Here is a 72089-nt window from a genome sequence, read left to right as displayed (position 1 = left end):
CCTGGATTCCATATTCCAGTCGCAGAGTTAAAACAAAACAACTATTTAGAACTTGTGTATGTAGAGTATTAACTTGGATAAGCTGAACGCGAATTCTTTTCCGCTTTGTTTGAAATGCCAGAAAGATGAGTGTTAGGGGTGCACTAGTGACAATGTGGTTAGAATTTATAACTTGATTACTGAAATTATTCAGTTTTGAGCATTTTTAAATATCCTCGATGATTTTCGTTTATAAAATTGAGTAATGGGGACGTGAGGGAGTGCGAATACTATTAGGCAAGAAATAGAGTACCTGTGGGTTTTTGCAATACTGTACAAAAAAACACGTCAATTTAAATTATTCTCGTACCACAAAAACTTTAACCATAACTATGAAAATAGTTTTACATACACTTCAGTGTTTCCTCTAAAAGTTAAAATTAGAATGGAAAAGGATAACGAGAAAAGAACGAGATCAGAAGATCTTACCGTTGCTGACATTTTGCGCGGTCTCGTTGTGTTTTACGTCATCATCTTCAGTGTTTACAGTATGTCATATAATTATGCAAATTTCGATCATCGTAATCTTGTGTGTTATTCGTTCGGGATCTGCCGAGCGGAATTTCAATATGGAGACGATATATTCGTTACTCTACGTACGAAGATTTCAGAGAGCTTGTATTTCATAATGAGAACCTCTATGTACATTATATTACCACATAATTGCTTTTTAATTAGTATTTAATCAGTTGATATTCATAAATGTCCCAACATTTTTGCATGCAAATTCACCATCAGCTGCACTATTGTGCCTTTAATATTTATCTGTTCAAAAGACGTTCCGTAGAAATCAATAAGCTGACTTTCTCATGGCTCTTAAGTTTTTTTTTTTTATCATAGCCGGCATCAGAATGAGTTGTCAGTACAATTGATGAGATAAACATATTCTATTTGTATTAAACAAAATGAAAGAGACGGGCGTTCTGTCAAGTACACAGATCCACACCATTAATTTAATTTTGTGACATATGTAGTTGTACAACAATGAATTATATGTATGTACACCCACCCACATCCATATATATGTGATTAATGGTTCAAGATGGCCGCTATCGCTTAACCGGCCTGAAGCAGCTGTTCCGTTTTTGTGTCGTTTTCATGATATATGTGCTTGTTGCCTGCCTTCGTCTACGTTATTGTGTTCATCATGTATTGGCTGTTCAGTTCGTATGTGTTTCTTCATCTCCTTGTTTTGGAAACGAGAACGATTAGTCTTTTCCTCAGCTGTCTTGCTCCACTGCTACAACTTCCTTTGTTTTTGAACAAACCGCCATCACGTGATACTCGCCAGTCAACCCGATTGTGCGATGATAGATTGCTTTAAATGACCAATCCTTGGCTCTCCATACTACATTGTGCTCTAGACTAAACGAACTGGGACTACATTCATCATTACCTAAATGTACACAGAAGCGAAAAAAGAAACGTTGTTTCAAAGCTGGCCGGCGTAGAACAGGAAGAAGAATTCCAGTTATCCTCCTTCTTATGCCCTTTCCGGCTCGACAATTTAAACATTCGACCGTTAATTTAGATAACCTTATTCAAATCCCTATTAAATCTTTAACCTTTGTGTCAACTATCCAAGAGATACCTCTGCATATTGCAATATTCAATGCCCAACCAGTAGGACCACCGGAAAAGCGCACAGAAATAGTTAATTTTATCAACGACCAGAATATCGACGTCTTTTTCCTGACAGAAACATGGCTAAAAACATCAGGCGATGAGCCCAAGTGCACGGATCTAACATCCACTGGTTGCTCCATCAAGTCGTTCCCCCGCCACTCTCGCGGAGGTTTATTGCTGTCATCACAAAGAACTCCATGATCAAAGGTTTTAACCACACAACAACATTCAATCGCGACCATACATCGTTTGAACTAGTCCAAACCACACTGACACTGGAGCAAAGGTCAGTCCATTTTTTCTGACTATATGGCCCTCCTCCTAGTAGAAAAAACAAGCTGACTGAATCTCTCTTTTTGGAGCAGTTTTCGAATCTCCTGGAGTATGGAAATTCGATAGGTGGCAACCTGATTATTCTTGGAGATTTCAACTTTCACTTTGGCTGTCCCGGAAATCCAAACACATCACAATTCCTAGATTCCATTTATGTTTTCAACCTCAAGCAGTCAGTTAACCAACCCACCCATAAACATGGTCGCATTTTAGACTGGATTCTTCATAGACCTGGTGATAACATTCTACGGTGATCCCTGGTATCCCAGGAACTTGCATCAGATCACCTCTGCATTATATGTCATCTTGACCTATCAATCCCTAACACTCCACCTTTATCTGTTATTAAGAGAAACCTCCGAATGATAAATAGAACCAAACTAATGCATGACGTCCAAGCAAACCTAACAACTTGCTTACCTCCAACAGCAGAACAACTCGATAACTGCCTGCGTTCATTGCGTTCAAGTGCAGAGTATCAATTCAAAAGTGTTCTCCATGGTATAGCAGTGTTAGAGACCAGCTACGCACTGCTAAAAGAGACCGCCATAAAGCTGAGCTGCTTTGGCTTTCCACCAGACTCACTATTCATAAACATATCTAAGAAGCCGCAATGAAGAATGTCACAAATATAGTCCATGCGGCGAAATCAGCCTACTACAGTACTAAGAGCAAGGAAAGTTGCAGCTGCAAAGAGCTCTTCGAGATTACTAACAAGTTAATGTCAAGGAACAAATATACACCACTTCCAACTACCTTCTCTGTAGTCGACGATCCGGACATGTTTGCAAATTTCTTCCGTGACAAAGTATATACCATTAGAGAAAAGCTTGACACCACAATTTCAATTGACTCGTCGTCACCATACAGGTGGGATACAGAATTTCAGCGGCAACCATTAGCAGCATGGATTTCGTACGTACAATACTGATGAAGAGTGCACCAAAGTCATGTAAGCTTGATCCAATTGCAACATCACTGCTGCTTGAGTGCTTAGATCCAGTATTGCCTTCACTAACTGATGTTATTAATACCTCTCTCTCATCCGGGGAATTGCCATCATTTTTCAAAAATGCCATTGTAAAGCCTTTGCTGAAGAAACCAACACTAGACCATAACGATTTAAAGAACTACCGCCCAGTTTCTAATCTCCATTCATATCAAAAATCTTCGAAAAGGTTGTTCTATCCCAGCTTGTATCTCATCTGAATTCAAACAGTCTTTTTAGCAATGTACAATCTGCATATAGCCCTTGCCAAGGTACTGAAACTACTCTTCTAAAAGTAGTTAATGACATACTCTCTGCTTTGGATAGCGGAAAGATTACAGTCCTCACCCTCCTTGATTTGTCTGCAGCATTTGACACAATAGATCATGATATATTATTTCACCGTCTCCAGCATGTATTTGGCATTCATGATACAGCCTTACTGTGGTTCAAGTCCTACTTGGTCAACAGGACACAAATCGTGTCTGCAAATGGAATACACTCCAGCCCAGTTAATCTATGCTCTGGTGTTCCACAGGGGTCTGTTCTTGGACCTGTTCTCTTCATGCTATACACTCACCTGCTCTCAAGTGTCATAGATCATCATTCAGTGTCTCACCAGTTGTACGCTGATGACACCCAAATATACAAATCTAGCCACCTAACTGAAGTTGATACTACCATCCAAGGTGTAGAGAGGTGCATTTCTGATGTGAAATCATTCATGACATGTAACAAGCTGCAGATGAATGATGATAAAACTGAGGCCATTCTGATCACAACACAAATACTTTCTCATTCGCATCCTTTACCTTAAACAATAAATATCAGCAACACCAACATTAAATTCACACAGTCAGTACGAAACCTAGGTGTTACTCTGGACAGTAATCTTACATTGCACCAACTTGTCATGAACACATGCAAGGCTGCATATCTTGAGATGAGACGTAGCAGCTCCATTCGCAAATATCTTTCGGTTGATGCCACTAAAAACACGTGTGTATTCATTAGTACTTTCAAGTCTGGACTATTATAACTCAATTCTGTCTGGTTCATCGCAATATCTACTCCAGAAACTTCAAAAAGTTCAAAACACAGCTGCTCGGATCATACTTAGAGTACCACGATCAGAGAACGGCTCCCCGCTTTTCTGTACCCTACACTAGCCATCCGTTCGATCCAGAATCAAACACAATTTTTTTTTCTCTGTACTACGTTTCAGTGACAGACTCCAGTCAAACATACCTATCCGACCTCACCCATTTGTACACACCAGCAAGATACTTACTCTCCTCTTTTGACAATCGTATACTCATTATTCCCACTACGAAAACAAAGTCATATGGACAACGTTCTTTTGCATACCAGGGTCCAGCAACATGGAATGAATTGCCCACTGAACTTAGACACAAAGACACAGTGATCACATTCAAAAGTGCTCTTAACACTCACTTTTTTCGACTGCAAGAACAAACTTAAAGACCTAATAATGTTTCCTACCTTAAATATTTTTAGCATGTTTCTTATGTTTTATAATTTTATGGTGTTTTTTTGTGATCATATCTTAATATATGTTTTTTATGTTATTTGTGTTGTCTAATGTTGTAAAGCGCTTAGAGCTTCTAAAGATCAGGCGCTATACAAAGTCCTCATTATTATTATTATTATTATTATTATTATTATATATACACCAAAAACACCTCATTATGTTTTTAAAACCTTGCAGTAGACAATAGCTGCAGATAGGTCAAATGATACATGATAAATTGCATAGATGATGTCCCTTGTTTTGCTAATATAAAAAAGCAGTTTTAGACTATACAGTTGAAGTTTGAGTTTCTATTTTTTGTTTGTTAATAATTTTCTATAGTACAAGGAGCTAAGTGTAAATAGTTCTGGATTTATCCAATAACCATTACTGATATTGTGGTTATTGACATCAAACTTTTCAAGCGTGTGCTGTTTTCAACAAACAGATTATAAAGCAATTTGGAAACATCATAGTCCTTTCGAGTTAAAACACTTCTACGTGTGCAAGATAGAAGTCACTCCAGATGGTCAAACGTCGTGTACCATATCCTTAGAAACATACATTGATCATAATACGTACTTGAAATTATGCTTAACGCTGTTTGTAGTATCGGTACAGTTAGGCAGCAAAAGTAGCCAAGGCTTTTTGTAGCAGGCCTACGGATAATGATTGGTGGGGCGCTGGTTTCACTCTAGTCCAAGGCAGCCTCGAAAGACATTTCTACCGTAATAAATCGGGTCAGTTTCGCATAGAACTTCATTCTGGAATTAATGTGGCGAACAAAGTGACTGTCACCGTTTATGCAGAATTTTTTGATACTCTAAACATCAACCACGTCAAAAAGATCATTTTACACTCTTAGAAGTAATGATGGAATGCTAAAACCTATGGCGATAGACAATAAGGATGTTTTGGATGCAAAACAAAAAGAAGACAAAGAAGTAGTCATGATGCAAGAAGGCTAGAACAAGAACAACATTTAGTTTCCAGTTTTGTTGCTGCCTTGGGTAAAAGAATTATAAACCTGACCGGCGAACACTGTTAGGAGTGTCAATTCGATCAACCAAGTCAGAACAGCACCATAATTGTATGACGACGAATCAAGAAGAAACTTTTTAAGAGTATTTGAACGAGGCATAGCGTTTCATTTCAGAAGGGAAGATTTTAAGAAATTGGTATAAAGATCATTTCACACATATATTGACCTCCGTGGAGACAAAACGCATCGAAGTTCATTTGCAACAATGTAGGGAAACTTACAGACATTCATTGAAATATTTGACAAAACTGTTAAAGGAAAAATGTAAGGAGTGAATTGAAGAGTTATTAACTGGGAAACAAAGGAACGAATGAATACCTGGAACCTTATTTATCTTCCGACTCACAGTTCATACACAACTTCTTGGTATCATGTTGTGTGTGCTAAAGATGAACATACCCATCGACAACCCAAAGATGTTCATGTATATACTATCAACACTGATGACACTAATCGTTTAGGAACTCGCTTGGTATCCGTCTACTTTCTCAAAGATCACATCAGTATTTTGATTTTTATGGATTACCTCGCTGTAAGACGATATAATTGATCTTATGAGGAAAACTACTGTATCGACTCAATGCAATTATCTACAATTGTAAGCGGCAGATTATATGCTGTGTGGAAATTATGGAGTATATTTTCTTCATCAACGCAGTTTGGGATTTCCATTCGAACAAGAAGAACATTTGGATGGTGAGTAATCTAGAAATTATAAAATAGAAAATAGTTTTGTGAATGTTATGGTTTTCTTTAGCTCAGAAACGTGTTGTGCATCGATGACAGAATAGCATTGACTTAGTAAATTCGAAGTCAATTTTGACTTCCCTACGCTACTCTATAACCTTATAAATACTTTCAAATTTAATATTGTTTGTTTATTTGTACGCCTGTTTTGAGTTAGAAAAGCTTTTTATTATTAAACATGTTGGATTGAAAGCATTGCATTTTCTTGTTTATTTCTTTGAAGAAATTGTACTGACATTGCTTTTTCACGTTTCTCTCAGTAGATCCTATTCATGTTTTTCTTCACGTCCATGCTTAAAACAGATATTTGGGGTGAGCTGACAAGTATTACCACCCAGCAGTGTCTAGTCAACGGCTAAATGAGTTGAGTGGCAAAGCTGAGCGAAGCCCTGGTGCACATGCACAAGGTGAGAAACGACCTGATCCAGAATAACACGAGCATGAAGCGTCCTATTGTCCCGCAAATGACAAATGAAGTATGAAATCACCACTCTGGGAATTGCTTAATAGTTCACAAGAGTTGATCGATGAGAAAGTGCTGAATAATAAATCGACTTAGGCGGAGAAAAGGAGGCCCAAATGAGCAGGAGACGAAACAACAAGTGCACGTATTGAGAGATCTACAATTGGCTCTCATCAATTACAATTGGATTTAGATCCAGGAAACGTTCCATCAATTAGGTTGACGAGATTGGATGATGAAGAAGGACGAGAAGAAGAAGAATTGAGACTGGGGAAACAAGACCAAAGAGTCTAGATTTAGGACCATGGTATCCACCAACACATCTTGAAACAGATGGGGACAACGATGTGGTGCCTACCATGTCCGACTCGGGAGATGCGACTACTGAAGATTGAGCAGAAGCAGAAACCCAACTGCCCTTTTCGAGATGTCCAAATGTCTAGAAAAAAGAGGCTAATCATATGTGTTTGTGCATTATATTTTTGTGTGTTTTGGTCTTTCTCTACAAAGCGATAAAACTTTAAACCACTTACAACTTCTCTCCTCTATGGGGTAGTATGTTTGTTTCTAAGGCTATACTAGTGTGTCTATAAACATTTCATACCCTTGTATGTGATAGCATGTTTGTATGCTCATGTATATAAACACTCCTACCCTTTTCGTTTGAGTGTAGGGGTGGCTTGGTTAGTAATCAAAAGTCTGGTTGTAGGATGTGGTTGTGTTTTGATTTTAATCTACAAGCGGGTGTTAGATGTATTTGGATAGTAATGAAAAAGCGGGTGCCGGATTATAGGATGTAAGTTTTGAGCGTAATAAAAAGCCAGTTTGATAGTATATTTGGTGTGTTGGATTGCAATTATAAAGCAGTTGCTTGACTGTAGAGCTCTGGGTTGGCTTGCAAAGGTGTATGATTAATTATAGATACAAATTGTAACATTACCGTTCCTATGAACCTTTTGATCAAGAAAGAAAACGTAGAAGTCATAATCTACAACAAAATCAATGTTGTGAGTACGTCTTGGGGCGGGGACACATTTTCAAACCCTTTGAGATATTGGCCACTGTGTTAGTAACAGTCGAATTAATTTTTGCAACAGAGTGCTTACGATTCTTCCTTTGACAACGATTTTTCCTCTTGCTTTTATTTTTAGAAGCAATTTCGTCAATTGAAGTTTCTTCACTACAGTGATTTGGTTGTAAATCATGACTTCTAAATTTTCTTTCTAACAAAATATTTTTCAGCATCCGCAACTAGTTGAAACAAACTAGTTGTACCATAATAAATTTAAAGGTTTAATTCCTGTAGCAACACTTATGTAAAGGTTTGCAAATACAACGGTTTTTCTGTTTTATTTGTTTGTATTGTCGTTCTTTTGTATTTGTCTTTGGAAAAGACTCATTAAGAGTCGAAAACACTCGGGCTAGTTAGATTCTAGTTTTGCACTGTTCGCTGTCAGTTTATTGCATTTATGTGTGTATATATATATATATATATATATATATATATATATATATATATATATATATATATATATATATATATACACACATATATATATATATATATATATATATATATATATATATATATATGGTTCATCTGGAACCAGAACTGATAGCTTAGGTTATATTGATGGAACACATAATCATACAATATTGACTTTGCAGGAGCAATCTCTGGTTGTTGGCCATTGGGAAAGAACTTTTTTGATGAATATCACTGGGTACCGGTCACTCCACTGGCGTGTTGATGGTATAATGTGGGTGTTAGCTAGTAGATCGCTGCATGTTCATCAATCAAGACGGCGCGTTGGATAGTAGGTTTGGGTTGGTAGATCGCTGTGTATTGGTTACTCTAATGGAAAGTTGATTGGATAGTGTGGGGTGTTGGATAGTAGAGCACTCGCTATCTGTCATTCCATCGCCATGATGATGATATAGTGTGGGTGTTAGATGCCACATTCTTTTTGTCGGACATCTAAAATGGCATGTTGGATTGTAGGTTTTATGTGTTGAATAACATATGACTGGGTATCTGATTTCGAAAAGGTTTCTCCAACATTGTGTCAATGGTTTGAAGTGGGTGCTCAATTGCAGATATTGATTGTTTGGCACTCAAAAGGTCTTGTTTTGTAGTAGGTGAGGGAGGTGAATAGTTTTTGTCTAGGTATTGATAACTTCTACGACCTGTTGATTGTCTTCGTATTGATGTTAAATTCCCATCATGCCCCATAGTGTCTCCAGTGTTAATATGTTAATAGTGACAAAGGTACTATTCGTAAATTTTGTAAGAGCTAAAATTATTCAGAGAGCTCAATATATAAAGCCCTTAAACTGCTTTGATAATGTTTACATTTTATCTACAAGACCTGGATTTCCTCGCCTCGATTTCAACCTATATAGATTCTGATTTTGCTTCTGAATTGACACCGATATAAAGTATTCTAGTCTTGGCGACTGTAGACTATATTTTATAATTAGGACTATGCACTGAGACAGATTCCAGATTTTATGAAAACCATTTAAACACAAAATCAAAGAAAAGAAACTCTGAAGAAAGGAATAAAGAAACAAGTAATGTAAACAAAACCTGTAATCATTTTCAAGAAAAATGTCACTGATCTGTAGAGTGCTCCAAGCAGAAAACAAAGAGGAAATTTCAGAAGCAGAAATAAAACAAGAACACTTTCCAAGAAAGAGTTTTCAATCAAGAGAACCAGACAAAAACATTCCAGTGAAGACAAGGGAATACAGATAAACAAGACCAATGCACTTTTGTGATGTATTCTGAAATCTCAATGTGATTCTTTTTCACGAGAATATACACCTCCCCAAATACTACTACTACTACTACTAATAAATAATAATAATAATTTTAATAATTACTACTTATACTACTACTAAAATTATTATTATTATTATTAGTAGTAGTAGTAGTAGTAGTATTTATTATTATTATTATTATTATTATTAAATATGCATGCGCTTCCAAGTCTTCTGTACGTCAATCACAACATGACACGGTACTAAATCACTGGATGTGTGTGTGTGTGTGTGTGTGTGTGTGTAATTTGGATTTTTAAAGTACCTTTAACAATTTTTCATTCATATCGCTACGATATCTGCAGTGTGGCTGTTTATAGTGATGTCTAACACTGAGGCATCATGCCGCGACATGTTGCATGATGTTCAACCCAGTCACATTATCCTGACACGAGGCATACCAGTCCTACCAATAACCTCTTAATGCTGAGCGCCAAGCGAGGCAGCTCTTAGTACTATTTTTATAAGTCGTTGGTATGACTTGGCCAGGGTTCAAACCCATGACCTCCCGCATCCAAGGCGGATTCTGTAACCACTAGACCACCGGATCGGTACTAAATCACTGGAAGTCTTACTCCACAAATTTTTCAACCTTGCAAATACGTTCATGTTTGAAATGGTATTAAAGTGGCATAAAGTGACATAATCCTTCCTTCTCTGTTGTTTATTAATGGTTAAGTCAAAGCGGGATGTTGTTGCTTTTCTTTCAAAAAGGGCCACTGGTATGCGCTTATTTAATTTTTCAAATACAACATATGTTGACTAACTTTTAATCTCTCTTTGTCTCTGTCTGTCTGTCTGTCTGTCTGTCTCTTTGTCTGTCTCAATCTTTGGGACAGAATTGTTTCCAAAGTTTAAGGCAAAAGCCAAAGTTGTGAAATCTTTTGCTATCAAAAGTCCTAGACATATTTCTATAGGGTTGAGACAATCCGTACTTTTAGAAACAGTTATTGGAGTTATAAGAGTTGTATGATGGTAGTTTTATTTAAAACGGAAAGGTTGAGATGTTTTTGTGGAATAAGGGTTTCACTTTGTTTATTACGGGAAAGTAAGGTGATAATATGGAAGTTGAAGGAGATAGGGATGTAAGCTTTGACTACAAGGATTTCAGTTATATCTGTTACATCCTACCTTGTGTAGCCAGTAAATGATTAAGTGTTGGTCGCCCGAAAACGGCCCGTACGAGAGTAGGTGTACTTTTAATATTACATTTTCCCCATCGCATTATGATATTTTGAGCATGGGGGCGTAATGTTAAATTTCCCTATGTCCCATAGATGTGTCAATACCTCAATGCAATGGTAATTTCCCCTTATGCCGTACAATGCCATAACAACGTTAAATTTTCGTTATGCCCCATATTAACATTCCCATGTTTCATTTCCCTTATGTGATCGCTCCAATGGCCTAAGTGGTTAGAGCGACAGCCTCGGATGCGGGAGGTCACGGGTTCGAACCCCGGCTGAGTCCTATCAAAAACTTGTCAAAATGGTACATACAGCTGCCACTCTGGGTTCTCAGCATTAAGAGGTTAGTGTTAGGACTGGTCGGCCTGGTGTCAGGATAATGTAACTGGGGTGGGACATGATTATACATGTCTGCGGCATGATACCCCAATGCTAGACACCACTATGAACTGCCACATTTCAGACATACTAGCAATATGACTAAAAATTGTTAAAGCTACGTTAAACATCCAAAACACACACACACACACACACACACACACACACACACAGAGTTTCATTCCCAATAGAGTCATTCCCATGTGAAATTTCCTTGTTCAGTTTCTCTTCACCCACGTAGTGCCATTCCCATGTTATATTACCTTTACGATCCTGGGTAAACATTGTATATTGAAGCCCTCTATACTACTCTCAGTAGTCGATGATAAGGCCATCGATGATTAGAAAACACTTTCCACTCTGCCTAGTGCATATTTGTAAGTTTCTATATCAACTTATGCACGTCTTGCTTTCTGTGAGTGGTATGCAGAGCGATAGAATGCGTATCTATATACTCACGAATGTAGCTGCAAGTCTGCATTCAGATCTTAATTTGCTGATCCGTCGACCTTTACCAAAGATTGATATATCGATGAAATGAATGATTCTGCTGCACCCTTCATTACAGTTCAAATTAACCTAACCTTCCAATACTCCAGGAATGGTTTTTATTGGTTTCTAAAGTCTCAATATATCTTGTTTTCTTTCATGTCTTCCAATTATTTTGTCATAGACATGGACGAAACAAATTACGTCGATTTTTTATTATGCTACTGGTGAATCGAATTTCAAATTATCGGCAAATGTCTCCTGCTGGGCCTGATTTACCTTTTGGATGCATATATCAGGTGTTGTCGCAGAACATTATTTAAAATAATTTGTTCTGAAAGTTTTAATCAATTTTCGTGGGTACTGTAGACAACAGATGTTTTCATTCCAGAAATTAATTGCATTTTTTATAACCGCATGTTAAGACAAGATTATAAAGAAGTGTGCGGAGGTGAATACATAAAACGTACAAAAAGTCATTGAAATGACCAATTCTTTGGAAGAATACAATCCAAAACAAAATTATTGCGAACACCGTTTTCCATACAAAATAAGAAGATAAAAAAGTCCTTAAAGGCTCTCCTCTTTCAGTTATTATCGTTCTTTGAGCAACAGCAACCAGAAGACGTTTTGGTGAAGGCATCCATTTGCCTATTGGAAATTGCGTAAAGGTCGGCCATGATATCGTGCACAGGTTTAAAATACTCGTGGTATCAGTTCGCGCGGGCATTATAATGTTGAATTCAGTTTGACAAATTAGTGATTATCTACTTAAGATGCAGAACTCAAGTCGAATGATTTTTTAAAGAGTTTTACGTTGTATTTTCTGAGTTTATCGTGGTATAAACTGTCAGTTGCCGACTCACACAGCAAATAACTCCCGAAGGGCGTTATGTAAGCTGTGTGAGTCGGCAACTGACAGTTTATACCACGATACACTCAGACGAAAACAACGTTAAACTCCTATAATTGAAATTCAGTTATTCGTTATGTTATTTTGTTTGCATCATTAAAAAACAGAAATCTTAACTGAGATTAGTAATACAGGTTTGCGGTTTTCTGTTACGTAGCTATTTATCGCACTTGGGATTGTCCTGCTTGATCATAATAAGGTCATCATAATACCAGTCCTTCTACTAATGGAAGCCACATTTATTCAATACATTTTTAAAACAATTGTTAGAAAGTTCTTTTCCTTTAATGTTTATTTCGAGTCTGCCTTAACTGGCATTGTTTCTTCTTATGCTGTATTTATAGAAGTGGGTATTCTTAGAAACGTAGTTCTCCTTACAGTTCATACAGAAATAAACGCAATTCATTTTGATCACGTGGTAACATTCTGACCAATGGAACTTTTACTTTCCCTTACCAGCTACTGGCATTGCAATTATTAGTTTGTTGTTTGTCGTAGTTTTGGGTTTAACGCCATTTTCAGTGCAAGAATGACTATACATAACGGCAAGTACAACTGTTGAAAGAAGAACATGGAAAATCCCTGGTAAGAATCAGCGATCAATGAGAAGCTAATGGCAACTTTAGATCGTTTACTATATCACCGCGTTACGCTGCGGTGTAGTTCATGTATCACCGCGTTACGCTGCGGAGTTGTTCATGTTCAAAAATGTAGATGACCCATGAAAGTTATGTATTTAATCAGTACACGATATTCAAATTTACCTAAACCAGTATGTTTCCGATTTAAGTGTACAACATATCCCGTACAGCTGATTATGTTTGTGGTTTAGGTAAAGTTGTATATGTTGTGTCGGCTCTAAATAACATACATGTATATAACCATGATGTGTCCTTGAGCGTCCATTTGCCATAAATCACCAAACCAAACCGAATATAATTTTCACCAAGTGAAGTAACACGTAATTACATAGTTGTACTTTCCCATAGTTGGACATGTGTCAACCGTTACAGTTTGTTCATTGCATTTTACAATTATTTAGAATGGGTACAATAATTAATATTGTTGTTCCTTTCGCTGTTTGTCTTTCTAAACTGACAAGGCTGGTATTTGTTTGAATTAAAAAAAAAATATTCGCATGTCTGACAGTTCCAGTAACATCATAGGGACATATATTATGGCATAACCTGAATTTATCGAATCGATCGCATTTGGTTTGTCTGCAAATGTCACGTCTGCTGAAAAGTAAGATCTACAATGGCAATATTAATCCAGCTGACAACTCATTAAAGAGCGACAAAAACATATCACGCAAACTGGAAGTAAATTGCTAATCCGATGTTTACACTATCGACTAATGTTAACAGAGTAAAAATAAAACAAACCCCTCCATCCTCTATCCCCCCGACCTAACAACCCCTCCCCCCCCCCCAAAAAAAACCCCACAACAACAAGTGTCATGCATTCAGATGGTTTGAAGGGTAAGTATATCGGTGATTGTATAGAAAGAGTTTATTTTCTTTTTCTACGGATAGATTTCATACTGCGATGGAAAATATATGATTTTGTAACGAGTGGCGGAGCCACGAGTTAACATATATTAAAATATGTAAAATATATCGTTTTTGGTACACGAGATGAAATATCTCCAGTATTAACGTAGGAAATGAAATTTTTCTTTATTATATAACGAACATTCTTTGGAATAAAAGTTTGCAAGATTAAACCCACTCTTCGGCACAACATGCTCACACCACCACCTCACTTTCGTAGCCTGCTCATAAAAATATACGTGACTTAAGAAAGTGGTTCGACTGGATTTACCTAATTTGCCTCATTAAATTACACATCATTTTGAGAAGCAGTTGACCCTATCGGAAAACAATGCACGTCCAGTTCAGCAATGCATCATCGCGGGCATGTTTTTGTTGTCAAGGAAGTAAGGAGGCATAATTTCAGAGAAACGCGAAAGGCGTCTGGTCATATTTCTTTATTAATGATTATTTTCCATTGCTGAAATATTAGACAGTTTCGATTAATTTGTTCTAGCTCACAAAGCGCTCGTCTTTGTTCTGGCGTGTACAACTTTTTTGTGGGCACGCACAATCAAGCCTCGCACGGCATGATCCATCCAGCTTGAAATGGTGTCAGACCTTTTGTCGAGATATATGTGTGCTTGAAAACAGACACTGCAATCATGTTTTCTCTATCCAGCGTTGACTCATACAGAGGGATCCTCTTTCTCTATCTATATTTAAAAGCTCTATAGAATTATTAAGTGCTGCTCAAAACCATCCAAATATAAATGGCGTAAATATTAACAATTCGCAATACGTGATAAGTCATTAATCGATCCTTAAATATTCTATATAGCTTTTCTTGCTGCTCTGCATTTGGGGTGACCTTTGACCTTTGTCATATGGTTTGGTGCAAAAAGGTTATAAGAATATTATTTGGAATAATTCTGATTGTTTTACGATTCTTCGAATTAAATTTTATCTAAGCGTAAACCTATGCTACTGTAAATGATACTGGCAAAGTTGAGTTAATTAAAAAACTTATATCCAACTGGACCTTTAGATACCTGCCTATGGTGAAAAAAGTGAAGGAAATTAATGCATTATCTGTCCTATGCTCATTCGCTATTTTCTGGTTCTTTCTGTGCCTCTAAGAGAGATGATGCAAAATTAAAGCGTTTTTAAACTATTTGCAGCGGAGAGGGCAAAATAATTAAAAGGAACATCGAATTCATTCACTACCAAGTGGATGTACTGAAGTTACCACATATTCAGTTTTTTTTTCTTCTCGCATGTACTTAAGATCACATAGTAAGCATAATAATAACAGATCCATCTTCACATATGTATATATTTTCATATCAACACACGTGAAGAGCTTGGAGGGGACAGTTTTCTTTTTAAACGTTCTGGACTATTTTATGTCGATATTAGTTTACTGCTGTATTGATTAGTTTAGACATAAAAACATATAAAGATATTTTTCTTTTTTGTTCATTAAGATCAATTTTACGTGAATGAACAAAGATCTGGATCTGCGTTATTCCCGTAATGCATTTTTTCCTCAAATATAGCCCGATGAATATCTCTCTTATTGCCTGATGGATATTTCATATATTGCCTGATGGATATCTCTCATATTGCCTGATGGATATCTCTCATATAGTTTATTTGAGCTAGGGTTTGCAATAACCTTAAGACATTTCACTGGAACAAATTGTTGTGCTCAAATGGAACATGAAAACACAAGTAACTTAAAACATATATATTTAATATTCATTTTATAATTGCTAGGACTGAAAATAATGCTTTATTATGTGCCATCCAATCGCCCGTTTGAAGTTGTTGAGACACTGTTGATAAATCATGGTGGCCTAGAATATGGAATATTGCTTGGCGTAAGTGTCTGCTAATTTCTACTATTCCTTTCCTTTCAGTATAAATTAATGTTTTAATCATTAGGCTCCAGTTTTATCATTTGGTATCTTTTCGTCACTTGACTCCAGCTTTATTATCTGGTATCTTTTCGTCTCTTGACTTCAGTTTTATCAGTTGGTATCTTTTCGTCACATGACTCCAGCTTTATCATTTGGTATCTTTTCGTCACTTGACTCCAGATTTATCATTTGGTATCTTTTCGTCACTTGACTCCAGCTTTATCATTTGGTATCTTTTCGTCACTTGACACCAGCTTTATCATTTGGTTTCTTTAAGTCATTAGAAATGTCCAAAGAAAAAGTCTTGACAAATTTATGCAGTTAGTTATTCAACATTCACAATCTAAATATAACACTTCAGAAGTCGCTGCTCTTTCTAATAAGTTTGAAATTTACCTCAAAGCTTTTATTACTCACGTCTAATGTTGTTTTTGTTTTCATTAAGAAGTCCAACCTGAACAGGAAAGTGTAATTATTGTTGATTTTCCCAAAATTGAGGGACATGGGCCTCATTTTTAGAATGGGATAAAATCCGTAGCTACAGTGGGAATTTTTTTTATATCTAGCATTTTTAATTCTATGTTATCTTTGATACAGTTCGATTTATTTCAAGTGTATTTTTTTTCCGCTAGTACTATTTACCTTTCTATTTATTTACCTGTCGGTCCATTTATCTGACTGTCAATGTACCCATTTATATTTGTAGCAAATCTTCATGATGCCATGCTTAACAAATCAAATATTAATATTAGCAAACCTGGTGAATTATTATTCAAACTAAATTGATTTAAATCTTCAAATATATTGAGAATGGCATGACAAATCCAGAGATTTTGAACCTGATTGAGTTCAATGATAACCTATAACTGTAAATCATGTACATTTTGGTAAACATTTCTTGTTTATTATTTTCGCTGTATATTTATTATCGATGGTCGTTCTAAATACCAAAGAAACTTTGACAGGATTCTTGTTACATAGATATTTATTTCTTTTTCCGTTTTGATACAAATTAAAATTAAAGAATTTCATATGTCTCTCATTGCTTGGCATTTATAAAAGTCTTTTCAGGAATAAAACATGAATCACGAGATAATACGTCCCTATACGCTTCCTTTTCGTGTTTACTTATTTTAAAACCTTAGCACGATGTTACAGAAAAATTAATACTCAAGTCTAGCAAAAATAATATAATGTACTCGATTGTCAAGCAGTCTCTGGTCCATATCGATTTATAAAAGAAAAGTGGATAATAAAAGTGCGTGCAAAACTTGATCTACTGTAAGATGGACTCTTCCGTCTATATAGAGCTGTATCAGTGCATGTGGGTTGATTCTTTCGTATTAAATAAGTAATCAGCGCTTGTGACAATGCTTACTGGGTAAATTTGTGATGATGCTTACTGAGTGATATTCCCTTTTTATCACTCCAAACTTGTCATATGTACAAAAACATCTGTAAGCTATCGGCACCCGTCAATATATATATATATATATATATATATATATATATATATATATATATATATATATATATATATATATATATATATATATATATATATATATATATATATATATAGTCGTCATCAGCTTGATCAGATTTTAATATATTTAAAGCTATTCTCTGCAAAATAAATATGTTAATGTTTCATTAAACGTTGACGTATTTCCACGTCGTACTTTTGTATTTTTTTCTTGCAAGTTTGTCATTACTTTATCCTGCAAGGATATGCACGTTGCACTTCACAATGTCAGTACCCAGAAGTCATGACACACGTTTGTTACAAATTCCTTGGCATAATTTTCCGTGTAAGTCACCGATTATGCTCCGTTACGTAATGTCTTAATGCAACGTCGCCAAACAACTATCGCAACAGGGCAAACAGCTGCTATTGAGAAACAAAAGATAAATTTCGTCTAAACGTTATAGAGACAAGATGGTCGTGACTGATGAGTTTACTGTTATTGCAAATGTCAAGCCTTTATATGTCTAACAATTACTTTCGTTGTATTAAAGCCTTTACATCCTTAGTAAAATCTTGTGTACAAAACAAGTGTGCTTGTATGTGCGATAATTAATATATAGCATATAGATAAAGGAGCAGTCTGGATAGCCCTGGTGTAGTTTGTGCAACAAAGCCGTAGACTTTCTGTACGAGGAATGTCGTGTGAAATGTATTTCGAACCACTTTAAACTTATTATCAGTGTGCGCCACCGGCTTCTTCTATAAAACGATTTACGCTCGCGTAAGGACATTTATGAGAGGTCTGTTTGGTCTAAAATTTCCCGCCAGATTTGTCGTGTAACGCGCTGTCAAGGGCCACTATATTTAAAGTTTTTAATCATGTGTTCTGCCCAGTCAGTAAAAATGCTTTCGCACCGGCTGTGCGCGGAGGGATTCTCACTGCTAGGGAAATTGGAGTCAGTTGAGCCAATTTCCTTCTGGGGTGCTGATGTGTTTTCTTTTATGGTAGAAATGTTTCCCACCTCCACCCCATCATACCTCCCTGTATATAATTGTTATATGCTATCGTGTTGTTAATGATATGTTTGTTTATTGTTGTTTAGTGTGGTTCTTTTTCTCCATTTGTTCGGTTTTTAGGCGGTTGCATCCGCAGATAATCTCTTACAAGGTTATACGGCTTCTACAGTCTCGGTTTTATTTTTTTATAATGCCGCTCGTCTCTTTGTTTCATTTGTTAGCACCGTTACTTGATATATTTTCTTCGAAGTTATATTGATGTAAATACATAGTTTAGGTTGAGTCTGCTCAGTATATGACAATCATGTTTACGGCGGTTGCAGCCTCAAAATATTTATGTATTATACGCTATGTCTCATTGTTCAATTTCTTAGCATGTTTACTCTATAGACTTTGTCCAAATAGTTAGGTTATACTGTAAATACACAAAATATTTTTGGTTCACTAATATCATTTATGTTCAATACAAAGTCACGAAAGTGGCCATCATCAAACACTGTACCCATATACTTGGACTTTGTAATATTTGCACTACTGACCTAGGGAATTCCGTATTTTCACTCTCTTATCTTCCTCTCGACTCTATCGATGTTGGAAAGGGTAGGCTGGTGTATGCATATCTAATTTTACAATCTCATCAAACAAGTTAATAATACAGAACCCTGTGTTTTCATTCACTTTCTTTCTGACAATAACTTGCACATCTCTTCTACATGTGCAAGAACACATTACATAAATGTATCTGACGTGCGGTAGAATGGAGGTATTATCTACAGACCAGAACACAATTCTCTACAGACTTGACTGGCTGCCAAACTTAATTTCCTTAAGAGATATTATACTGGTATATATGCATTCCCATAGCTTATGTTATTGTAGTGCTGTTATGGGACGTACCGTTTTCGTCAAGCTGAATTGATAGGCCTCGGTAAATTTCGAGGTGCACATGGGGTATAAAACGGTAAAGATGTTTAGGGCCTAGAATATGGACGGTTCACTCACGTATGTACACAAGAGAAAAGCTACATGTATAAAAATAAAATATAAAATTGAGATCAGGAACAATAAATTTAGATTTACCAAATACACTGTTCCATTGTCTTGGCTAAGTCTTTGATTTATGCTAAATTTGATCTAATGTTTTTGAGCTGTAACATAGCTGTACAGCTTCTACTGATTTAATATTTCATTGACTTGGCATCAAATGTCTTTGAGCTGTACTAAAGCTGTACAGCTTCTACTGAGTTAATATTTTATTGGCTTTGTCGGCAAATGTCTTTGAGATGTAATAAAGCTGTACAGCTTCTACTGATTTCATATTTCAATGACTTGATATCAAATGTCTTTGAGATGTAATAAAGCTGTACAGCTTCTATTGATTTCATGTTTTGATGACTTGTCTTTGAGCTGTACTATAGTTGTACAGCTTCTGTTGATTTCATATTTCACTGACTTGGTATAAGTGAACATATATCAGCCTGTCTTTCTTACGTGAACTGTAAGGAAAAATAATGTGAACATAGAAAATATTGAATTTGTAGTTATTGTTAATTTATTAGTAAAAATTATACAAATTAATTTATTCTATTCAATGTTTTGTTCCAGTTTGTAAAGCATCAATTGATTTTATAGATTCCATATGCCAACCAAATTAGATAAGGTATATTAATTGAATTTTAAAGAAGGCACTTAAGCAAATTACTCAGCGAGAATTTGGCATCACTAAAGGTTTACAATCGATGAAATTGTAAAACAATATATGCAACATGTTTCCACTGTTTTCTCTTTCTAATATTAGATGAGTTCTAATAATATATAATAAGATTATGGAATTGAAATTACAACAATGATAATTAATCTTTCACAGTTCTAGCATACTTTGCATTTCTATATGAACATGTCCATACATAAAGTAGAAATAGGAAGGAAAAAATATATCACACCGTCTGTAACATGAAATCTAGGCTTTATCCCTCCTATAAAGCTACCACCTACTGTTACACGCAAGTCTACCTGAACTTTACGTTTTATCTCTCCGATAAAGCTACGAACGATTGTTACATTGTTACGACTGTATTTTCTTAAACTAAGTCATATAAAAGAGCGAAAAGCTACAGGTTTTGTAAACAATAAATAATGTTTTAGTCGAAGATCCAAAGTGAAAAGATAAAAAGAACTTACATTATTGTGAATCAAATCCCAAATACTTCTAAAATATCCATCTCAAGTCCAAAAGTATAGAGTATACCGAATGATTTCCAGTGGTGATCGAAATAAACTGAAGTCTTCAATATACTGATGTACCAATAGCCTGAAATAGTTTTCAGGTGCTAACAATCTTCATGTATCACAATTATATAACCCAAAATGTCTCTAAATGAATTCACAATAATCCCAAAATAATGATTTAGTGAGAAAGTATTAATCAGCACACTGTAATTGCAATAAATACTTTAAATAGAAGTTTCCTCTCAAATTAAATCTAAAGTTAGCTGAAGCTAAAGATAGGAATTCATTATGTAAATAACATGACCAGGTTGAAAGGCAAAAGTTCATTTTTAGAACATTCTGTGTTTTCAGCAAGATCAGGGCTTTTACGTAAATTTAAATTTAAAAGAAAATAACATGGCAAACATCAGGTTGACCAGGAATTTCCGAGAGAAAAATCAAGATTATGGATCGAAAACCAAGAAAGTATATTTTCTTACAAATAATAATCTGTAATTATATCCTACAAATATAGACAAAAATTAGGTATGTCATATGATGTTTGAAAAAATGACATTAGTGAGGTAGGCCAAACCCTCATACGTTTCAAATTATGGGACAAGCGTCAATCGCACAGTACAAATTAAATGTACATAACAAACACGCAATCTACAGGCACATTATGTTTAACCACTGCTATATAAGAATACACATGAGCGTGAGATCTAAATCAGTTGTGAGATACTAAGTCATTCCTGAAACTATTGATGAAGTATATGTTTTAGATGATTTGAAGGAAAAAAAAGCGTTGTCAAATAAAAACAGCGAAGATATGATACAGTTCAGTTATGTTTGAAATGATTCGATCACGCAGAAATATAATTAACGAATATGCATGTTTTATTGGAAATGATCAAAGTCTCTATGGATTGTTTGACCAGTTCGTACCACATAAATACAATACTCGATAACAAGGTGAACATAATTTAATTTGGTGCTAGTTCAGCTGATACGAGCTGTCAGACTTAAGGAATTATTCTCGATAGAATAAATACATGCATTAAATGTAAAGAAAGCAAAAATAAATAGAGGATCTCAAATTGGTAATGATTTAATATTAAATATAAGAAAATAATTGAATGATGCCTAGTATTTACTAGCCTTGTCGAGCAAAAGCTGGACATTATTGAATGAGTTTCATAAAGTTAATATTTGAGACTGTTTATCACAATTTTTATTTATATGGAAATAGGAGTGAAAGAAAGAAATAACTTCATTAATTCTGATTCAGTTGCTGCACTTTTCATTTGCTTTTTCTTTCACTGTTCTATACCTAGTAAAATTTATATGTTTATTTTTACCAATTAAAATTCAAAGAGCATCTGTCCTTCTGAAGAAATATATTTGACTCAACAAGTTATAGTATGGTAGAAGGTTAGTCCGTTGTCACACAGTTTCAGCTCACTTAGAGAAAAGTTTACCAGCGAGATTGTGTTACTATCAGTTTCACTTCTAAGCATTTAAATTGTTGGAAATGTTATCGACTCATTATGAATGCAGTTTATCCAGATTTATGTATTTGTAGCCGGATATTTTTTTTTTCTTAGATTTGGAGCAATCGACATAGACACGTTCGGAATTGCATTACATTATACGAACTATTTTAGCATGCTGTGGCTGGATAAAGTTCTTTCAGTTTAGAGTCCGGTTTATGTCTGCATTTTTCTGTGAATAGAGATGAGTTTATTTACTCATATAAGTTAACATTTAAACCACTCTTGTATATAGTGTGGATTCCATGTTACAGGTGTACCACTACCCCTTTCCAACATGCACGCTATCAATTAACCAATTCCCTTTGTTTAATTTGTTGTTTTTGTGTTTGTTAATATTGTTGTTGTTTGGTGTTTTTCAGCACATGATAATATCTATATATTGCGGAGCGAGCCCATGTTGGGGTAAATGGACCATATTCATACAGACGTGACCTTTTTTTCCACAATTCGCTTCGTGCAGTCGGGCCTAAAAAGATGGCCTTTAAAATGTTAGTAGCAACAGTGAAACACAAAGTTTAAGTAGGTAAAGAGAATACTGCACAATAATTTAATTGGTTTATTTGGACCAATCATAAAGTGATATTTCACATGTTGTCATATTAAAGATATGAAGCTGCACATAATAATAATAATAATAGTAATAATAATAATAATGAGGACTTTGTATAGCGCCTAATCTATAGAAGCTCTAAGCGCTTTACAACATTAGACAACACCTATAAGATAAAAAAAAACATATAATAACATTATTACAAAAAAAAAAACAACATGAAATTAGAAAAATATTAAAAAATAAAAATTATGCTGAGAATATTTCAGGTAGGAAACATTATTAGATCTTTAAGTGTGTTCTTGCAGTCGAAATAAGTGAGTTTTTAGAGCCCTCTTGAATGTGATCACTGTGTCTTTGTGTCTAAGTTCAGTGGACAATTCATTCCACGTTGCTGGGACTTGGTATGCAAAAGAACTCTGTCCATATGACTTTGTTTTCATAGTGGGAATAATGAGTATACGATTGTCAGAAGAGGAGCGTAATTGTCTTGCTGGTGTGTACACATGGATGAGATCGGATAGGCATGTTGGACTAGAGTCCGACAGTAAAACGTAGCACAGAGAACAAATTTTGTGTTTGATTCTTGATCGAATGGATAGCCAGTGTAGGGTACAGAGCATCGGGGAGGTGTGCTCTGATCGTGGTTCTCTAAGCATGATACGAACAGCTGTGTTTTGATCTTTTTGAAGTTTTTGGAGTAGATATTGAAATGAACCAGACAGAACCGAGTTAGAATAGTCCAGTCTTGAAAGTACTAATGAAAACACAAGTGTTTTAGTGGCATCAACTGAAAGATATTTGCGAATTGAGCTGATGCGTCTTAGCTCAATATGTGCAGCCTTGCATATGTTCATGACATGTTGGTGCAATGTGAGAGTACTGTCCAGAGTAACACCTAGGTTTCGTACTGATCGTGTGGATTTAATGTTGGTGCTGCTGATATTTATTGTTTAAGGTAAAGGATGTGAATGAGAAAGTATTTGTGTTGTGATCAGGATGGCCTCAGTTTTATCATCATTCATCTGCAGCTTGTTACATGTCATCAATGATTTCACATCAGAAATGCACCTCTCTATACCTTGGATGGTAGCATCAACTTCAGTTGGGTGGCTAGATTTGTATATTTGGGTGTCATCAGCGTACAATTGGTGAGACACTAGATCATGATCTATGACACTTGAGAGCGACTGAGTGTACAGAATGAAGAGAACAGGTCCAAGAACAGACCCCTGTGGAACACACAACATAGATCAACTGGGCTGGAGTGTATTCCATTTGCAGTTACAAGTTGTGTCCTGTTGACCAAGTAGGACTTGAACCACAGTAAGGCTGTATCATGAATGCCAAATACATGCTGGAGACAGTAAAATAATATATAATGGTCTATTGTGTCAAATGCTGCTGACAAATCAAGGAGGGTGAGGACTGTAATCTTTCTACTATCCAACGCAGAGAGAATGTTATTAACTACTTTTAGAAGAGTAGTTTCAGTACTGTGGCAAGGGCGATATGCAGATTGTACATTGTTAAAAAGACCGTTTGAATTTAGATGAGATACAAGCTGGGATAGAACAACCTTTTCTAAGATTTTTGATATGAATGGGAGATTAGAAACTGGGCGGTAGTTCTTTAAATCGTTATGGTATAGTGTTGGTTTCTTCAGCAGAGGCTTTAAAATGGCAGTTTTGAAAAATGATGGTAATTTCCCGGATGAGAGAGAGGTATTAATAACATCAGTTAGTGAAGGCAATACTGGATTTAAGCACTCCAGCAGCAGTGATGTTGGAATTGGATCAAGTTCACATGACTTTGGTGCACTCTTCATCACGATTGTACGTACAAAATCCATAGAGACAGGTTGAAATTCTGCTAATGGTTGCCGCTGAAATTCTGTATCCCAAATGTATGGTGACGACGAGTCAACTGAAATTGTGGTGTCAAGCTTATCTCTAATAGTTTGTACTTTGTCACGGAAGAAATTTGCAAACATGTCCGGAAGGACGACTGGAGAGAAGGTAGTTGGAAGTGGTAAAATACTATATGTAATGTGTACGGACTATGTGATACACTGTATTTGTATTAGGCTACTATTATTGCTGACATAAACAAAACCGTGATGAATTTCTTACACTATTTAAGCTATTTCATTTAAAGTAAAGATTGTTGATAGCAATAAATTGATTTTCGTCAGAATAGAATATGTCACGTTGGATGTCGATAAGTATAAACATTTTTTTATTCCTGGATTAATATCCGTTTAAGTAATGAAATAAATTGTAAAAATATGGCAAATATCGATATGTGATGCTTCTTTCAAAGCTACCGAATTAGTTTTATATATTCAGCAAAATATTTTTAAAGACTGTCAAAGTTATACTTTCGAAATGTTAACCTCATTTGACACAGTTCCTGATAGATGCCAGAGACAAATGGAGAAATTTGAAAAATTCCATGACCAATTTGGTATATCTATTAATGACTGTAAGACTCTAAGATGTGCACATTATACCGGCGAGCTTAATAGATAACAAGAAAGAAAACGGATAACATTATCGTATTTTACGATGTTTTGGGGAAAATGACAAACTTAGTATATGGAGACGTAAGACCCAACATCTAAACTTATTGTATTCATAGATGAAGATGAGAAACATTTGAACGTAACCTATACATAAGATATATGTGAAAACAAAATTGCAAACAAACAGATCAATACAATTTAACAGGTAAATATAGTAGCCCAGCTCATAATAAAAGGCTTCATTTACGAATACAAAAGCGACATTCTACCTTTTGTTCGTACCGTGTACGACTATACCATTAGTCTTTTCATCAAGGAGTCAGTGAGAGAAAAATTCTGAACAGACGATACATTGAACGATCATGACGAACTAAAAAAAGATACATATAGATTAGAAGGAATCTTATTGTTCATAAGGCATGAAAAAACAAAGATATCATTCTGAAGGAAACTTTCATTTTGTTCAGAATTTATAGTTTCTGATGCAATCGCTGAAATACTGGAGATGTTAAGTTATGAAATTTTCACGGAGGCGGTTTCAACAATGTAACCTAAATGCGTGAAGAAAGACATTTATTCATACTAAAAATATTTGAAAAATTCAAGGAAATATTGAACTAGAGTCGGTAATACTTATTGGTGATTGTGAGTGGAATACGCAGCGGAATTAGCATGATACGGCATGTATGTGCTGAATTAGGTTAGGAATGCTATAAAATGGAAACCTGAACACGATAGTCTAAGTTAAAGTTATGTATTATGAACCTCGATAGTAACAATTTATAGGACTGGTTCATTTCTCAATACATGCCAGTTAAGAACATTAGATGAGCAACTGATGAAGAAAGGAGAACGAAAAATAATTAAAATATATGCAGATAAAATACTTTTTACAAATATCATAAAGGAGAACAATAAAAAACGACGAATTATTAAAGATTATGATGAAAAATAAAAGCAATCAAACTAGCAATATTTAGTTACGGCGGAATTGCAGTGTCAGCGATATTTAATTGGCAAAATTATTTCATTAATGGATTAACGTACAGTTGTTAAAAGTAAGAATATGAATACTCGATATTGCTGTTGTCACGGAATTGTGTTAGAATGGGATTATGTCAATTAAGAAAGCTACATACTTCAAGATCAACTATTCACTGTCAACAAATCATGGAAGGTTTGCTGAATTAGAGAATAACATGCGAATAAGGATAGTTTGCGAATATGCTGGATCGCCTGGGAATAATTATAAAAGAATGAGGAGTTTTGATATGACATCTCCATTTAGGTATTGAAAAAGGCTGAAAAACGACGATATTAAGGAAAATCTGTACTGTAGTCAGAGATATGATGTCAACGCTGAAAAAGCAAAATATTACAATTGAAAGACGAATCATTGATGAAATTATTATGAGAGCAGTAGATGTACCAAATATAGACGTTTAATATATCGTAAACATTTGGATTAGCTGCAACAGCGAATAATCTCTACAAATCTACAACGGGTTATATACCGTCTTAAATCCCGTTTTTAAACAACAACAATAAAAGGTGAAATATTGGATGAGAGAGACAGCAAGTGAAATGAAAATTGGCTGATAAATGAGTTAGATTGTACCCGATTTTCACGATTTAGACGTTACAAAAATAGTTGAACAGAGTTTACTGGACATATACAAGTTACACCTAGTACACAAGCATATATCACCTGGTATACAAACACATATCAGCTAGTATACAAAAGACATATCACCTGGTACACAATTAATGACACATCATTTAGTACACAATGAGAGACATATCACCTAGAACACGATTAAAGATATATCACCTGGTACACAAAGTTATATCACGCAGTACACAGTTAAAAACATATCACCTAGTACACAATGAGGGACATATCACCTAGAACACGATTAAAGATATATCACCTGGTACACAAAGTTATATCACGTAGTACACAATTAAAGACAAATCACCTATAATAAAGTTAAGAGCATATCAGCTGGTACACAATTATAAACATATCACCTAGAACACAGTTAAAATCATATTACATAGACCAACATTAGAGATTTATCACCTAGTACACAAATAAAGACATATCACCCAGTACATACTTAAAGACATATCACGTGGTACATAATTAAAGACACATCATCTCGTACACAATTAATGAATGTCCGTTGATAACCATCCGAGTTTTGTTGAATAAACGGAATATAATGTCTTAGTCGAAACAGTGTTCAACGCAAACGATGACATGCAAACTCCAGACATACAGTTATAATTAGGCAGATAGAATTAATAAAATGTGTAGATCATGACACTAATGAGAAGGCAAGATAATTAATTATGTCTTCTTTGCTTAGTTTACGTTTGCTTTGTAAAATATAATTGCTCAGATGCCGATGATTCTCGAGCAACCGACAACATATTAGCAGACATGTCTTACATCATTTACACACACACACACACACACTAACAAGTGCACACATACAAACATATATACACACACTCACACAAGCACACAAGCACAGACGCACACACAAACACACTTAATTTCTAACACGAACATTGATTATCTGTTTTTGTGGTTTAAAATTCGTCGAAATACAATTTCATAAACCTTCCTGACAATTATTAAGTTCTCGAAGTAATACGAGTTACAAAATGAATATAATCATCATTGTTATCGATGCATTCACACATCGATATATTAGGAATCAGAATAGGACGCATTGCTAGCCCATACAATAGTGTTAGCTGGGAAGAGTCATGCGCATAATGATGTATTGTTCTTTGGTAATTTGAGAAAAGAAAACAATATCCTCTTTCATATATTTAGATGCTTACATGTTATTTGAGATTTTCGTTTACTTATAGTTGCCTTAATTAGCTAACATTTAAGTAATAGCTCAAAACCTCGGCCACATGACGGAGGCGTATTTTGGGGGTATCATAATTTTGATTACAGGTGTCAGAAGTCTACAACTTCTAAAAGTAGGTGTCCGAAAATATATAAATCTCAGTGAAAATAATTAGGTTGTAAAGACATTCTGCAATCTAAGTACCTTTAATGCAAAATAACTGCACCAACACAAAATGCAGACCTTTGCCAACTACGTCTGTGGTTAATGGGGGTGGTTTAGACCCGGTTTGAGCGCCATAGCCCCTTATAGGAATTTAATATTGGAAGCAAATAGAAGCACATAATAGGAGGGGACTTTTCACACATGGAAAGACATATATATTTCAGCAGCAATAGCAACACTAAACAGTCTATTTGCTTTGGTATTCCTCTTTCCTTTTTCCCACATATCTGCATACATACATACATACATACATACATACATGCACGCATGCATGCATGCATGCAGACAGACAGACAGACAGACAGACAGAAACACGCACACGTACGCACGTACACACACACATACATACATGCATTCATGCATACATACATACATACATACATACATACATACATACATACATACATACATACATACATAAAAACATACATACATACATACATACATACATACATACATACGTAAAGTTGTATAATGGCTACAGTGGGTCTTCCTTATCTAGACTCAAAACATTTGAATCTGAAACATCTCTCACACAATTTTAAAATCATTCTAGGCTTAGGCTCTTTTAAATGAAATAGGATGAGTGACTTTTATAATGGCGACTATTGTAGGTGCTTATAGACACCCAAGATTTTGCACTGGAACACAGATGATAATTTTAATTAAGAATTCCTCATAAACAGGGCACGATTATAATTTCAAATGGCAGAAAATAATCGCATTGTAAGACAGTAGTATCTTTCAGATGGATTACCGTATAAACTTTTAATTTCATTGGTCTGTTTTAAGGTGAAATTAAAGTGCATAATACTGATATGTATTAAGGTTGTATCAAGTACGATGGAGTTCAGTGAAGACAAAACGAAAAAAGTTCTAATTTGCAAAGTTCATATCCACATGTGCGCATGAAAATACGTGATGAAGAAAAAATGCGCAAATGTGCTGTTGGATTCAAATGAAAGAAATAGATGACGAATATAGAAAGAAAGAAAGAAAGAAAGAAAGAAAGAATTAAGCTCTCTCTCTCTCTACTTATATTTCAGTCAGTCTCTTGCCAACGTGCGCTTGTCCATTTAACTATCTGGCTCTTGTTTTCCTGTCCGTGTAAGAACCTCATCTAAAGCTACGTATCTGCATAGTTAGTACCTTTCTCCTTTTAAAAAAAGAGAATAGTTTTCATGTCATCATCAGATACAAGGCTGATGACGGAAAAAGCGTGTCGCCAAAGTTAAAGAATTTCATGTTTATAACATTTAAACCATACGTCTGTATGTCTATCTCTATGTATATGCCTATGTAAGTCATGTATGCCTTTTTAAGATATTTCGAAATGTTCCATGTGAAGAATGTTGAGATTCGCTGTGAAAATGATACATTAGGTACAACTTCTTGTTTCTTCATCCTATAATTTCCAGATGTATAGTATGCATTGCATGTTGCTTACGTCTCTTTTAATTTCCCATTGGTAATTTAAATGAGTTATAACAGTAGATCAATGGCAAATTCTAGGAAACTTTACCAATGACATACACCTATTAACTGAACAGCAAGAAATGGATTTGGATGTAATCAGTATATACAGGTAGAGAAACTAAAAGCTCTCTAAATAACAAAACCTCCTTTGAGGAATAGCATTTCGATACATACAAGAACGAAGAATAACATCGTACCATCTAGGTAAAATTTCCTTGGACACCTCATCTGTTTGTACACTCACCCATCTCTTTTTAAAATAGATAGAACTCAGGTTTATAAGCAACAGTCTTCAAAACACTTCATCTTCTGAAGAAACAATCTGCCCATTACGTTAGATTCGGTAGAGGATTAAACATGCTTTTTAGGAGGTACATGTCATTTGAAGCTCTTCACTTAGTTTGTATGGAAGTTAATATATTGATCAAACTGCTGTAATATAGACGAAGTCGGAAATAGCTTTTATTTACCTGATTGCTTTGGAAGTCTCACCTATGATAGGAAATCCACCTCGGATGCAATTATCATAAACATGTCCTGCAATCACTCCTACCAATTTTAATCAGAATTGACTCGGGCATTCTAAAGAGAAAGTCTAAAGAGGTTTAAATATGGTTGCTATAGCAATGGAAGCCTCCATACAATCACACACTGCATTTTCCTTTCTTCAGAGTTAGTCCTAAGAAACATGTTCAGCATGTTTAATCAAAATTGGCTTGGTCGTTCTGGAAAACAAATTGAAAATGGATTTTCAGTTTGGTTTCTTTATAAGTTATACGTTTGATATAGGAACCAATTCAGACATAATTGTGATAAAACATATCATAAAACATTCCTCACAGGCTTGATTAGAGCTGCCTTAGCTGCCTTAGAGAAACAACTGAAAATCTGTTTTATAACCGGTTGCTAAAGAAACGATACTGTTACTAGAGAAACCATCCCATATATAGTTTTGATAGATCAAATTCCAATACACATTCCTAAAATAACTGATGGAATGATACATTTTCAAATGGCAGCCAAGGAAGCCACAGCTGCGCCAAAATTATTATCCTGACCAAAGAATGTTTGTTATAACAATCATAAAGTCTAAGTGAAATTAGTCCAGCAGTTTCTGAGAAGTGGAATATGATATTTTTGAATGATTACTGTAAAAGTAATAAAAATGCTAGGCAAACAACCCCTAATAAGATGTACGACCTAGGGAAACTACCCCTAAGAAGATATTTATCCTAGGAAAACCACCCCTAGTAAGATGTAACAGAAAAAACACCCCATATAAGATGTAAGTCCTAGGAAAACCACCACTAATAAGATGAAAGTAGTGTGAAACATTTATATCAGGCTCAGCCGTTCAGAGGACAAGATGAAAATAAGTGTTTCATTTGGTTTCTACGGAAGCCACACACTTTTTATAGGAACAACCTCGCCCAGAATGTTGAAATAAGGGTGGAGACAAATAATGGAACCCCTCGATTGGGATTTCCTTGTCTTGGTACAAACACAGGCATAGATTATTTTTCTCACCCAAATGTTTGCAACTAAATTAAAATAGTCATGCACCTTTGCGATTTAGTTATCAGATTAAAAACACAGTATTCATCAGGTAATATTATTGCTTCTCACTCTGTATAAAGATCATCAGGTTGTGTACTCTTTTATGAAAATCTGAATAATTATCTAAGTAGAATCTAGCATTATATGCTGCTTTTAGAAAAGGGAGAAAACAATCAAGAAAAAGTTATAATAGTTATGTTTGTGAAGTATTGCGCAATGAGCGGATCGAGCAAAGTGCTGTTGTTTATACTGCGTATTAAGACGAATATGTTAATGGTGTGACCTGTCGACCCTAAGAACAAACGTTCTACGCATGAGAAAAAAGGAAAGAAAAAGTCATTTGATATTACTGCTATATTATCACATTTAATCGATAGTTGTCATATGAAATTGGCAATAAATAATTAATATCTTTTTTATGGTTAAATTTTAACTTTGATCAGTTCTAATTTAGAAAACGTTCTATGATAGGCAACGGTACGATACTGTGCAGTACAATATGCCTATTTGGTACAGTTCTAACGAAGTGTTTAGTGACATCAGGAAATTTCTAATTCATGACTTTCTTGGAAATTTATAGTTTCTATGCTGGAATATGGCAAGTATTGCTATCGGGAGTGCAAAGATAATCTACATGGAAGGAAATCTTTTTGTGTAATACCTTCTTGACCGATGAATGAACCACTCTGGTTGGTAAGTGCAGGAGTTTTCATTTGGAATCGCAATATAACATTTGCTTCAACTGAGGCGGATTGAGGTGTTCGAAAAGTTATATTTTATAACAACTCCATCAGGCACAGCAAAATACATCAAGGGTTTCTTTTTATAAGTAGTTCCTAGCGCGTGGACACCATGACTGAGATGACAGGTTTGAGATGACCAGACTGAGATAGGAAATGTAAGATTAGCATAACGGGTAGATTTCTCTGCTGCATGAGTGAGAAAAGTATAAATTAGTAACGTGGAAAGTCGACGCAGTACGGACAGCGGACGCCGAGATTTACCATAAACTGACTTAGTCTTTAGGCCAGCGAAGCGATACAAAGAATACAAATTGTGGCTAGTTAAGAGATGTGATCCATAAGGGAGTAAAGAGGCAAACGTAAAATATTCTGTATTGATCAATCATACATTGTTTCCAAAATGTTGAAGTTGATCTCTATAATTAGATGTAAAACACATTTTCAGTATACTATTTTATTGTTCGATAGTTTCGCTATATTAGCACTTGGGCGCTGTTTGTGTTCAAAGCTATTGTTCATTCATCCTGTTATTACAATTCCATTTTTCATTCTGACTACTTCCATTGATTCATTTGTCATATTAGACTTAATAACACTAAAATACTGAATACCGCTTGCAACTAAAATCCGTTAATTTTTGGAAGCTGGAATTCTACACAAGTTTCATCAAGATTTATATCATATTAGCAAGTGGCGCATCAAGTGGTAGTTATTCTAAATACGGTCTAATTATCCACATGAAATAAATAGCATATCAAAGATAATGTTCTATCATTAAACGTGACATTGCTCTCTAACTTACGTAACGTTCGTGAATAGAAAATCTACCCTGCAACGTATTGCGGTAGACCATGATTTTTCACTTTCCTGAGAGAAAGAGAGAGAGAGAGAGAGTACGATTTATAATATACAATAGTGATAAGTTACTGCATTTTGGAGAGAGAGAGAGAGAGAGAGAGAGAGAGAGAGAGAGAGAGAGAGAGAGAGAGTATGATTTATAATATACAATAATGGTAGGTTACTGCATTTTAGAAAATATGATTTTGTTAGTAATACTTCACGACTTTGAGAGTGCAGTATTAATCCGAAAAAAAACTAGTTCATATTTTCCGATACAAATGCAGTAACATTTTCTTATATACTCATCTTGTTTTTCTTCCAAAGGATTAATAATAAAAAGAATAAACAACAAGAAACAAAGTAATTGAATTTATGCTGTATTCAAAAATAAATGCACAACTGTACATTCATCAATACACAGTAACAATATTACTGCGCACATAGCGCAGCCCAGCGACATTTGAACTTCTTCGCGCGCTCGACACTAGTTTAAAACATATGTCGTTTTAGTCTCATTAAATTGAAATTTTAAGTCATATTGCAATAACCTTTCCAGTTGGTCTGGAATTGACTGATTGAGTTTTCCTATTGATTCTACTAAATTCTGCTATTTTGCTTGTGATGGACTGGATTTATTAGTTGTGCGATTCCGTACGAAGTACATGTGATTTGAACAAGGAGGGACCCGTCTTTAATCTGCTGCATGTGTGTTTCTGTTCTGTCATCGATTGTTTGGAATTATCATGTGGAGAAATTTGAACTCTTTCAATTTAAATTATCAAAATGACGCTATTGAAAATCATTTCATTTTTAGTGCAGTAAGGGAACATGAGATAACTCATGTAATTCGTATTTGCAGAACTAGCAAAGAAAATACATTTTGTGGAAATTCAAGATGCAAAAATGTAAGTATATTTTTTTGCCATTCTTTTTACCAGCTAACGAAGACGTATTTATTTCTTGTCACTTGCACGATCTTGGCAGGGACAGCAGCTTATGATAACCCGCATGGTTTCTATCGCTAGCCTAAATCAGAAATATTATGCGAAAACAGTTAACGTTGAGAATTGCAATGCAGCTGGTGTGTGATAGTCCATTCAGCCAGCTGCAATAAGAATTTTTCGTCGTCTTGGCTTATTGGCTCTGAGGCCCTTACTTTTCTAAACAAAAGCATAAACAAAACAAAAACAGTAGTTCCTAATATACGATACTATTTTTAGACACACAAGTCGTGCAATCGAGAGAGAGAGAGAGAGAGAGAGAGAGAGAGAGAGAGAGAGAGAGAGAGAGAGAGAGATGGGAGGAGGGAGGGAGAGGGAGAGAGACAAGGAAATGTAGTCAGAATTGACAAATACATATTGGCAAAATACATTTTATCTTCTTCCATTCAGCTCTGTTTAACAAGTTATTTAGCAAAAGCCATGTAGTAGTTCAAATGAAATACGAAATTGAAACTGAGCTTTTAAATAGACAACAAATTATATTTGTTACAAAAATAAAATAAAACCATCGAAAATATTGAATGTGACTGTGCAAAATCAATGTCTGTAATTAATACACAACCATAGATCATTTCTATTCCATCCATATTCCCCCTCCCCTGTTATGGGATCACTGGGTTCGTCCCGACTGTCCAAAAGTAGAATCCAGCACATACAATAAATTGTACGCTTCTACGTCGGTCTAGAGTTAATTTAGCTCTGTGAATTATCTTGTTATATCCCTGAATATTACATAATTCATGTAATACTTAGTCTTGAAGGCGCTTTAACAGCAACAAAGACCATAGTGCCTAATTGAGACCTAAATTAACTTTGTAAAAGTCAACTGTCTTTCAGGGAAAGTGTGAAATAATACTAAATTTCTAAAAAATGTGTTTTACATCAGAAAAGTGCACGTTCGAACACTTGCAATGCATTTTAAGTGAATTAAATCAGGTATATTTCATCTATTTGTATGGAGAAAATGAATGTGCAGGTTTGCTCTTGTCACGTGGAATCAGAATCGCCATGTCAGGTCTCGGCAAGCACTTTACAACTGCCTTGCCAGGTAGCTAAAAAAAACATGGATCTATTTATCGCACACTTTAAATGATGCGTGATTAAAGAAAGAGAATATAAGGCCCTGGCAATTTTAAATGTTCTCAGTTACTACAAGGAAAATTGTAATGGGTCTCCAAGTGCGTTTGTATCTTTTCAAGTTTAAATATGAAACACTTCGCATAGGAATTAAACTCATTTTAACCCTCTTCAATTTTCGACTCTATTGTATGGGTGTCTTACGCACGCGGGCATCCAACACTTCTCAAGGGAATCGGATGATAAAGTAGTTAACTGTTAGCAATATGTTCAACGTAATTTGAATTTCAAACTGCCGCAATTTGTCACTTATTGAGACGTTAATTTGTCAGAGATGCATTTCTTACGGTGTACAAATGTCAAAAGGCTGTTATGGAGACACAAGCTGGGAAATTATTTGATTTTTACGTGTTAATTTTCAAATGTATTGGTGTCAAGGTAAGCAATCACAGATTTCGAATATCATCGTCGACATATTTCTCTTTTTTTTCTGTAGCAATCAGTAGCTGGCAAAGTTATAGTTGCACAGAATAATATAGATAGATTGATGATTTATTTAAATTCCCATTGAAAACGCACCAATAAATCGGAAGATTTAGCATTTAAAAATAAACTTTGCCTTGAAAAATACTTCTGTGTGATGATAAAGGTTAAGGTAACACACACACACACACACACACACACACACACTGGATTTATATATTAGCTTATGAAACCGATAATGATATCCGATAACTCTGTTATGAATGTAGCCATTTTACCTCACTCTATATCTGTTTTGCTTTAATCAGCCGTCTTCTGGTCATCAGTCTACACGTCCATCATATTTCGCTTCTGCTGAGTTTTGTCTCATAAACCGCGCACCTTTGGTATAACCCATCCGATATTATTCACTAAAACTGTCACTTAGCAAAGGTGTTGCTGGCTCCAAAACGAGGTGTTAAACAATTTTGAGGATCACATCTAATTTGATATTTATTGTTAGTGTGAATTGGATTTTTAACTTAGATTTCGATTTTTAAAGTAGCGGTAACAGATTTTCATTCGTATCGCTACGATGTATCGTGGACTAATCTCAAAGGGATGACAACGGCCTTCGGAATACTCTTGCAACGATATTTTTGTATGTCTTTTTATGCTTATTCACAACAGTATACTTATTAACAAAGAACAAAGATTGATGGAACCGTTTCTTGCGTATTCTTGACCATTTGGAAATCTAAGACCATTACTATAACAATTAGCAACAACAGTTCTGACGATATTCAGGCTACCTAAACAAACGTGAAATACTTTATTTATTCAAACGTATCGCTTGTACTCAGCGTACAGCATAAGTAGTTAATGGAGGCAGTATACGGACAATTTAAAATCCAGTCGAAGAGGTCGTGGGTCTGTATACGGACGAGATCTATACGGACAAAATGTTGGGACTATATAAGGACAAAAGGCTGGAATTATAGAGGGACAAGAGGAATGGAATAGGTGAAGTGACGTCATGGTACTGAAAATTGGTAACAATGTAGCAAAGGGCTGACCTCAATTTACCAAACAGCAGGAAAAGAAAACCTAGAACTCTTGGTGGGGCGGGACTGGCGGGACATATAGGTGTATAACACATACAACATACAGACATGGGTTGATGATCATCAAACACATATATGACAAAGAAAATAAATATCTTTTCGAGGCATATGAGTGGCCCTCAAAAGGGGCTTTGGTTTTCTTGTTATAATTTCTTCTTTTCCTCCACCAACTTCTAATTTTCTGTCCTACATTCTTCTTCTTTTTCTTCTCCTCTTTCTTCTGTTCCTGTTTCTCCTCCTCCTCCTCTTTTTTTTTCTTCATGTTATTCATCTTTTTCAATTTTCTCATTCCAGGTTCTCCTTTGTTTTCTGTCTTCTTCGGCTTTCTTTACCTTTTTCATCAGCTCTCTCAATGTTACTCTCCATCTGAGCCCTGTGGATGGTATAAACACCATCTTCCAACTTCATTCTAAAATCCTCCATTATTGCCAGGCAATCGATTGCCTTTTGTAATATTTTCATGACGTCTATTTGGTCTGAAGCCGTCTTCTTTCAGTATTTCGTGTAGACGGACGCTTTACTTTATATTTGTCAAGCACGAATGTGAAGGAAAACATCCCTTACACTCACTTCACACATTATCTACTATCCACACAAACGTACGCGAACTCATGCCACACGCACTCTACTATCCACACAGAAGTTAGGGAAAACAAACACCATATCAACTATCCACATCGGGAAGAAGAAAAAAGAATCACAAATATAATATTCACGCACGGCAAGAAGAACAAACAATTATTTACTATCCACAAACCCCAAATATACTATCCACACACGGGAAGGAGAAAACACTAACACAAAATCTACTATCCACATAAACAAACTCCAAATATACTATCAACACACGGGAGGGAGAAGAAAAAAAAACAATTATACTATTCACAGAGAAGGGAGGGAAAACAAACATAAAATATACAATCCACACACGGGAAAGAGTAAAAACAAACACAAATTACACTATCAATACAGAAGGGAGGGAGAACAAACTCCAATATCTACTATCCACACATACGTACTCCTCGCACTCATACAAACACAATATCTACCATCCACACAAACGTACGCGCACGCATACACACACACACACACACACACACACACACACACACACACACACACACACACTCACACACATACACGCATATATATATGTGGAGTAGTGTGATTATAAATATTCACTCCTTTACTAATATGTGTATATATACATATTAGTAAAGGAGTGAATATTTATAATCACACTACTCCACACTCACACCAATTGGCAATTTCGAATAGCCTCTTTTCTAGTAGTATTGGGGTAGCAATGAAAAGGGCTGTTGTTTGGAACTTTAGATGAACCTTGCGAATAGTGACATCTCCCAGGCCTGGCACCACAGACACAACTGCGGCTGCAGTCATTGTCCCTATTGACTGTAGCTGCTGGGAGTGCGAAGCCAGCTTGATTGGCATCATCTTTCCAAGCTTCAGTTTGCGGGACCCTGAACACTTCCCTCTTTCTCCTATTCTGCAGCCGTGGATGCTGCCTCCTTACCTCCTGTGGACGCTGAATTTTCCGCACTTGCCTATTCAATTCTTGCTCCCAATTCTCTATTCTTAGGACCACGGTCTATGTGCTGGTAGTGGCTGTGGTGCTTGTCTCTGTGGAGATGTCCTCGCCATCGACTTGACTTGACAGCTCTGTCTTACAATCAGGTGAGGCAGGACAATTTTTTCATTTTCTTTCTCCTGTTCTTTCTTTTCTTCGCCTCCTCCTCTTCTTTAATTCTTGTACTTTTCGGGCTTGACTTCATAGCCAGCTTATCCAGGAGTCACCTGGCATATTCCAGATGCATCTGGAGTTCAAGAACCTTGGTGAGTTTTCTCATATTCTTACAGTTGATGAGTCAACGATGGGTAGCCAGACTGACGAACGCTTTCGCTTTATATTTGTAAAGCGCAGACGCGAAGTAAAACATTCTCTGTTACCACAGCATACAAGACCCATATTATCACCAACAAAACATGGAACGTGCGGACCTTAAAGAAACACTCACTTACGTTTTAATTACAAAAAAACTAACTACAAACACAACCACATACAGACTTTTTTTTAACAGGCTACACAAAACGATCTGCTTATAGACACACTTCTATTTGTTTACATAAAACAAAGAAATGAAGTTCTTATAGACACACAAATTAATATGATTGGCATTAAACTAGTATCTCTTTTATTGAGTATTTGACTAGCCCTGCAAAGAACTGTTTTTGGGCACGGGTAGCTATGGCAATCTTTCTTCGTCTAAGACTGCGTCCCCGTCTGGCAGCATGCTTTCCCACAGGACAGAGTTCTTCTCCGGAAAGAGAAGGAGAACTCTTTCGTGTCTACATGGCAGTCGACAAACCCTCTGTCTGGTTTTTGCTGTTGCTGCTTTTTTTCTCTGCTTTTGAAGTCTGTACTTCTCCGACTATTCTTCTTTCTCCTTCTTGATTTCCTCTCTGAAGAGCTTTTCTATTAGGTCTTCGGTCACTTTCAACCTTCTGACATTCTCTATTTTCTCCGGTTAGGATATCAGGCTTTGCCTAACACGATGCAAATTCACGTAAGCTTTGTTCAGCTTGGCTTGTCTTGAACACATCTACATAGAAGGATGAGTCAACAATGGATGGTCAGACTGGAGACGGCCTTGATTTATATGGCTCAAGCGCGGACGGGATGTTTAGAGTCAGAACACTATTATTGTTGATTTTAGGGTGAGAGATAGAGAGAAGTCAAAGAGCATGTGTAATGATAAAAATTGGAAACAAAAGACAGACACAGTGTTTTCAAAACACAATATTTTTATTCAAATAACTAACAACCAATAATTAACAATTTTTCAAACAAGCAAACAAACATTTTTTTAATAACCAACTATTTATGACAAGGTTGACAACGTTGTGACGTTGAGCTAGACTTCCACTTATGGAAGTCATTGTGACATTTATGTACACATCTTTTCCTAGCTAAAGACAAAGGATAACCATAATGGCTACACAATATTCGATCTACTTTATCATCGTTTCTAGAAGAGTAAAAATCAAAATAAGTTACTAAATATTTTAAACAATATCCAAGACTGCGTTGATGAAGAAAATACACACAATATTGTCCACATACCATGGAAACTGTGCCTCTTAATTTCACATTGAATCGTGTCGTCTGGGCATTTCGTATCATAAAGTCGATAATGTCGTCTTCCAAAGGTGGCAATCCATACGAATCAAAATATTCCACACAACCATCGTGGGGAAAGTAGACGGCTACCCAGTGGGTTTATCGGAGATGACAGTCGTCCGTGTTGATGATCTAAGCTTGATGGTCTTGAGGTTTGCGATGAGGAAGTTCATCTTTAGCACACACGACAGGATTCCAAGAAGCAGTGTACGAATTGTGGTTCAAAAAGTAATAAAGTTCCCAGGTATCCATTTTTGTGTTGTTTTGTTTTTCCGTTGTTTTCACAGGTAATGGTAAGTCATCAATTCAATCAGAACCTTTTCCTGAAAAATCTCTTACAAGTAAAAGTTTCTTTGCTTCGTCTCCGCACTCTGAGCCAAGAGATCTTCGATGTGATGCATCTCTAGAGCAATCAGTGGAAGCGAGGAATGATCACGCAAGTCTTTATACCACTGATGCAACACGGCTTCTTCCGAGATGACTCCAAGCGTCGTCAAGATACTAGTCCAGTTTTTCAACCTGACATTTATCGGGTCGAATTTGACTGGGATGATCTGTTTGACATCAATACAATCTTTCTTAATCAATTCCGTAATTTTGTTCTGCCAGGTGTATGTCAAAACAGGAGACTAAATGTTGTTCTTGTTTTGGCCATCTGGAGTTCATCACTGTGTCATTTTCGTCTTTGTCTTGGTGTTCAACTTCCACGGTATCTTCCTATTCAATTTCTATAGATTGTCCACTATTCAAAGAGGGATCACAGTCTTCCATAGCTTCTAATAGTCTAGAATGATTTCTCACCAACTGTTGATTTATATGGTATTGTCGAATTCTCCGTTCTCCTCGTTGGCTTGGTACAGCAAACACGTGGGATTTGTCGGTCCTTCATACAAACTTTCCCTCGGGTACACTGGTTACACCAGCCTGTAACTTTCCACGATGCGCTTAAACTCGGGATCGGGTTTCATACGGCGATCGTACTCGTGTTTCCTCATTTCCATCACTTGGTATCCTTCCTATTCTAACTTTAAGCGCCGCTGGCAAGTGGCCTGGTACAAGTCTTCCATGGTCCATTTTAGAACTGATTTTTTATGTCATTTTCAGGATAACAGAGGGGGCATCCGTGAAATAAGCAACCGTTAAACTCGTACACGATATTAGGTTTTACTAAGTCGTAGCCATCCAACGAATACCTTCAGATGGTCTTTTCGAATACTCCGTTTCGGGCATGTTGAATCCATTTGTCTTCCTTGTCGCACAAGTAATGTAGCCAGCCAATGGGTTTTGACCAAGTATTTGACGTTTGACAAAGGTGGTCGTTTGAGGGCTTTGTCTCAAAGGCATGGCCAAGTAACTCATCGAATCTATAAATCGTACTTGTCCCACTTGCATGGAAATAAGTTTGGCTCCGTTCAAAGTCACGTTCGGACGTTCGGTACTTTGTTCCGTATAGTATCTGAGAAGAAATTGCTCATCGTATCCCGAGAAATTCTGAGCCATCACCGTGGCATGGCGATGATACTCTCCGTAACGTTAGATGTCCACTTGCCTCCACGTCTCGTCAATTGGGTCTAAGATCGATTGAGTAAAATCGGGCTGTGTGTTAGGCCCCCGAAAGATTTTTGACATCCTCCAGGAATCTTGCTACGGTGAGGGTAATGACCAAAGATAGGCTCTTGGATGCACTTCTCGCACGCTCGATGAGCCACACAGGAATTAGGAATGCGAGTGCCAGTCTCTTGCATGCATTCGAAATCGAAAAAAGAGATGAAATTGCCTTTCTTCTGGTCAACGTCTTCCTCAATGTTTGGAATAGTCTTTTGAATGAAGCAGTCGTGTTCCAAGTCCACCATCTGGCTACAAATGTAACATCGTTTCACTCCTGAACATACGTGTGCCTTGGTACTATTGGTACGTATACCTTGTCCATAAGATGGGCACATTCTCAGGAGTTGACAAGCACTTTTCTTCTGTGAACCTTGTGTCTTCAGATGTTATTGGTAACAGGTAGGACTGACAAAAGTTCGATGACAAGTGGGGCAATGCACTCGTTCTTGTCCTTTATCCAGACAGGGGTTGGAGGCCAAACTTCCTCACATTTCGTGTGTTGCTCTCTATTGTTATAGTCACATTTCTCACAATAATAACGGTATCCCAGGAATGAGGCAATACTGGTGATGGTATCAAAATGTTCATCGTGATAAAAGACGTAAATGTATTTTCTGTCTTTGAAATCTTAGCCTCGAAACAACAGAGGTCCGCGCACTTCTTGAGGGTGTACTGCACAATGTAGCATGGAGCCAAGACGTCTTGCAAGTTTTGCATTTCAGGGTGTGTCTTTGGAGAGCTCCGCTTGCTGTAACAGGAGTTCGGCTTCTCTGCGTTGCTTGGCTTGGTTCGATTTTTGAATAGTTTACCAAGCTCTTTTCCATTCTACCGTGTCGTTCTTGTCGGCATACGTTCGTCCCACCACGATGGCAAGGGCAAAACACATTCTTGACTTGAGGGTTGTTAATCTGGACGAGGCTACGCTTGATGCTACGAAGGTCGTCCACCAATTACACCTTTTTGCGTCCTGTCCCTTGGGGAAGAGAAACGTGGGTCATGAAAAGTGTCGCTTTTCAATCTATGATGTGAAACGTTTCATTGGATTGTTGCACGTGTTGAATCTTGTCGATGCCTTTGGAGGAAGTCAATTCTTCCGGGCTTAAAATCCTCGACGTGTGGTAAAGAAGGAGATGGTGCTGGTACGTGAACAAATTCTTGCGAAAAAGAAAGAAAATCCACTAAATCCCGATCAAATTCGGTCTCTTCTGGACGTAGGACTGTGTTGACTTTGTAAACCACTGCTATGCCAATGCTTCCCGTCTGCATGGCAGGTGCACCCCAATTCATCGTCTTCTTATCTTCCATCGTGTTTGAAAACTGTCGCATTGATTCACTGCACACAGACGTTAGCGCATCTATATAGGGAATGTTACGTCACAGGCAGTTCTCTTCGAATTGGAAGACCAAATCAGAACTGTGGCTCAATTTTGTTTTACATGTTTGGATTGGTGTACAAATTCAATCCGTTTCGATCCGTTCTTCCACTATATATAACGACGGTCCATTTTATTCCCATCACCTGTTCTCGTCACAAGATGTGGACTAACGTAGAATCATTTACTCTTGTATCGTCAATGCTGTTCCGTACGGACTTACCCATGTATGTCAGTTCATCATGGTCAATCATCCGGATCACCGATACGATCGTTTGGAAAAGAATAATCTATGTCGAGAGACAATGCTGTTTAAAGAGAGTCCTCATCTACGGTCTAGATGTCAGAAGAAGTTTGAGGAAGGGAAGAAGACATATGCAATGCCCTCTCTGTTAACAAAATGATATTAACAAAACAAAAGCCAAAGGCCCTTTTCAGGGTCACTCATATGCCTCGAAAATATTTGCTTTCTTGCCTAACAAATTGTTCAGTCGATTTTATAGTTTAGGTAAGATAGATTAATGTTCATCAATCAATGTCTGTATGTTGTGTGTGTTATGTATGTCTATGTCCCACCAGTCCCGCCCCGGCAAGAGTTCTAGATTTTTTTCTCCCCGCTGTTTAGTCCGATTGAGGTCAGCCCCGTGCTTCAATGTTATCAATCTTCAGTACCATGACGTCACCACCTGTTCCGTTATTATTGTCCCTATACAAATTCAACCTTTTGTCCGTATACATTTTGTCCATATACAGCCCCACGACTTTTTTGACTGGATTTTCCATTGTCCGTATACAGCCCCCATTAACTATTTGCGTATAAGTAGTCATGATGATAATGAACAGTTCCTTGAAGGAAACGTAAAGGAGGTTTTTTTTAAAATCATTTTTATATCTTTATGCTCTTCGAATTAACACTTTAGGATGTTATTCGTAATTTCGTAATCTTGAAATTAAGAAATGATTTCTGATGCCGAAATAATGTTCGGACGTGTCACTCTTTAATGATAATACTGTCGATTTGCCTTCCACCGTTTTATTTATTAGTCTAATGTCTTTAAAAACTGATCCGTAAATTTCAACTTGCTTATTTAAAATGAAAGCCAATACCGATTTCGTAATACCGTTTTGAAAAATCTATTTCTGAATTAAGTTGCATAAATATTGCCAAGTTGATTATACTTAATGCTGTAATTCATATCTGGAGCTATTCATTTCCGACTCGAGATAAAATCAGAGGCGTAGCTGGGGGTGGGTGGGCAGGGGGTACATATGTCCCCGGGCGCCAAGGTACAGGGGCGCCAAAATGAGGCTTACAACGTTACATTATAATAAGTAAACAAGGGTAATATTCAAAAATGTGATTAAACGGGGAGGGGGCTGGGGCGCCAATTTTATAGTTCGTCCCCGGGCGCAAAATATCATAGCTACGCCTCTGGATAAAATGCTTGTATTCAATCTTGTATAACCAGTTAAAAGATATTTTTTTTGTATGAAGGCTTTGTCAAAAATATATTACTGAGAAAGTTAGGCTTGCACTGAGCCAGGGTAATCCTATTAGCATTGCTATTGCAAATTCTTGTTTATTGTGATCAGCACATGACATTTGGGTACGCCAAGACAAGACCAATTGCTAATTTAATACAACCTGTCGCTGTTAAGCCATATTTACGTGGTTTTCCCTCCTTACTTATAGAATATAAAGAACACATTCTCCTAATGCAAATTATTACCAATTATCTAAATGCTTTCGTCTCTGTTCCTAGATCTTCTCCGTTTCTTGTAAAATCTTGAATTTGTTCAAACATTTGGTATAAGATACAAGAGTTGGTGATTGTTTTTGCAAGTCGCCTCCACTGTTTACCGAAGCTGGCTTTATAAAATATCCCACCCTCCAATACTACTCAATAAAATGTTAATAATTTTAATATATATATATATATATATATATATATATATATATATATATATATATATATATATATATATATATATATATATATATATATTAATTTGTAAGTGTTGCCTCTACTACTGGAATGCCACATTCACTATTTATTTGGATTTGATAATGTCGATGATACTTTTTGTATTGATAGTCCTTTACATCTACAAAATGTGTGCAAGTCTGTTTACTCATTTTTGCTGTTGTTAATTGGCATATATTCGTCTTGTACATTTTAAATCTGCATTCTTTTGTCAAGTATTATAGTTTATTCATCACTAGTATCGTTATATATTATATACTCGAATAAATATTTTATTTCGCTGTTATCTAAAGTGAACGTTTCTTTGTCTACTAAATTATCGTCCATTTCTGCTTTGATGCTTATTCATGAAAAGTCATGTAAAATATCAAAGTCCAAGAAGTCTTTATAAATTATCCTAAAATATTTTTTGTTTCTATCTTAATGTGGAAAGCAATGTAGTTTTAAATTGTACATTATATGGCGCTATAGCAGGATCTTCTGCATTTGAAACAATATCGTTATCATATTTTAAGCAATTTCCCTGTACAGCATTCTTCTCTAATATATAAATATTTGTGTTTTATATCTGACACTGTGTGATATACTATCAGAATAGCCATTCTCTTTCTTTATTCTCTATCACTCTATGTCATGTCACTGTCTGCTTGTCTGTCTGTCGTGTTCTATTTAAAACAGAGCATCATGCCTCTATTTATTTCATTCTGTCGTGTTTTATGAGCACAAGAGCTCTATGCCTTCTATGTCACTGTCTGACTGTCGTGTTCTATGTACATACGATCACTATGCATTTATTTCACTGTCTGACGTTCGTGTACACTAGAGCACTATGCCTCTATGTCACACTCTGTCGTGTTCTATGTACATATAAGCACTATGCCTCTATGTCACACTCTGTCGTGTTATATGTACACTAGAGCACTATACCTCTATGCCACATTCTATCGTGTTCTATGTACACTACATCACTATGCCTTTATTTCAATGTCTGTCGTTTGTGTTCTATGTACATTAGAGTACTAAGCCAAAATACGTTTTTGAACGTAATCAGGAAAATCTACAAGACTGGCATGCTGTATGTAATATGGACTTTAGTATATATATTAAATTTGCATTGCCAATGTTGGAAGTATCGCAAAATTTGACACCCGAGAAAATAGATGCATAGTGGAATTGCAATACAAATCAATATCCGTCAGTTATACAACATATATTTATACTTCACATAGATGAGAAGTTAAATCAGCGCTGATTTATACTCAATGCACAGACAGACAAACAGACAGACAGCCAAGACTTATCTAAACATAGACAAGATCTTTACAGTGACATAATCATTGGCTTTATAAGCCAATAGATTTGCCAAAGAAATTGCATATATAATTGATTTATAAAATCGAGTATCACCTTGGTATTGTGACGTATAAGGGGCGTGAGTAAAGAAATATTTACAACATTCCCTTTGCTGGCTGGACTATGTTTTTACTCAGATTGGTATCGACCCCTGATAAATCTTCTTCAGCTATTACGCTTGACAGTGCGAAGAAGATAAATACAACGAATCGTTTTATCGTCTTTAACATTGCCAGAGTCGCGGAAAGCCTTCTTAAGGCAATTTTCCTCTAGCTCATTTATTACAATAATTATCTTACGATTATTTTCTTGATTGCTCGCTTCTCTCTAGTCTTTCTTATCTGAAGACGATACACATTAGAATCCCGAATCTGCGCGCCTTGGGCCTTTATATATACTGGTACTACTTTAGCTATCACGTTACCCGACGAGTCTATTCGGAAATGGATCATCCCATTCTCAACAATGGGATACTTATCAACACCGTCGATTTAAAATGCAGGGAAAAATCATAACATTATCTACGCGTCCGATAAATGCACCCAGCATTTAAAAAGCAACATGATGAAATACATTTTAATAATTGGAATAAATCTACCAGCAACTCATAAATCAATCAGAACGTTTTAATAAGACGCATGGATTCACAGAGATTTAACACATGATATAGCAAACTTATTGCAAGGAACTTTTAGCATTTAAATGAGAACATAATCATCCATCCTATATAAAACACATTCTTGGCGAGGTCGCACCACGAACGCCTTTTCAGTTTGACAATCCGTTTTATTGCTGTGCATTTCGTCTACCATCGTATGGATGTACAACCTGTGGACGTCCGTTTCTTCTATAGTTTACCTTGTTTGTGACTTCACTCTGTATAAAACTTGAACGGTGACCGCCAGTGAGTCGAAAGCCTCAGAGACAACACAGTATTTCACTCGGGAAAGAACATTATATTCGCTATCTGCTACTTTGAATCTTTCCCATGACAAATGGCTGGCATGATGTCGCTTTTGCCGCTGCATGGCACCTCTAATATTTTCCTTGCTAGAGCGTGACAATCGTCCATTTGCTCTCTCAGCTCCTCTGCCCAACTACACGTAGGTGTACGCTTCATGTCAGTGGGAATATGATACGCATGGCTTTTTTTCAACAAGGTGTTATTCCTTCAGAAACTCAGGAGATGGCAGCAGTGACAATCTCGCCTATAGGTAGGATGTTAACAGGTGATGCCAAAGATATTATGTAACACGACAGCGAGTCAATTCGCAAATGGATTATCTCGTTCTTGACTTATCAAAACAGCCGACATAAGATGCAAGGAAAAAATAGCTACAGTACTTAAATCTGGGCTTTTAGAAAGCAGGTTGAAAATAGCAAACTTTAGGTTTCGAAACAAACGCCAAATAAGCGTAAGTTGTTACAAAAGCGTTTTGAAGCAGCACAGGTCAGCCATAAAATAAACAAAAATAAACAACAACATGGGGATGAAGTGGAACTAACCAATGTACATGCACTGGAAGATTGATGCCACAATAGCAATTAAAACGTATAAAAGAACCACACTATATACAAAAGAAGCAGGTTATTTCTGTCAAAAAGGTACTGTAAAGGATTTTGACTCGGATCGTGCGAGTCTAACATGAAAGGAATGAGAGTTGCAAAGTAAAAGGAGATGGCAGAATAATATCTAGGAGGAAAGGATCTCAGATACGAAATGTGGTCTCCTTTTCTGGGTGGTAAGTGTTTTTTCTTTGTTTGTTTCTTTTTTTTGGGGGGGGGGGTGGAGGTATTTTCCTGTGTACTACCAACAGGGATGATTTGGCCCTTAACGTGGATATTGCACATAGAAGATATTAATTGTTCACATATGTTTAAAGGTGTAGCAGCGGTGAAATATGTTGAATGTGGTCTAATAACTTCATCATATATGAAACCTTCTATACCTGATCAACCTATTCCAATAGGTGTTACAAATGTATTACAGGCCACTACGACTGTCGTAAATAGGTGAGATGTATGAATAACAAAAACGGAAGCAGAATCAGGAGGAAAGGGTGAGATACGTATTCCACATAAATGAAAGCGAGTACGTGTTTTATGGTTGAAACAATCAAGACTTGTATGGTTGAATCCTACTTGAAAAAACGTTTGGTTTCGTGAATGTTCAGCTTGACCTAATATTGAGACTTATGGAAAAGTCCACATGGGATGAAACTAATGCTGCATACAGTGACTTATATTATATGACGTGGCTTAAAAACATAATGAGGTGGAAGCATTGAGCTTTTATATGACATTTCGAATACTAAATTTGGACAGGGAATAAGCCAACAAAGATGCGAATGTTTGTCAAAACTGAACAGGAACATTACACACAAACAGGCAGCTGTCAATATAGGGAACCTCCTACACTGGTTCACCTGAATGTTTGAAGAAAACAAATAGCGTATACAAATGTAACAACAAGATGAGACTGCGTTCTACGCCGTGGATTCTGAAATAAATACATAGTGACAAGTGTGTAGGCCATACGGATATAGTTTGGTTCGATACAGCCATTGGTTTTTGACAGATGCCCTGAAACTGTCATTTCTGTAAATTCTGCGTGAAATATTTTGAAAAGTACATCAGGCCAATTACAGTAAACGAAAAAGATCAAGCAAAACGCACGTTGACAAGTTGATTCCGTTTGTTGGATTAGAAAATACCATTATGTACACAAACTATTGGTTCAAAATTAATATATTTAACAGTAACTAAACATCATGGACAACTATGCATATGCAATAAACTCCTATATAAGTATATAAGCTTTAAGTGCTATTCTACACTATTACCAAATCGATACATATCGTGCCAGAAAATGGATCGGTTGTCCAAACCCGACCCTATCATCATCAATTGAAAGTCGTTTATTGCGATTTTGAATGTATCGTATATTTTGTGTGTGAGGTACCAAAACCCATCAGGTTTCTCTATGTACGTCAATTTAATGGACACTTTTTACAGGCAAATAGATTACAGGGGCACAGATTCAAAACAGATGTATTATGGGTAGTATAAATATTATAGACTACAGTAAGCTGAAGAATGCAAATCTTACCTTGTTTGCAGATGAAAATGAAAATCATTTAAACTTAACGAGTACAAGCACTATCTCACAAGAACAAAATATCAGAGACCTTGATCACTTGACTGCAATGTACAGAGGTCATGCGCATAGACGCTGTAATATATTACCCAATTCATTCATAACTTGTTGGGCATAGTAGTAAAAGTCACACCTAATAAGTATAACAAATACATTTCGTTCATGAATACTTTAAAGTAGATACGGACATGAATGATGGCAGTAACATAACAGCCAGAAGAACGATTACACATTGACTGGTTCATTGGGCAACGTTACAACAGCTCTTTAAATTTAATTGATTAAACAGTTTGGAGACAATGACAAATCTATGGGTCATGAAACCTAGATGCTTTAGACTGATTAGTACACAGGCTTCATCTATTACAATCCGCCAGGAAAATGCCATATTATCTTCGCTTTATTTTCATCTGGAAATACAGTTGTCCTTCTGATGAGATTTGTCTAATGCTGGATAAAGCATGAGTTTGAATAATTATTTAATCACACTTATTGCTATTTTGTTGTCTTAAACATGTGTAGAGTTTAATGTATGTCTTTAGCCAAGGTTGCACATAAACAAGACAACACTGGGTATTTTTATCACTTTCATAACCAGTTGCAAATAAACTATGGCTTTCTGTGATTATCACATATTTCACCTTATTTTACCCAGTGGTTTTGGTACAGCTGGTCTAGTACCCTTGTAGTCGTATATTATTTTTGAACCTGAACAATCATTTGAATTTGCCATATGTTTCTCTGTATAGTCTTTCAAATGGCGATGAAGTTGTTATTTCCACGTCCCTCTGCAATTCACTTATCGTCGTTAACATATGGATGTTCAAAATGTTTTTCTCTACCTGCATAATTTACTCATCTGAAGTGTTTTAATCGGCAAATGTATTGGTTCAATACCAAACAATTAAAACTGCCGGCTTTATAGGCACAATAGTGCAGATGAGGGTGAATTTTCTTATAAAAATGTTTGGACATTTATGTATATCAACTGATTAAATCCTATTTAAAAGGCAATTCTGGGGTAATATCAAGACCGTAGAGGTTCTCATTATGAAATAAGAGCTCTCTGAAATCTTCCTACGTAGAGTAACGAATATATCGTCTCAATATTGAAATCCCGTTCGGCAGTGATCGGCAGATCCGGAACGAATAACACATAATTCCGGTGACCGGAATGAGCATAATTATATGCCAAATTTTGTACACTGAAGTTGATGACGTAAAACACAACCACGCTACGCGACCACGCAAAATGTCAACAATGGTGAGTACGATCTACTTCTCATCTCCTTATCCTTTTCCTTTCTACTTTTAATGTTGAGAGAAAACATGGAACTTTATGTAGAATTACTTTTATGGTTATATTTAAATAGCTTTTGTGGTACGAGAATGGTTTAAATTGACGTGCTTTGTAAAGTATTGCAAAACCCCATTGTACTCGATTCCTTGTATAGTATTCGCACTCCCCACTCTAACTCAGTTTTATAAACAAAAATCATCCATGATATTTACAAATGCTCAAAACTTAGCAATTTTATTAATCAATTTACAAATTCCATCCAGATTGTCACCACTGGGCCCGTAGCACGCATCTTCCAGGCGTTTCAAACAAAGCGGAATAAAATTCGTGTTAAGCTTCTCCAAGTTAATACCTTACATAAAGAAGGTTTTAAATAAAAGTTTAACTAAAATATACAAATGGAGTATGAAATCCAGGTCCAAAACTCAGGGCCAGATCATAAAAAGTACACTCGAAAACATTTACAGTCACTTGTCTCATGAAGATTGAACACCGTTTTATTCTTGCTCATGTTTATTTTTTATTACGCATAATGAGTAAATAGACACATTGTCTTTGCTTTGGTGCCTATAATAAACTCAAGATGCAGAAACTTTGTTATTAACCAGACTGAAATCATCTCACTTTCAAGCTCAAGTCCAGAGTGATCTTTAAGAATGAGAGGGAGAGGAAGGAGTTCAAACAAGGCAGACAATAATGAGGGTAATTGTTTATTTATATCTTGCAAAACAAATATTGATACATGTTGAAAAATGTTTGGTACTTGGCAAGACTAATATCTACAAGTCAGTAGTCTTTTACACAACGTAGAAAATGATTATTTCTATCGAATGATTATTTATTTTACCAAACAACGCATTTTCAAACTGCTTTACTTTTTAGTGCTACTCACCACCTCTCTCCAATATCATTTGATAAAGAACGGCCATGCACAGATGCCGTTGAAAATACAGAGGCCGCCTCATTTATTAAGCTGCCTTAAAAATACCAAACTGATAAAATTAGTATGGAAACAATTTCAGTGAACACCGCATTGCATGATGACATATGTATATAATTGATATGAATCTAAATGCAAAATGTTTTAACATTGGTCACTTAAAACTACAAGGTATAGTAGGAAAATAGATCAGATTAAGTTAATGTTGTCTTCTAAGGAAAATAATATACAAGTCTTAGGACTCACTGATACCAAATTAAATGCTAATGACAGTGCTAATTTATTTCCCTTTCAACGCTACAATAAACCGTTACCCAGAGGCATAGGGACACCATGTGGATGTCTTGTACACATTAGGGAAGATGTAAATGCAGAAAGGCGACCTTACTTGGAATCACGTATTAGGGTGGAAATTTCTCAACATAATGCAAACTCAACCCTAGTTGTGTTCATTTATAGACCAACGTCACTCACAACAATTTAGAATGATAACATTTTGAAACAAATAGTAAATGTCCTTGCACAGGAGAAAGAAATATATATACTCGGTGATGTAAATAATGACCTGCTCAATACTAAATTAAGGAACAACTGGATGGAATTCATTGAATCATTAGGCCTAGTCCAGCTTGTAAATGTCCCCGCAAGGGTAAACAAACTATCAAGCACTCATGTTGATCATATTTATACCAACCTACCAGACAATGTGGCTTATGTTAATGCCACGAATGTTAGTCTTAGTGACCACTATCCTACATTTTTATAAGACAGGTTAAATGCAAGAGAAATAGGAAAATTACACACAAAACTGTCACTTGAAGATTGTTCCAAACCTTTAGTGAAGAACAATCTCTCGATGACCTATATAAAGTTCCATGGATTACAATCCACATTTTGATGACATAGATGAAGCTCTGAGGGTGTGGGCTGACTTATGTATGGATGTAGTCTCTAAGCATGCACCACTGAAAGTATATCAAGTAAAGTATGAAATCAAATCTAATTGGCTTACTACTGAAATATTCGATGCTATAAAGACATAAGACCAATTCAAATCTATGGGAAACCATGCACCAAATAAGGTATGCAGAAAAAAACCCAACAAATATGATTAACAATGCTAAACAAACATATTATCAATCAATGCTTGAACAGAAAAGGAGAAACACAAATTCCAATTTTAAAGTCTTCAATGACTGCATTAGGGATGTAAAGAGCAGACAAATAAAATGCACTCATTTTTGGTAAATTGCACCAAAGTCACCGATGAAAATGACATTGCAAACGTTTTCAATGAATTCTGCACCAACATTAGCACTAAGTTAAAGTAAACAGTGACAGAACATAGCTTTAATTAACTGCAAAAGTTCTGCAGAAGCAAAATCCCTAAAGAGGTATGTTTCTTTATCACACCAGTATCACAAAACTTTGTTAACAAATGTTTATGCAAACTTGATACCAAGAAAGCTACATGACCTGATCAGATTGGTTCAAGACTCATTAAAACTTCTGCCTCAGTTATTTCAGATAGTATAACATTTATAATCGATTTAAGTATTGAAAACTCACCTGTCCTCAAATTATAAATATGGAAAACTGCGAATGTAATGCCGATTCACAAATATGGTCCTAAGAATGATGCTGATTACTACCGGCCAATTTGAAGATTACCAAACTTGTCAAAATTGATTGAGAAACATATCTATGACTCGTTCGCGGTTACACAATAGTCATTCAGGCTTTAACAGAGATATAAAATGATACTGCCTTGATATATCTAAGTGATAAATGGCTTCAAGGACGAAATCAAGGTCAAATAATAGGATCTGTATTTGCAGATTTCAGGAAGGCTTTTGACATGGTGGATCATGAAATCCTCTTGAAGAACCTGACAATTTACCAATGTGATGAAAGCACAGTTGCATGGTTTATGCCATACTTAAGTGAGATAATACAGCATGTTTATAAAAATAATGTTCTGTCTGATCCTGTAACAATTAGATATGGAGTACCTCAAGGTTCAATTCTAGGGTCGTTACTATCTATAGTATTTATTATTGACATACCACTTTTACTAATGGATTCAATTTCATGTGCAGATCTCTATGCAGATGACACAACACTGTCAGACATCAAAACATGAACTAGAAATTTCTTTGCTGTTACAGGATGCACTAAACAAACTGGAGAAATAGTGCACATGCAATGGCAAGGTGATAAATACTGGGAAATCTAAATTATTACTTATCTCAACAAGGCTAAAAAAAAAATCTTGGTAGTGAAGAATTATGACACGGAAGTACAAAACATTGCAAGATTCCTTGATGTTTTCGTAAATAATAACCTTTCATGGACTGAACATATCAAACATATCAGTAATAAAAATGTTAATTCAAATTCAAGTCTTCTCAGTAGAACAAGACATTTTCTAGATGAAAGGTGCAGCAAATATTTCGTAACAGTTACATACATCCCTACTTAGACTATTGTAATAAAGTATCGGTTAATTCAAATTATGCATAGCAAAGCTAGCACATCTTCGAACAAGAGCATTTGGGCGAATATCAATCCAGAAAGAAAGCAAGAAAAAATTTAACTAGTAAGTTAACAATATTACCTATTAAAGAATGAATCCTGTTAAGAAAAGCCACATTAATGTACAGGATATTAAATAACAGAGCTCCTGAATATGTTCAAGCATTAGCTGCCTGGTCTCCCACATGCAATCCATGTCTACCAAACATACTAAAATTCCCAAACCAAATAATGAATAAGAGATTCTGTTAAAATAAATAAAATACTTTGTATGAGGGCCCCAGTGTAGATTAGTTCTTTAGCTAATTGTGTCACCCTCTTTAAATAAAGTCATTATTATTATTATTATTATTATTATTATTATTATTATTATTATTTTGTCTTCGTCAATCACTTTACTTAATCATATAGGGCTAATGGTATAGGAGTTCAAGCAACCATATGTAGCGAAATATATAGAGTGATGTAAATAAATGCTTGTAGTACAATTTTAAATTCCTGTGTCAATAATAATATCAACGAGCTAAAATTGTTTCATACATAGTTAGAAGTGATCAATACTAGTGGCATAAAAGAAAATATTTAATGGTGTTAAGGTTGACTCGCCCTTTTTCCAATTTAAGTAATAAATCTATAATTTTTAATTTATAAAAATACAGAATGGTAATAAAATGTCTATGCGATCTTACTTTGGAGTTCAACGATTAGAACCGACTATATTGCAGTTTTAAAAAACAAACATTTGACCTGTACAAAATTCATATATTCATTTAGGTCATGTAAGATAATGACTACACTTTTATTATTCTGTTTCCAATATGATGCATGTCTTAAGGCGTATTTCTAAACCCTAAAATATGTTAAGATCGTACTATATATGCACTATCATGATAAACATAACGACGTAGGAATCATAAAATGTTTTATTTGTTCAGAATTTAGGCTCGCAAGAAACATCATTTTTTGTCATATTTGATATAACATTTTGGATAGGAGTTTCAAGTACCCAGTCCGTATGGCCTTCAGTTTTTTCACCTTTGCATTAATGACTGAATAAATGATTTCTGCAATGGAAAGTTAACTTTATGCAACGGCATTTGCATGTATTCCTTGAGTATTTTATTGTCAAAGCTTTCAATTTTTATGTACAAAATAAATCACAAAAGGTATGAACAACTTAATAGGAGTGTGGGGTACATTACATAAAACCTCTTTCTCTATACATGATATTTGAAGCAGCTGCCTATGAATGTATAACGTGTACCTTGTACCGATACAAACAAAATACTGCTTCCATTTACACATATAATTATAACTTTGGTAGGTACTCTTACATTACAACATTTGCAATCATATCTATGGAATTGCAAAGATTGATTCCAGATGTAAATACATGATTGTTGTAAATGTTGATATTTCCATTGTATCATGACTTTAGCTTTCAAGCTATTTGTACCACATACATTCAGTTTGCTTAATCTTTTAAAAAAATTCCAGGAGATCATAGGAAGTGTGGAACCAGACAGGCCGTTGAAACTGCTCACACATATGTTGCAGTTCCACCCCAGCTTTGTCTTTAATGTATTGTAGCCAGGTTCAAGACAGTGTGGTGGTTATCACTCAATCCCCGACACAGGATTACCAAAATGGTGTGTGTGTGTGTGGAAAATGTAGGGAGATGCCCACAAGCCAGGAAGAGGTGTGTTGTGAAAGTCAGCTCTGCATATCACTTTTGCCGGTAATGAATATTGTGTAGAATGCGTATTGTCGCTAAATGCATTATTCCTAATATACCTAAGAGTTTATTTAGCATAAGAAGTTTCAAGACTTTTAGCGAGACTGCTTACCAAATGAAACATATGCTTATATAATTTCTTTGCAACTATTGTGAATGAATTTTAAAACCGTAAGCCGTCCAAAAACAGACATGCATACTTATGCAAATGATAAAGACTTTGTTACAGTTGATCCTCATCGAGTAGATTCTTTTCATTACCTAGTGTCAATGTGGGTACCTCACTATGCTACACAAACCAAACCTGATGATGAAATAAAGGTAAAATTCCTATGTGAATATTATCTTCATTTGCTATCAGCTATTCCTATTTGATCCCAATGCAGGCGTCTCTGACTTCTAGAAATGCTATCCAAAAACTTTCAGCTGTCCATCTTAATATAAAGTACATTTAATATCCGTTCTAGTTGTGATGGAACTCTCGGTGTACATGTCTAAATAAAACGACCGTCTGCAGTTATGATACGTGTTTTTTTTTTTGTTGTTTTTTTTTTTACAGTGGAATCTGCTGGTGGAAGGTGAATACAATTTGAATCATGTTTCTATCATTTGGTAAATATTTGTTTTAACAGCTTAGACATACACCACATTACAAATTGGAATATTTTTTTCTGGATTTTCAAGTTCTAATCCTTGATGAGGCTATACTTGCATTGACCTTGATGTACAGACGGGATGCTCTTGTCCTCAACAATGAAGTTGACTTGATTAGTGTTAACAGACATGCTACCGAAAGAAAGTTCATACTACGGAAGGATGTGGTCTTGACAGAGACTGTCATTCCCTCTTGCTGTGTCTGGCAAATACGTGACAAATATCCGGATGCTTTTTGTACAATACACTGCTTCATCCCCTCCAGGCTTGCATCAACTTAAACACTAATTTGCTTATATAAATTTGTATATAAATGAATACAGTTGATGTCATTCTTTTTTCTGTTGCAACTGCACATAATATTGGAGCAAACAATAATGCTTTCGTTCATATATTTTAACGTCAGTCTATTTCTGCCTATAAGCAATGTGGGCAAGGACATAAATAAGCAATATAAAACTTCAGCAATATACGGCATTATACATTGATGGTAATTCTTCAGGCGTCAGGTTTCTACAAATTCTCCTTGGATCATCTTCCTTTAGTTATTTTCTCCTATGCATACCCTGCTTGTAATCAAACCGACAAATGAGGGATTTCTGTATATGCTCTCTGATGTGGGGATGTTTTCTTTTACTTGAAAGAGCAGACGGACCATCTGCCGGTTTTTGTTTTTGTAATCTGGATGATACCTGCTTTCAAGAAAATTGTATTTTCTTAGCTTGTCTGACAAGCATTCCCATGCTAACCCATATTGACTTTTCACCCAATATTAGAGCGTCATGACCAGTTCACAAGGAGGAGTTGTATATAGTTTTTGTCCTTATTTGTTCTATCTCCAAAGTACTGCATGTGCCATGATGCATGTTTGCCCATTCCATCAGAAGGCAATATATTTTCATGAATAGGTATTAGCTAGTAATCATCATCATGACAACAACTTCCCAAAACCGCCTGAAGAAATTCCAGATATTCTAGTAAAGGGTGTCATTCCACTGGGAAAGAGCTATACAGATAATTGGCTCTAAAGATTAGACGCATTGCTCAAATCAAAATGAATGTCCACTAGAATGATACAAATACTAATTGCTAGATTTTTATGCATGAAAATAGTACGGTTCTTGACTACAACTATACAAACTATCTTGCACGAAAACCAAAAATGGTGGATGATGTATTTGGACGTTGTAATAACGTTATATTATCCTTTTGTTTGGCAACGTCAAAAGAAGGCAGATACAATAAAGTCAAAAGTACATGAAGAAAAATCATCAAAACAGAAACAGGTTTTCAATTATCAAAGTTTCATAGGAGGTAAAAATGAAGACCAAAACGTTTCCTAAAATTCAACAATTCATTTAATTCACTAAAATATAAAATGAAAAGTCAAAAAGAACTTTGAGTATTGTGAATTAAATGCCAAATAAGTTACATCACCAATCTTAATGAATAACGTTCTAATTTAATTCCAGTGCTATTAAAAAAATTGGAGGATGCGAAGAGGGTAAAGAAAGCATATGGGGAATGTAAACACAATTTCAGAATATACAGTCACTGGTCCTATAAATATTGATTTCCCAGTAAGGAGGTGGGGAAAAACATATTTGATTATTGGGTTAGCCAGCACAGTTTACTGGAACGTTTTTGGCCTAGCCAAAACAATTACAGTAAAACATGTGGGCTTTTCCGCGCATCAGGTGGCACACTTGAGGTACCAAACCCCACTTCTGAAAAATTGAAATTCAATGTATTTTGTTTCTTCTAAATAAAACTAAGGAAAGAATGAAGTAGAGACTCAACCTGCTGCCACAGTTTTAAAATTATCCTTTATCGGCATTGCATCTGTTAAATTACTGTTTTCAATAGAACGACAATTGTAGGACAAGCCCCCAATCAAACAAAAATCTGCAAGAAATCTGTAATTTTAACTTTCTGACTCAATAGCAAATATTTACGATACTGAAGATTTTTCGTTTTCTCTCTATGTTGCAAAAGCACATGGCCAGATTTTGATGTGAAGTACGTAGAGGTATTGGCCATTGGTTATGTATGCTTGGGTTCATCTTTCGCTACATTCTTTCTCGCTTCGTAACAAAAAAAATATGTATCATATATTCATTTGTATAATACTTTATGTTTTAAATCTGTTTTTGGTGATATGTGTTAAACATTTAGAACTGAAATACTTCATTTTAGCATGAATACATAATAATATATATAACAAACTTTAACATAAAACTAACTTGATTACAACTCACAACTTTAATTGATAACATAACAACATGCCAGCTATATAGTCTGGTAGCAGATTAACTACCTTTCTTATCATGACTAGACATCCTTTTGTAATTGTTGTCAATGCAATGTTTTATAATAAATTTACTAGTAGTTGAAAGATGTAAAATAACTTCTTAGCATCCAGCCTATCGTAAGCATAAGATCAAACTTTGCTTGATCAGTTCTACATTCAGATAAAGAAAACCCTATGAACAGTTCAACATTTAAAATATATTATTTGTTCTACACGTTGCGTGAAAAGGTTATTAAGCTTTTGTGCACGTAACGTGCTTGTCACATTAACCCAAGGTGAGAGAGAGAGAGAGAGAGAGAGATCGTGTACATATTGATAACGCTTGTATATGTATCTAGGTTCCCTAACAGAGTTTAAAGAACCCGTCTCGCGAAGATAATGGACATGCATACAAAAGACCTTATGAGCACGCTGTTATAAAATAAATAAATTCCACAGTAATATATATCATACACAAAATGAAATCAAAACTGAAATATCGATCATATCTACTTTGGGAAACTTACAAGGCAAATGAAGTCCTTGTGCAAAGATAGCAATAATAAAAACGTGTGCTCTCAAACATAGGAACATGATATTCATATTGACAGTTGGAGAACACTTATTACGTAAACATTGTCCTGTCTGTTCAGCAACAACGTCGCCAATTCAGTGTCTGATGCCAGTTATAACTCTTATAGCAAAGCTCTCCATCAAACTGGCCCTCAAGACGAATCCTTGATAGGTCCCATTCGGTTTCTGGGAAAGCGACAAGCGCGGGCGACCTTTACGTATTTGACTCTCTCGTGCGTCCACCATTTTGCTTTAAAGTAGATTATTAAATTGCAACCACGTGACTCATATTCCGTCCACTAGACGACGATGATGTGACGTGACCTTTTTCTGGTCAGGTGACGTTTCCATGACAGACCGTTACCTACAAGTTTCAATTAAAGAGGGCCGCCACAAATTATGCATTTTCTCTATTGTACTTATCAATTATCTAATTGAATCTTCACAAACTCTAGGTTTTTATTAGTTGTTTTAGCTTAGAAGTTGACCCATTTGGCTAGTTTCATGATCTTTAAGATTCATAACATTACAGACACTTTGCCCTATTGTGCATTTTAAAGTAATGATATATGACCTTCATCTTGACATTTCATTCTCCACATGCATTTTATCGTTCTATCATCATTGTTGATTTTATCATATAACATGCTAATATGACATTCAATTCCAAACTCAGTTATCAGGAACATAACATAATCTGAAGAACATTGAAGTTTTATGCATATTTTTTTCCCAATGCATTGTGAGTTAATCTAGGTGAACTGTGACAATTTCATATAACATCAAAACCTATTTCTTCACCTTGTAGATGTGCAGATAAATATCGTGTCCTTAATTTGAAGTTTGACATGGCATCATGAACATACAAGTACCATCATCTGATAGGTAAAGGGTTCTCCCAACTGAAACGAAACACATCGTTTCAAGCTATTTCAATAAACCTGTACAAGTATCTGTATGTGCATTCATCAAAAATCAGTTGAAAATAAAGTATCGGTTCTTTGATGCATATTAACGAGTGAATCTAGCACATTTTCTAATTTATTATCTGCATCAATCACGATCACCATTTAATCTTTTATTTTCTTCTATCCAAGAATTTGTTGCACACAAACGTTGGACAGAAGATGTCGATAGGATCGAGCGAAAACATTGTATTCAGTATCTAATCAATTTAGTACAAACAATGTTTAACCGCATTTAGTCACACCACAAATTGTTATGGTATGTTGCTCATTCGAAAACAATTATACTGCGATCTACAACTGAGGAGCATGTGATGTGAAGAACGTGTACGTCATTTATATTTGTTAAAAATTAGAATTGATGTGAGCTGATATTTTTAACATTAAGTTGGTCACTTGAGACAAAATAGATGTAAATGTCGTGAGCATCGATAGTTTACTTTGTGTTCATTGAGTCATGAATATCGTGATGTATGTTTGCTAAATATGAACAGCTACAATGGAATCTATTATTTTAAACCCTCATTTAATGAAGCCAGATACAATGGTTGCCATTGCATTATTTGGTAACACTTACCTTGGTCATTTCTGCATTATGTTGATGCTCATCGAAGATTAAACTAAGTGACTTCTGTAAACTCTTACCTCACTTGAAAACTCTGGGATTAAACCATGTTTGCCAGACCTGTTATGGTCACCCAGATCTTTTAAAATGCCGTGTTAAACGATAATCGGGATCCACGTCTTTTACACGGTATAAAATCTCCATTCGACCAGATGCTATGTCAAGAGTATTCTTAGGTAAAAGTCTATTAGTTGCTTTTTCTATGACTCTCTTCCTCACAAGGTCAAAACATAAAGAGAATCCATTCCAATATTTGTCATTATAGATTGAGCAAATGATTTCAAGGTAACCGTATCTTTGTGGAAATCAAATACCTTCCAGTTCGTAGATGTTATATCAACCGCTTATCAATTCAATCGCTTTGATTGGTGTAATTTTACCTCTGAAATATGTCGGAACAGCTCATGCACAGAGAACAATGATCTGTTAGCATTGTAATGTCGAGGGGTATCCTAAACGTCTTTTCAAACACAATCAACTGTGTCGGTGCAGTGGCAATGTTTTCTTCTAGATCTCATGCTCAATTGTGTTTTTTCTAATCGACACAGGAAGACATAAAGTGTTGCATGTCATGAAAAAGGGGGTAGCCATTTACCCGAAAGGATCATCGCTTCTGTATGGTAAGGTTATGTCTTTCATGAGCATTCTTTCCAAGTTTTCTGCCACTGGATTGTTCGCTTCTTCATTGATTGCTATATCAAACGACAAAAATTACTATCAAATACAGCCATGATATCTGGACTAAGATTCGCAATAAAGCTTGCAAGTACCTTAGGTAGTTGTATCCGTAATAAAATTATTTGCTTGGTTGAGGCATTTGACTCTTATAATAACCTTCTCATGTTCATTTGCAGTTATAAATTTACTGAACGTTAACATCTTTGTTTTTTGAAGTACTGAAAAAATATTACAGTGTTTTACTTAATTAGTTAAATGTTGCTAAAAAAAACGTTTATTATAGGCAGCGTTTGCTTTCCAAGGCTTAGTTTACAACCCTATATAACATATTCACAATGAGTAGATGTATACAATGGAAAGTCTTTCTCTATGTTGTTAAAGTATAGAATGAACAGACATTGTTCTACGAAATTGTCATTCAAATAGTTACACGTCTTGTCTCTGTTTTCATTTAAGTCATCATTTTTTTAGCTGGTGCTTCTGATTGGTGTTGTCGCGTATAATTCAATTAACCGAGATCTATTTAATTTGAAAATTAGACTTTGCTTTATTTAATGATAACCATTAAATAACCGCACTAAGGATGACTCTTGCCGTGTGCAAGTGAAAATAAAGAATATTATGGTGGACCTCTTGTAAACGTCGTGGTTCCATTAAAAGCATGATGTAGGCAACTGTGAGATCGAATTTTAAGACTAGATTGCAATGTTAATCATTGTTGTGTTGAGCTTGAGATACTGTTATTTATTCATTGTAAACTCTACGTTTACTTTTTACAACGAATAAATAAATTAAGTGTTAAAATAAGTTCATATTTTGAAAAAGAACAATATATCCTTAACAATTACTCCACAATCTATCAAAAACAATTTGCGTTGTTTAAGCTTGTTTCATTTTTTATGTTAGAAATTTAAACTAATTTAAAATGTAATTGGTTAAATAAAAGAGAGGCATTCCAACAATGCGATCTGTGATGAAGATAAAGACAATAACTGAAATCAACAAGACGTCTATATCTTGGAAACTTTGTCAAAAATGTACATACAAAAATTAGTAGAAAGTAATCAAAACATTGCACAAATACACTTCAAATTGATATGGAGAAACAAAAGAGTACTACATAGAAAAGTAAAACCGTGGTACACAACATCATAAATAATACAACGCTAATGAAGAAATGCCAAGATAGAACAACCATGATCACATGAGAAAATAAGTGAAACAAAGATGCCACAGAGAGGAAAACATCAGCATAATTACAAGAGCAGTATGTAAAATTAACTTGCACTGAAAGAAAACATCAATCATGCGCGACAATAATCGATCTATTCTTTTTATCGGAGATAACATAATTTCCTAAAACCAGTAAAGTAATGAAAGGTGCAATTGACACAGATCATGTACTATCATGAGCCTCATTGATCTTTCTCACCCTGATCAGCATTGGAAATGTTTCTAAGGGTCAAACACGATATATCTGACATACAAGTAGAAGTAAAATATTGCTGTTATCACAACTAGTGAGAAGATATGAGCAAAACAAAACAGTCTTTTGAAATCGCCGCCATCGTTATTTGATGCGGCTTTGGATATTATTGGCTCATTTTTTGTTTCCTTGCGTACTTTCATAAATATGAAACAGTTATTACGGTAATAGTAACTAGTATCGCGATCGTGGTAAAAGGTAATAATATATCAACAACAAAGCAACTGGTATGCATTTTAATGGTCATCTGTTTTTTTTCTTCAAAATACCCTATTTCCACATAGCCTTATTTTGTCTTGTTGAAATATACATAGGGTAACTCATTTCAGCTAACACGCATGTTAGACAAGGATATCTTACTTTAAAAAAATGATTCGAAATATTAAAATTATGTTGAAAGGCATTACCTCATCTTTTAATTTTGTTTGTAAAATATCCAAGTTATATTCTTGAACACTTGCTGATAAGTGATGTCACAGTGTAAATTATAGTATCCGAAATAGATTTGACGCGTTATGCATCCATGGCATTGAAAAACGTTCATAATTCATCTTTGACTCTTTAATTATCCCAATTTTCTAGCTCATTTACAGTGAGTCTTCTACTGTTTATTTCGTTATATATTTCATTTACTAGCAATTTATTCAAGTCATTTTTCCACTTTTAATTTCTAACTCTCTTCCATGATAAATTGATATACTTTTGTCTTTGAAAAGTCGCCACGAGTCACTTGTGGTGAATTATGAGGTTGTTTTTAGATGTTCCATTGTCTCTGTCTTTTAAATTCATGAAACATGGCAGAAGGTGGCGAAGAGTTATAAATGAAGAACACGAAAATCCTAGGGACCCAGATGATATGGTCGATACGTAATTTTAAACAAACATAAATTGATACAGTTATAAATATTGATAGTAGTTTTATTGTAAATACATCCACATAAATGTTAATCATATATCCATGCAAGAAGAAACGAAAATCAAGTCATTGTGGAGATGTTACACTTAGAAGAAAATATTTGTATAATATGACTAGAAATAGTAACGAAGGCGATCTCACGCTGAACTTTCAAACAATATTAAAACTTAACTAATGGCTTCGTGCTCTTATTGTCTGCATACTGATACTCATCTATTTTCCAAATCCATTATATGGCAAGACATTTTAATTAAAGGATAAATGCTGTAACCCCGACAAATATGTCTCATGTTTGTACAAGCCGAAAGCACCAAAATATAACTCTGCTATCAACAAGGTTAACATTTTGAGGAACTTACATTACTAACGCATGCTGGGTGATATGCTCCAGAAACCATCAGTCATAATAGTAAATGTTAATTATGTCAGTGTCTTATGGTTTGTTTTTCTCTTTTTACAAGTCAGTGATCTGCTGAGTGACAAGTTTATATAATTGGCCATTAGATGAAGATAAATAGATCTTCATATATCTTGGTCTGAATTACAACACGATAGTCTTGTAAATAAACAGGCGCGTTAACATAATATTCCTTAACCAATATATCAATAAACGCATGGAGACTGTCTTAAGCTCATCTGAGATCAATTAAGCTTAAACTGACCATCACTGAGTACTTTAACAACTCGCAAACTACCGTTTTGAGCATCAAATCCTATGATTCGAGACGCGTTTGTATATCTCAGATACGGTTTATGCTTTTCTGTACATGAAAAATGGGTTCATAAAATCCTGAGCATGGGTGAGTGGATGTAATTGATTCGTCCTGTCACCAAAGTTGTATCTCGTTTTAAGCCTCCAGTGGTATTTCATACAACAACCCTAGGAGTCCGCCACCAGTAATGCGAAAGTGTAAAAGAGCTCTTGTCAAATAATTAAGTGTGCCTGTTTCATGGTTCTTAAAGAAATATTCCATTGCAGTAGTTGATTAAATACCTTTCAAAAATCGTTTCGCGTAAATAACCCCAAACGATCCATCACTGAATACCTTTGCCTACATGAGTTTTGTCTAAATGACGTTAGTATTCAATAATGTCAAGCGTCTCTTGTAAATATCATAAAAACGTTTAGATTCTTTAAAAATTGTTGATAGCAGTTACTAATTTCCTATTTGTGTTCGTGCTTCTTCTCTGCTGAATCGTGGTATATTATTTTGTACAACTGTTCATTACTGAGTGTAGATTCTATTTTTGTATATAATATTCACCAACACATTTTTGTCATTGGCCTACTCTTCGCCATTACAGTTAGAACATTAGCAAAAATCATCAAACGTTTCACACGCATCAGAGGTGGGGGGGGGGGGTTGATTCAGGCAGAGACTGGCATTTTGCATGTCGTCTACTTATCAAATCATCAAATCATTAGGAATAAAGGCCGTAGCTTTGTGTCAAGTCTCAAAAGGGAAATAATAGGAAAATATGGAGTCTGACAATACTTTTCAATTGTGTTACATTTTTTAAATAATTATAGAGCGGCACTCCTCAAAACCGAAACCTCGCTATAACGAAATTCCATCAAGACTGAAACTGTTCGGGAATCCCGAAATTTTAATATCAGCATTTTTTATTCAGTAAACCGAATACTAAATCAAATATTGATCCCGAATATCAACTTTACAATACCTAGGTTCATAAAATAAATTTTGGAAATCTTAGCTCTAAATTCCTGACACAAGCTGGAGCAGGTGAATAAGGGTTAGTGAGTACTATAGAAGGCTTATTATATGTGAGACAAAAATACACTGACAAATGTCCCGAGGGTAGGCATGGTTAAAAATACTCTACACCTGCTATCCCACATATTAGAACAAATTGTACGCTAATCTGAAGTCTTTACACCAAAAACCAGAGGCAGCTCTTACGGCCAATTATTTGTCACGAAATGCTTAGTATTTTAGAATGATTATGTGTGTCTGATTATCATTTAACTGATTGATGCTCTTAAGGTGTATACAGGATCAATAGAATATTGTTTGTTTGTTCTTTAATAAAAGTCTTTATTAAACTGGCACGTGGCTTCGCATTTGATGCGTTGCCGACCCACAAAATTGTAATCTAGATGCTGGATTCTCTCGATTTATTTGCGATCAGAAAAATAATTTCATACATCAGTTTAATTAAGCTATGACTGTCAAAGAGGGATCGTAGTGAGTTATCTTCCCAATAGTTTAAGGCACATAATAAACCGGTCTCAATATTTGGTTCGCTTTGGATCTTGTCTTAGATATTGTATTATCCCACAGAATCATAATACATGTATCAATAAAAGTAATTACTATTAGTTTTAGATGAATCCAAAGATATTCTAGGTTATCACTAGAAGGTACTAAAATTCCCATTAGGTTTTTTTTTCTAAGTGAATAAAATCAGTCTATCTTAAATATAGATTGATTCCTATTTGTTTCAAACTTTAGCGCCAACCAAGTATATCAAAATATAATGTTATTAATTTAATTTTCTTATCCGCGTGACGAAACTGTTCTATTTGTTGCATTTTGTGCAGATACCGGAAAATTTAGTCGGGTAGACCTGGTTGGATATGTAGGGCCAGTAGAACAATTCAACATGCATGAGTTTGTCCTGCGAAAGAATCTGGAGAAGACATCGTTATTGAGCACACATTAGACAAAATGTTTGTAACAGGATAGACCTGAATGGATGCCTGGATCGAATGACAACACAACACAAGATGATGAAAGATTAAAATTTATATATATTAATAAAATTAATTATATATATTACAAATACAGTGATTCTTTCGCGCTCCAAACATACATCTCATTCAAATACTCTATCCAAACATTCACAAATTGGTAAACGAACAAAAAAAAAAATGATTCAAGTATTCTCATGTATGACTAAGATTCAAATAATCTTATGTGATTGAAAGTGAGATTCAAATGAAAGTGAGATTCACATATTCTCATGTAATCAAAATAAAGGTTCAAATCTTATGTAATCAAAATGGCTCAGTTGTACTCAGTTGAAACAATCAATTGAAACACACATTACTCAGTCATATATATATATTTGTAAAACTTGAAAATGTGTCCACTGACAAACCACAGCTCTCCGGAATTCTTGGGTTGGCCCTCACTTGTATTGGCGGTACACACCCTTCGTGGATCCACCATGCCCACAAGTTTACAAACTAGTGGTTTCGTCTTCGTATGGCCTTCTGGTTACATCATCTTCCATATCGATACACAGACTGCCAGACATATACCCAAGATACCCGCACACATACGGTCCGACATTACACAGTTCTCCTAAATTGGGTTGGCACACTTGTATTGGCCACGCACACCCTTCATGGATCCACTATGCGCACCGACATACGTATAGACATGCGTACAAGACAGCTACAGACAGCCCTAGGCAGCTACAATAAAACCAAACTGGTCATAATAGGTTCGGAATTAATATCTATAGATACGTGCTGATAAATTAAACTCTAATAGCAACTTGTAATTCAAAAGTACACAACGTTTCAAATCTGCGTAGTAGTAAAGGCATCATTTCACGATACGACATTAAAACCGGAATACCCTTCACATACCAAAACAAAACACAAATGTACACTGACCTCTATGGCTGGAGAACACAAATGTACAACGTTCACTCCTTGACAAGATCCATAGACCAGTGTGTCATTTAGAAACGGAACTTGCCTTAAATCCATATGAGAGTGAGTATTAGTCAGGGTAAAATACCCGTGCTTACCGTGCTTTTAGTGAATCTTGTCGCAATCTACTACGACGAGGTACATGTTAGTTCAGTTGCTTACCTAGAAAAACAATTATTCACCCTAGGTAACGTTGTAAGCATGTACGACGAAAAATGATCAGATCGTTCGAAGGCGAAACCAAGTTATTTCTTGCCTTATCCTGTGAAACATACATAAATATATATGGATAGATGTTGAAACCACTCCGAAGATTGTTTTTTAGAGGTTTTTGGATTACTGATTTTACGCAGATATGAAAAACTTATTCATTTGGAGGTGCTTATTTGATGAGAGAGAGAGAGAGAGAGAGTATATCAGGGCAGGCGTTGTTGAAATGGCAATTTTTTTGCATCATAGTTTTCAATTCATTCTTATATAATTCCATTTCTTTAAAATATCTGAATGAGTAGATGTACCTAGCATGCCAAATTTGTATTCCTAGCCTCTTCAATGTAAATTTTGGCAAAGATTCATACTCACCGATCAGACTAACTTTGTTCTGTAAGGATCATGGAATTATTCAGAGCTTAGCTGGTCGTTCTGAAATCTCGTGTGAAGACAATGATAGATCTTTGTTAGTAGCGTCCCTTGAATTCTAACGGTGGCAGCACGGAAGAAAAATCACATATAATTTACTATCTGCTTTCCAAACAAACAAAACACAATATCATTTTCAGCGTCATATTAAGGACTCGCGGTACGAATGATTTAGAAGAATGGTAATCACTCTAGAAATGGATGATCATAAAAATAGAGTGTATATCGGTTTGGCTGCACATTATTGGTTGATATCAAAGGCAAATTGTTTTGTGAAAAAATAATTTGAGATTTTATTCCGGTTGTAACTGAATGAAAATAAAGTCAATGTATTATTGCATGAATTTTAGCCCCGTTACAGAGATTTCTTTTGAAGACTCATTGCTGAAAGTTGCACCTGGCTCTTTGGTACGGAGTTGAAAGCACATTTTCCAAATACATGTATATGCTGAAAATGCCGCAGCTCATATGGTTTTCTCTACACAGAAACTGTCATGCAGGATATGTCTATACTGACAAATATAGGTATGATTATGAGCACTGGGGTATTTCAAGTTATTTGATTTGTAATATCATTTTTTTTGCATTGGATTACTGTGGAAGTTGAGTTAGTATCGGAGTCCTCAGCCTTATGGACGTTATTGTCACTCAGAGAGGAGTTGACAAAATAAACATAAAAAGAGGAGCTAAACGATCTGGGTTAAGCTGTCGGCAGGCAAAGTCAAATATAATTCTGGTCAAAGACGGAAAATCATATATACTGATATCTGCATAAAAATGGAATACGCGTTTTTTCCACATAATTACGTTTGTGATTCTTCTGAACAATTTTTTCAACTGATGCATTTCCCTAAAGGTATATAATCAAGGTACCATTCAGCGATTTGTTGTGATGATTTCTTTAGATATTTAATAGGCTGGGTAATATAGTTTATAAACATGCCTTAATTTTTATGAAACTATTCATTTTCGATGAAGAAAAAAATATTTGTGTGGCTTTTTTCGTTTAACAGCATTAAACATTCATTTTAAAAAAAAATCATTATTTCCTTGTCTCAATTCGTGAAAAACTATAGAACATAACTATAAAATCTCGCGTAGACAATGTCAGTGGTCTCTGGTATTAGCCATTCAACCGTTATATCCAAAATGTCAGAATTTGGAACATTGTAGCTAAACTTGACTCATCAGATAGATTTCCTGCATGAAGACATTCTGAACTTTGTCCCATCCATATTTGACAAGCCCAAGTGGAGACAATATAAGAAAATGGGTTATCCAGTACTATGAACGAACCAACACCAGTTCAGTTCCCAGCTGAACATCAGGATAACCAAAAACCAAAAGGCTTTAAATCTCTTTAAAAGGAAGATTTCTTAAATATCTCAGCGCAGAGGCACCGATTATCTACCAAGAAACCTCCTTATTAGTGCTACAATACTTTCACAGGATAATTCATTCATTCATTTATTCCCAAATGTGACTCATAGTGATATAAATAAATATCGTACTGGGAAATTCGTTAATATTGGCTTAAATTATATTATTTGTTACCTAATGTGCTCTGAACTGTCATTTTTATAAAGCATATTTTATGAAAAGGCAACATATTGTTTATTTATAAATACAAAAGCAATAAAAATTTGTATTTTAAATTTGTCATGCCATTTTATAACAAAGATACTTTACCTGCTCTGCAGTGAATTAAATGTAGTTTATCTTAAAATGTATGGAGAATAAATGCAATCACTGTTCAAATTTGCATACTTTCTATGCTAACAATGCTTTAAAATAAAACTTCTTTAACTGTTGAAGAAATATAAGTTGTGAATTTTGTTTCGCAATATAAACTAGAACAAATCTTTTGTACAAATAAATTTATGAAAGACATATGCACGAATGATTTTGTACAAAAATCTATATATTTAACTTTTAGTGCAGTTACCACCATGCTGAAAACCACATAAATTTCATCATGGTGTAACAAAATAAAAAGGAGCTAAAAGTGAAGTCAGTTTAGCCTGTATATCTATCTGGTCCTTCACGGTTTCCGCAACACGACTGAGGAAACTTCCCGAAGCCCGGCTGGAGAATACTATTTTTTGAAATGCCATGGCTGCTATCAATTGGTACATTCCAAATGAATGGGGTTATTCAACCATTAGTCTTATACACCACAAGTTTAATACAGTAAAAGGCGTTTCGAAATGGAAATTTAAGTTTAACACCAAGAATGGCTTATTTACGTCATCTAAGCACAAACCGAATTTGGTTCCAAGTTAAGTCATCTGAGCACAAACCGAATTTGGTTCCAGGTCTCTATACACTAAGGTACTCGCGGATTAGAATTCCACATTCAGTTAACACCTTCCAGTTTTGAATTCAGTTTTGATGAAATAGGGGCTGAAAATACCGTTTGGACCCATCAAACTAAGTAGCAAAGTTATCAACGAAATTTAAATGCTAAGGAGAAAAACGCTGACAAAAGAATATATGCATTTTGCGGCTAAAACTGCGAGGTCAAGTCAGTGAATTACTGTCTCACAGACATTCGTCCAAATTCTGAATCGCTGTTTTGTCAAATTGATTTTAAAAAATGCCATTGTAAGTCTCTAATTATGTCAAAAATGGTACACCACTAGGTGTTGGGCAGAGACAACACAACAATATATGTATGCATGTATGTATGTATGTATGTATGTATGTATGTATGTACGTACGTACGTACGTACGTACGTATGTATGTATGTATGTATGTATGTATGTATGTATGTATGTATGTATGTATGTGGATAACCATATATCAATAAACACTGACTTACCGTTGTGTGTGTGATTGTATGTTTGTATGTTTGTGCGAAAGTTTGCGTATCTACAATTCTGGATGATGGGTGGGGGGTGCATAAAGTGCATATGTGGTGTGTTTGGACAGTAGATACAAATTTTATCATCACCATTCCCGTTTGACGCATATACACTTTTGACCCGATAATGTCATTTCCATGTTAAACTTATTGACCTTTTTAACATAGGATTTCTCGTTCGACCTCATACACTGTACTGCATATTAAACCTAAGGACCCATTTATCATACGATTTCTCGTTTGATTTCATATCGTCTCCGGCAAGTTAACCTATGGATTAATGTTGATGCCTGTTTGACCCCTCCACATACACTGATACAACTAACTGTTATAATACAATTTATGAGAGGCCTATTCTGCTTAAAATGTAATCACACTTAGGTGCATTGACTCTTTACAAAAATATTTCAGAACGAGAAACCATTTTATGCAGGCATTACTCTCTATTAATCCTTGATAAATTATTATGTTTACGATGATGTTATGGAAACCGTTCTGTTGTGACCAATGCATCATTTTAGTCGATGCTAGATTAAGGTTTACCTGAAGCATTGATTAAAATGATAGTGACAACATTCACAGTAGGTTTGAAATGGTTACTTGACAGCTTGTGATAACTACCAGATAGATGTTACAAGTTAAATGGTACGGTATTGTAGTGGATTCTTGACACCTTGTGATAACTACCAGATATTTTTTACAAACTGAATGGTACCGAATTATAGTAGTTACTTGACAGTATGTGATAACTACCAGAATGATATTACAATTTGTAACAACTAGTGATAACTGCCAAATACATGTTACAATTCAAATTG

Source organism: Sinohyriopsis cumingii, chromosome 4 (genome assembly GCF_028554795.1).
Source record: "Sinohyriopsis cumingii isolate HCF-2022 chromosome 4, ASM2855479v2, whole genome shotgun sequence".
Taxonomy (NCBI): Eukaryota; Metazoa; Mollusca; class Bivalvia; order Unionida; family Unionidae; genus Sinohyriopsis; species Sinohyriopsis cumingii.
This window is presented reverse-complemented; position numbering follows the sequence as displayed.